At 37.8% G+C, this 72,089-nt stretch overlaps 1 long non-coding RNA gene and 6 other non-coding genes across 7 annotated transcripts; all 7 read right to left on the reverse strand.

Annotated features, from left to right (window-relative positions):
- Positions 1-3,386: 3,386 nt before the first annotated feature.
- On the reverse strand, positions 3,387-9,006 carry LOC140178114 (uncharacterized). The gene is made up of 2 exons (XR_011870357.1): positions 8,750-9,006; positions 3,387-3,823 (listed from the first exon to the last, which is right to left on the reverse strand). It is a non-coding gene; the product is annotated as an uncharacterized lncRNA (long non-coding RNA).
- Positions 9,007-19,541: 10,535 nt separating this feature from the next.
- Positions 19,542-19,652, reverse strand: LOC112739690 (small nucleolar RNA snoR97). The gene has a single exon (XR_003170628.1). It is a non-coding gene; the product is annotated as a small nucleolar RNA snoR97 (small nucleolar RNA).
- A 570-nt stretch (positions 19,653-20,222) lies between these two features.
- On the reverse strand, positions 20,223-20,331 carry LOC112739691 (small nucleolar RNA snoR97). The gene has a single exon (XR_003170629.1). It is a non-coding gene; the product is annotated as a small nucleolar RNA snoR97 (small nucleolar RNA).
- A 172-nt stretch (positions 20,332-20,503) lies between these two features.
- On the reverse strand, positions 20,504-20,618 carry LOC112739677 (small nucleolar RNA Z278). The gene has a single exon (XR_003170612.1). It is a non-coding gene; the product is annotated as a small nucleolar RNA Z278 (small nucleolar RNA).
- Positions 20,619-20,888: 270 nt separating this feature from the next.
- On the reverse strand, positions 20,889-20,981 carry LOC112739669 (small nucleolar RNA Z223). The gene has a single exon (XR_003170603.1). It is a non-coding gene; the product is annotated as a small nucleolar RNA Z223 (small nucleolar RNA).
- A 57-nt stretch (positions 20,982-21,038) lies between these two features.
- Positions 21,039-21,126, reverse strand: LOC112739707 (small nucleolar RNA U36a). The gene has a single exon (XR_003170643.1). It is a non-coding gene; the product is annotated as a small nucleolar RNA U36a (small nucleolar RNA).
- Positions 21,127-21,377: 251 nt separating this feature from the next.
- Positions 21,378-21,516, reverse strand: LOC112739710 (small nucleolar RNA snoR134). The gene has a single exon (XR_003170646.1). It is a non-coding gene; the product is annotated as a small nucleolar RNA snoR134 (small nucleolar RNA).
- Between the last annotated feature and the right edge of the window lie 50,573 nt (positions 21,517-72,089).

Here is a 72,089-nt window from a genome sequence, read left to right on the forward strand (position 1 = left end):
TTAGAAGCTCCTTCACTGGCCATTAAACAACCATTCATATAGTTATTAAAATAATCATCCGACTACCTAGTGAAATGAACATCCAACGTTTGTTAATTGTATATACTTAAATTGAATCAAACAAAATAACCATCCAATTAAAAATTAAAATAGCCATCTACATACCTAGTGAATTGAACATCTAGCATCTAAATTCATCTGTTGATGTATATACCTTGAAGATGTAAGAGAAGCGAAATCCAAAAAAACCAAGTTGGCCACACAAGACATGACATTTTTTAAGTGGGATACGTTTGCATGTACAAAAACAGGAGCATTATGAACTAAACTAATTGCTTGAACAATTATTGTTGTGCTATTCTACGTTGATCTTGGACCTATACTTATGTAGGGGGATGCGACGTCGTTCGCGGCGGCGGCCATGGCGGTCTTGGGCTGTGTGACGGACGCAATGTGTGTTAAGGGAGGGTCTCCATTTATGAAAACAACACACTTGTGTGTGTCCCCTATACATCGTGAATGACGACGTAGAGAGGGAGAAACCGTCGGTATGGGAGAGGGGCTGCATGACTGGCGCGATGCGGGACTGCAGGAACAACACAAACTGCGCGACAGTGCTATTGGATGTTCGTGGTGCGCACGTTGGCATGAGCTATGGGCGACGGCGGCTAATGTCTGTGGCGGCGCGGCACCGGTGAGAGAGGAAGAGACTGGGCGAGAAGATAATCACATCAGATGGGGGAGAATGAGGCGATTTTGGAGTTTACGTAACCGTTGCAAATTTTTTTTATTTTGAATTTCAAATTGGTAATTATTAAAAATTAATTATTTATTTATCATTTGATGTTAATTTCAATTTTACCCCTATTGTATACATTGTACACTAAATTCATTGGTTCCCCATACTTTCTCGTACAATTAAAGTAAGAGCTCCATCGAGTATCCCCAACTCTTTATAAAGTGCTTATTTGATTCACACATTTGCCTGTTTCTAATTCATTTTGAGCAATCAAGTTTACATTTTCAATTGCTTGAACTTCTTGTAATTGATCATGTCTTTTTGAAGAAGCACTAACAATAGTGACAATAAAGTTTAATTGAATAAAAAATTTATGAATCTAAAGTACCTCTCTTGAAGCTGCCATCGGTGCTAATTATAACCTATGAACAAAATAATGTACATAATATGCTTGTGAAGAAACTTTAAGAAACAAAGCTTGCAAACTATTCTACTCACTCCCGGATGTTGCTAGCATCATCATACTCTTGACCCCTAATATTTTCAAATTGGAGATTATAATGAGAAATGATAGAAATTCAATTATTTCTTTAAAGTTATTGCACAAGTATCAGTGACATGCACAAGATCAAAGAATCTCTCTTTAACAAAACCATCTAGAGTAACAAATCTCAAAACAATGGCCATTTGCTCCTTTTTAGATTCATCTCTAGCTTCAACAATAATAATACAAAATTTGGCATCTCCAATCTCTTCTCTAATTGAATTTCTCACCTTAATAGCAAGAATATGTAGAATTTCTTTTTGGACATCATTTGAAGTATACTTAGCATTTTTGGAGCATTTTTCAAAATATTCTTTTTCATTCTTTCATTGTAAGATCCCAAAAATTTTAACATTTTCAAAAAGTTACCTCTGTTGCTTGAACTGTGGCTTTCATCATATTCTCTATAAGCGCAATCTTAAAATGTCAACCATCTAACACAATCTACAAATGCTCCTAGTTGAATTCGATTATTTTCAACCACTTTTGATGTTTGCTTATGAAGAAGTCTGTCGATATGTTGTGATTGTTTCATCAAATCATCACATGATTTTAGTGCCTTATGATGGAATGAGTTGGGACATTTGCCAATGTGATTCAAAAGAGCACATTCTTTTTCACTATTTATTTTCTTCCAATTCCTAAACCATTCTCAATAAAAGCATTTGAACCTGTGCTGATCAAAGGTTCCTTAAGAAAGCATGGAAAACAATATATGGCATCATCTTCTATAGAATATTCTAACCAAGATGGGAAAAATTTTAACTATGAAGCTTGAAAGTGACAATGATTTTTATCACCAGAAAATGGATAGTGATCAAGAATTGGTTGATTTGGCCCAGCTTTAATATAAGCCCGACGGATTTCATCTCTTTGATTTGGAGGAAACTTCCAAATCATTGGTCGCATTCCAGGATCTCTTTCCAAATAAAAAACATCCAGTTGATTAGGAAGAAGTTGTGGATACGCTTTGAGCTATTCAATGCAGAACTTGAAGTAATGAAATTTGATAACCTCTCAAGTATTAGATTAGTAATAGTAGAAGCATCTTCATTCCCTTGGTCTTTTCTTTTAAAAAACGTATCAATGATTTTGAACTTACCCATAATTCAAATGGCCAAATAAGTTCCTATAATTAAAAATATGTTTAGCAAAAAGTGTAAATTACAATCTATAATCTTTATAAAATATAAAAATTATATTTTAATTCAAAATAAGATATTAAAATTCAGAACAATAATTCTAGCGTTGTGGTATAAATAATATAAAATTGTAATTAAATAGTTAATTAATAAAAAACTACAAACTAACGCATAATAACATAAATTTAATTAACAAATAATATTAAATTAAGTAAATAACCAAATATATAAAAAATATAAAAAAATTAGGCAAGACTAATGTGGATTTTTGAATACTCACAAACTAACCAGCAAGTACACTGTGTCGTATAAAGTAATACCTCAGGTGAGTGAGGGTCGAATACCCACGAGGATTGATGGACTGAGCAATAATAGTCGAATGATTCACTTAGTCAGGCAAGCAGAAAGTGATGTTTTGGGGTTCAAAAGCATTAAATAGTAAATTAAAGAGTAGAAAACACAAGTAATGAGAATAGTGAGAAATGTATGAGAAAATAGTTAAGGTATTGAAGATGTTTACTTTTACGCATTAAGTTTTCTTACTAACTATTTTAATCATGCAAGATTCGTTTCACAGCAAACTATAATTGACTAAACCCTAATATCTTAGTGATTTAGTCTCCTCTAACCCAAATCAACCGCCAATTTCTTGGTCACTTAATTTAGATTAAAGGATTAAGAGCAAATCTAGTTTATGCCTACAGAAACTCTAATTACCCAAAGCTAAACGGATATATGTTATGTATCCAGATTAGTTCAAGTAATCAGCAATTTAGGAGGAATTTGCTTTCAAGTTGTTGTTCAAGCAAGATAGCTCTGTCGAGAATCACAAGAACACATGTAGAATAAGTGTTATACTGTCGTTCTACCCAGATTCATAAGATGAAAATCGAAAGTAATCCTTGAAACTAAATTAATACATTAATTAAAATAGAAAAGTAATAGTTTTAATCCATAGAAATAAACAGAGCTCCTAACCTTAACCGAGGAGGTTTAATGGCTCATGACTTACAGAGAAAACAAGGGTTCTGAAAAGTGAAACGTGTGGAAGTGAGAAGAGTCCCCCTAAAGGGTGAATCTTTTCCCTTTTATATCTAACCTAATTTGATTTGAAATTAAAATAAAATAATAAATTATAAACCTAAAAGATTTTGTTTGTAAATAAAAATTATAAAAATAAAAGATAAGATAATAACTAAGAGCTAAATCCAACTAAAGATGCTCTAAGAGTGTGATTGTGATCCGGATTGCTGGCGCTAAATGCCAAGATTGGCGTTTAGCGCCAAAAGAGGCAGAAGCGCTTCTGATCTGTGCTGGTTGCTGGCGCTAAACGCCAGAGAGCAACTTCAGTTCTTCTTCTTTTTGCTCAAAACTCTGCCAAATTGATCCAAACTTTACCTGCAATAATAAAAATACCAGAAAACTCAAAGTAGCATCCAAAGAGAAATTTAACACTAAAATATAATTAAACTTACTAAATTCCTACTAAATTTAACTAGAAAATAAGCAGAAAATGGGTATAAAATATTCACGTATCAAAGACTAACAGAAAAATAATAAAAAAATACATTAAACAAAAAATTGCAACGCTAGATGTATATAATTTATTCTTCTTATCCTTTCATCCTATAACGTAACATTTACTAGTCCTTAAGAAATTTTAATATTAAATATAATTCATTTGCTCTATTTTTGTATGACTATATGTCTTTTGTTGTTAGTTCAATAATTTCCTTGAAATTTAAAAATAGTAAAAATAGAACCTTTTTTAAAAAAGAGGAGTGAAGAACCACTTATTGAATTATTATCTTTGTTTTTAATTTGCAAAAAAAAAAAAAACAAGAATCAAAGAGTAGAAGATAAAAAAATTAAAGAAATAAAGAAGGAGAAGAATAGAAAAAGTTGTTATTGTTAGAAAGTGAAAAATTCGAGTGAAAAAAGACATTGGAAAAAGAATAAGGATTTTTTTTTTGTACATCGGGGCCTAAGCCCAGAGAAAAAGAAAAACTAGTAACTACTATTCACATGGGATCTATCCATTCCCTTAGCCTCATCACTCAAGATGGTCTTTAGTTCTTCTGGTGGTGCGTCGATGAATTGGAACCGTTCTTTTTTATTCATTCCATATTTTGCTAACCAGTCTGCCGCCTGATTTGCTTCTCTGTATATGTACTTGAATTGAATCTCCCAAGGTCTTTTCTTCCATTCTCTTATTTCTTTCAGCAACGGATTAAGACATTGGTTTTTCTCGTCGTCCATGTTTATAGCATCGACACCATCTTTGAAATCCAGCTCAATTACCATTCTTCTCATGCCTAATTCCCAAGCGATGCTCAGCCCATGTATAACTCCCCAGAGTTCTTCTTGTACCGAATTGCATTTTCCCAGGTTGGTGGTGTATCCACTTATCCATTCTCCATTGTGAGTCCGAATAAGCCCACCACACGCCGCTCTTCTCGCCCCAACTGACATTGCACCATCTGTGTTAAGTTTAACCCACCCTTTGTCTGGGGGTTTCCAATTGGAATTCATTTTGGTACTAGATGGGTTGTGTATTCCCTCCTCTTCCTTATCAAAGGCTTTCCTGTAATCAGCAGCAGCTCGGTAAATGATCTCAACTGCATTATTGGGGATCTCAAAAGGAGGAGAATGAATCTCCTGATTCCTCCATTTCCATAATTTCCAACACGTTATAAGAAAAATATCAATCCATTGTGATGAATTTTTGGCCCCTAAATCATTCTCCAGATTGAGAACTAGCCACTCTTTGAATGGTAGATTAAAGAAAATGGGGGTTGCAATTGGGGACAGGACTTGGATCCAAATTCTAGCTACTTTTGGACAGTCTCTGAACACATGAATCATTGTTTCCATCTTGTCTGAGCATGAGTGGCAGGCTGAATTAAGCCCAAGCACTTTAGCTTTCCTTTCTGCAGTGAGTATGCGCTCATGTGCAACTAACCAGGCGAAGGATTTAATCCTTTCAGGACCTCTCCATCCCCATATAATTTTCCATATTCTTCCTTTATCGCTTCGTTGCTTAGTTAGCACTCTGTATGCCGAGGCCACAGAGAAAATTCCATTTACAGTATAGCTCCAAAAAATAGTGTCCTCCTCCGAACATCTATTAGGGGGTTGATTTGTAAGTATTATACCAGGAATCTGCTCTGGCAGTAGGTCGCTTATAAGATCTTTATTCCAATTACCCCAATTATCAACAACTTTTTCTAGAGGCATATTTTCTTCTGCTTCTGTCATCTCTCTTCGAGCTAGATTGTACAACACTTCTCCTCCTTTGAGCCATTTATCTTTAAAGAAAGAGATCTGCCGTCCATTTTTTACCACCCATGAGAATTCTCCCCTTTTGGCCTCCCACAGCTTCGAGATATCCTTCCAAAATAAGGAATCTGTACTTCTGCTCACAAATCTATTAGGCCCATGTTGGCTCCTTCCATATTTGTGGTTTAATAATTTAACTCATAAGGCATCTAGTTCATTGATTATCCTCCAAATAACTTTCATTTGAAAAGCCTCGTTAACCTTCTCAAGATGTTTTAATCCATAACCGCCTTAGAGCTTGGGAAGACACAGGGTGTTCCACCCTACATGGTGCATCTTTCTTGTACCTTGTGTTTCCCCTAAATAAAAGCTCTTTATAATCTTTCAACTTCTTTACATATTCCCTTGGGCAGAAAGCAGTGATGCATGTCATAATTTACAATTGGGGCTATCACTGACTTTGCCAAGGTCACCCTCCTTGCTAGGGAGAGACAGTTTTCTTTCCATCCCTTCAACTTGTTCTTCACCTTTTCTATTATATTCTTGAACCTCTCTTTGCCTACCCGATTATTAGTGATCATCGCACCTAAGTACTTGCCAAGGCTTGGTTGCTCTCTATAATTGCACCGATCCTTTATTGCCTTTCTCACTTCAGTTTTCACATTCGTTGAGAAAATTATGGTTGTTTTTGTTTCGCTCACTTTTAGGCCAGAAGCCTGACAAAACTTACCCATCACTTTTTTCACAATGTCAATTTGTTGTAAAGTTGCCTCCGCAAAGACCAAAAGGTCATTCGCAAAGAAAAGGTGTGATATGATTGGTCCCTCCTTGCCAACCTTAAGCCCCCTCCAGCTTTGCTCTTTAACACTATCTGTCTATCTTCTATGAGTTGTGATAATTTGTCCATGGCGATGACAAACATATAGGGAGAGATCGGGTCACCCTGTCTAATCCCTCTGGACGGGCTAAATTCTTCCATTTTGTCCCCATTCCACAACACATTGTATGATACAGTTGAAACACATTCCATAATTATGTGAACAAGAGATGGTGGTAGATTAAATTCAGTAAGGCATCTTCTCAGAAAATTCCAATTAAGGCGATCACATGCTTTCTCAAAATCAAATTTTATCGCCATAAAGCCCTTCCTCCCTTTGCACTTTTTCATAGAGTGCATTATCTCCTTGGCAATAATTATGTTATCTTGTATCTTTCTACCCGGGACAAAACTAGACTGGTAGGGAGATATTCTTTCCTTAAGGATGGGCTTGAGCCTCTCAACAATAATCTTAGATATACATTTATAACTAACATTACATAAGGCTATAGGTCGAAATTGAGTGATAAATTCCGGTACCTGGACCTTTGGTATAAGCGTTATGAGAATTTTGTTGTGGCCTTTGATGATTTCTGGATTATTCCAAACAAGCTTGACATGTTCAATGACATCCTTCTGAATAATGTTGCAATTTTCCTTAAAGAACAAGGCTGGAAACCCATCTGCTCCCGGTGCTTTCCACGACCCTATGTCAAAGATAGCTCTTTTGATTTCTTCAGTGTGTGGGGTGCAGCTTAGTATCTTGCCAATATCCTCATCAAGAGGTGGGTACAAGGTATTGGTATGAAGAGGGGGGAGGTTATGGTTCTCCTCTGAGTACAAATCTTTGAAGAAATTAACGGCATGTTCCAACAATTCACCTGGTTCCTCTATCCACCCTCCATTCTATTTTCTTAACTTCAAGATCCTATTTCTTCTCCGTCTAATAACTGTTTTGGTATGGAAGTAGCGTGTATTTCTATCACCTTTTACCACCCAATCATTTCTCAATTTTTGTCTCCATAGAGTTTCTTCTCTATCAAGGATATCCTCTAACTCCGTGGTTAACTCCTTTTCCAACTCCTCCAAGAAGGGATTGCAACCATAGTCACTAGCTCTTTGTATCTCTCCAATTCTATTAATTCTGTGTTTTCATCTTCCCACATGGCCAAAAACCTCTCTATTCCACACCTTGAGATCATCCTTGAGAGACTCTAGGGCTTCAAGTAAACTTGCCTTATTTCCCCATCTTTCTTGTATGAACTCTGGGAATTCTGGATGTAGCCTCCACATGGCCTCGTATCTAAATGGTCTATTACTAGTTCTACTGTTGGGAGGTTCCAGAGAAACCATAATGGGATGGTGGTTAGACTGAATTCTTGTAAGTACGTCAACTCTTGCTTCAGGGTAGCTAGTTCTCCAAGGAGCATTAGCTAGTGCACGATCAAGTCTCTTGAAGACTCTTTCCTGCCCTTCTCACTTAGGGCCCCTCCAGGTATACTTTGTCCCTACATGTCCCAAGTCTATTAGGGAACAGTTGTTGATCCAGTTTGCAAATTTTTGGCATGCCTGGGTGTCAGTTTGTCCCCCTCCTTTCTTCTCTGATGGACAAGCAATTTCATTGAAGTCTCCTAGAAGAAGCCAATCCTCATTCATACTCGTTGCTATTCTTGTCAATTTTCTCCATAGCTACTCTCTTGCATTCGGTTGTGGGCTAGCATATATTGCTGACATAATCCAACTCTTGTTATCGTGAACAACTCTGCAATGCACGAACTGAGGTGTTGACATTATAACTTCAATCTTTAGGTTAGGATTTCTCCACAGCAACCATATACCTCCACTGAATCATCTTGCTTCCTCAACATGGCTATGACTAAAACCAAAGCTTTTAATCACCTTTTGGGCCTGTTCACCATTACAATGGATTTCTAGCAAAATTAACAAATCGGGATTTCTTTGTCGAACCAATTCTCTAAGGGAGCGGCTAAAAGCCGAGCTAGCTACTCCCCTACAATTCCACGCAATAACAATCATAATATCTATCAAGACAGCATCAAACTTCCTTTATTAGGAAGCAACAAAACACTAAAAGGAACATACTAGGCATTGTCCCCCTTGGGGGCTATAGCATCACTTCCCTTCTCTTGAAGAGTGGGGCCTGTCTCACATTCCATATTTCCATTCACCATGGGTTCGTCTACTATTTGAGGGTGTTTCAGTCGTACCTCTTCTTCATAACTATTGATAGCTTCAAGCATAACATCTGTCCCAACAGAACTGAAGTCAGGTGGTTTGGGTTCCTGGTCCTCATTTCTATCATCCAACAGAGCTGATTCTGGCACAAAAGTATCTTCCATTGCCGTGTCTTGGGAAGTATCTTAAGACACTTGCTAATTTACACTATAATGGTGTGGAGGGGTTGAACGGTTCAAGAGGGTAGGGTTGGTAGGAACATGGTCATTGTCTTGGTCATAATGTTTCATAGTTGGGTTGGAGGTAGTCTGGTTAGGGACGGGGTTATGTGTAGGAGCAAAGTTGGGTTGGGTTAGAATATCACACAAAGGTGGAGTCTGTTGTGGTCTCATTTTTGGGTTTTGGGCTGGAGATGCGTTCTGGGCTTGTTTTGAGGTCTGGTTTTGGGCTGGTAAATCTCTGGGATGGGTTGTCTTTTGTGAGGAATTCGGGCGGGTTCTAGAAGATGGTTGAGATTGTGATAAAATAATAATATTTTCCTTCTCCACATAATTGGGTAGTCTCTCAGGATTATTTTGCAAGACATCATTCTCTTGTTGAAGGATCGAGAACCTCGTACCTGGCACTGTCATGGCAGTATCTTTTGCATTTAGCGCATTACCACCTGCATTGCTTGTACTAGCTCCCATTTTGCCCACCTTCTTGCCATGCGTAGGACGCTGGACCAGCATCCAAGGTCCATAGGTGTCATTATCATGTTGGATGACTTTTTTGCCCTTTTCATTTTCTGTAATGACAACATTACCTCTTTCTTGACTCTGGCTCTTCTGATTCTCCTCTTGTCTTCCTTCTACTACACCAGCAGCTGTCGCCGCTGTTATTCGGTACGTTTCAGCCGCTTTTTGTAACATCGCACAGTTGGATTTTTCATGTCCTGCCATTCCACAGTTAAAACATATACAATGGAGTCCTTCATATTCAACTCGATATTTTGTTCCATTAATTGAATATTGTAAAACTAGAGGTTCAGTCAGGTTCAATTCCACACACAGCCGTGCAAATTTACCTTTGCATTTTTCTACAGTATGAGTGTCCACTCTCATGGTTCTCCCCACTATGTTTCCAATTCTTTTTAACATGTCCTCATCGTAATACTCAATATCCAGGCCAGGTAGTCTTACCCATACCGCTATCCTATCAATGGTTGCCTCTAACAGATTGAAATCAGATTGCCAAAAGCGAATGGAGAGATAATGATAAAAAAATCTTCCATGGTCCTCCTGTTAAGGCAAAATCTAGGTCCTCCTGTGAAAGGAACCTGACGATAAAGAAATTGTTTCCAATATCGATGACGTCGATGCTTCCCATCTTGCTCCACAATGCCTCAAGCTTCCTCGTCAATACAGCTAGGGAGATACGACGACCTAAAAGTTTAACAATCAAACATTCCCACCACGTGTTTCTTAGAGACTTCATGGATGCTTCATTTATAACAATGTTGTAAATGCCAGCAACTTTTTCTACCCTTATGCTTGATTCCTGGTCTTTGTCATCTCTTGCCTTGTTCTGTTTTCCATTTACTTCTCGCTCTCTATTACTCTTCTCTGTCAATTCTTCCTCCGATTCAGAGAAACTATCATCCTCTTCCATTGCTATTGGTACTCTTCCTCTTCTAACCATGTCACTGAAAGACCTGGCTGGGGGTTTAGGTTGAACCATACACCCAGAATTATCTCGCATCCATTATTCCTCCCTTGGAACCAGTGATTTTGTGCCTGTGAAGGTGTGCACCTCCCCTCCTATTTGGACCTTCTTCATTCTTTTGGACGCGCTTGGCTCATGGGCACGGGAGTGTGCCCCCTAGTAAAGCCTCTCCTCATCGGAGATGACAATAGAGTCACACAAGGAAACGAGAGAAAGGGTCACTGGGCTAAGCCTAGAACTGTTATATATTTTATTAACACTATATAAGAATGAACTTTTTTTTTGTTATGGATTAAAAAAAAATAGCATTAGTGCTACCAGTTCACCACCTAATGAGTCAGGAGGGGCTAAGATTAAGAAATAAAAAAAGGAGAGGGCATGTCCATTAACTTTTTTTTTTAATTAAAATTTTGGGGGGCATTTCCCCATCACTCCTATGTGTCTCCGTCCCTGGTGTAGTCGTGGGGAGCTCCAACGATTTAGCTTGAGGAAAAGTGTTATGTAATTCAGGGAGGCTCCCATGGTTTAGCAAGGGATATGGGTTATATAATTCGTTAGAGATTTCAACTATTTAGTAAGGAAAAGCAGCTTCAACATGCGTTCTCACGATTATTTTACCAACTCTATCATTGTTCATGGAAAAAACATATTGTCTCCTATGATGCATGAGCACTCATATGGATATTAGATATGACATGATACGACACAGGATATATGGATACATAAATTTAAAATTTTTAAAAGATACGATAATACGGCATATATATAAAATATAAAATATTTTTTAGATAAATTATAATGATATTTTAGTATTTTATTGATATTAAAATATAAATTAATTTTTTTAATTATTTTATTATTTTTTAATTATATAAAGTATTTAAATATTTTTATTATAAAATAATATATACTATTTCTAAACTCATTTCAAGAATACATATTAAAAATAAAGTTGGACACGCTTATCTGTGATAATATTTAGGTATGTCTAAACATGTTTGGAGAATAATTTTTTTTTTTGTATTAAGATGCAGTTGGACATAAAAAATACACTTGTCGGATGACTGTTGTATCCAAAATGTGTCCGATGACTGTTGTGTTCAAAATATGTCCGACATACGGACACGGTAAATCAGAGAAGTGTCTATGTTTCATAAATTATCTCTATCAATTAAATGTGATTGTTTATGTTGCTGGACACATAAAATAAGGGGTGAATATATAAATTTCTTATGAATTTGGTTAATTTCATATTATATTAAAAGTAGTTTGTTTTGATTAGTTTTAGAATGATAAGCATGCTTTTAATAAGAGTTAGTTACTATAAATAAGGCTAGACTAGAATATATGGTATATACATTGTTATCCTTTTTCAGATTTGGTAAATATGACTTTAAATTTAGAATATAATCTCCATGACATGGGTTTGGATTTAAAAAAAAAATAAATGTTCATTCTGGTCCCTAGTCATTTGGACAAAGGATTAAGCGTCTCTAACAATTAAAAATTATCCAAGCGATCCTTACCTATCCAAAAAAATGGTTAACCGGCTGAAAAAAGATAAAAGTTGACGTCTCAGTGGATCTTCCAAAATTAAGACAAATCGACCCTTGCAAAAAGTCAAAAACGACAATGTGAAGAACAAAACTCATGTTCTTGAACAACAACAAAATCTCAAAACGACAAAATAAACCTTCCCACAAAGTTTATGGTCCACCCCTCCACCCTTTCCTCCCTTCTCCGCCACTTCCGGCGACTACATCCACCTCTGGGAGGTTCGCAAATCCTCAATCAAGACCCTCTCCCTCTTCAACAACAACAAGACCAGCGAAAATGTGTAACTAGGATGTTTGTAAAAATGTGTCAACTAAATTTGATGATCATGCACCTTCCATGCCAGGGAAGCAAAAACCAAAGAAATCGCCGTACATTAACCAGAGAAATCGACGACAACTCTTTCAATTCCTCCGGCACCGCCTGTGGAAGATTCAATTGGGAGAAGCGCATGAGGAGGTCGCCGCGCCGTGCCTCTCCTTCTGGTCTCGCCGTCCTCGTCGCCGATGCTGTGGGATTCGTCGAGTTCCGTGTACGGTTTCAACTCCACCCAAAGTCCCTTTCTCCGAGAAGGACTGTATGACGAAGAAAGCAGGGAAGGACACAGCCCATAACTATAATCACATCTACGGGTTTTCTACCACGCGCCTGAGGTTCTTCACGGTTTACAGACTTTCCATTACAGCCTGTGAACCTTCTTCAACAACAGCAAGACCAACGAGTTCTGCGCCTCTCTCACCGTATCGCCTTCTATTGGAACGACATCGATCCCAAACATATTAGAACCTCAAGTATCGAACAATCAGGATTTGAGGTATATGGCCACGATCTTGAGGTTTGTAATGAAGTTGTAATATTGCTTAGGCTTTGCAGGGTTCTAGGCACATTTTTTCTGCTAGGAATGATGATCAAGCTCTGATTTGGGAATTGCCTACTATGGCTGGACCTAATGGGATTGATCCAATATATGTGTATTCTGTTGGGATTTTATTCTTTACATTGTTGGTTTGGATTTTCTACAAGAGTCGATTTGTCCTAATTTTGGAGAAACAAAATTACACGTACAAGATCCACTAATACGTTAACACTCTACCGTTTCTCAACTGGTTGAAAGGGACGTGAAGACCATTTTCTTAGGTGGGTAAAGACCGCTTAGATAATTTCAAATTGTTGAAATGGGCTTAGTCCTTCGTCCAAATGGTTAGAGATCGGAATGAACATTTACTCAAAAAAAATTTATTGCTCCCATATGTAGACTGTCCCAAATTATTTGTTGTATGTGTTTTTTTTCTAGTTAAATAACAATGTCATTAATGATATGGGCGGCTGAAGTTTTCAAGAGAGAGATGAGATTATTATGAAGACCAACCTTTAATAAAGGTTGAATTTGTACAGCTATAAATAAGGCTTCATAGCCTTTCATATAACACACAGCAATAAAAATATTCTCCTCTCTCTTTATACATTACTAATATTTTCTCTCTCTCTTTCTCTTTACTGCATATAAATTATTGAGTTAATTATATTAATATTGGAGTATTCTATTTACACCTCTTTATTTTAAATTATATCTTCCTTATTTATTTATTCCACGACACGTTATCAGCATGAGACTCTGATCAAAATTTAGGAAGACTCAGGTAACAAATTTTTATTATGTCGAAGCTCTCTCATATTGAATTCAATGCTCTTGATATATCTGGAAAAAATTATTTATCATGGATATTAGATGCTAAAATCCATCTTGATTCAATGGATCTTGGAGATACCATTAAGGCTGAAAATAATACATCCCAAAAGGATAAAGCCAAAGCCATGTTTTTTCTTCGTCGTCATCTTGACGAAGGATTGAAAAATGAATATCTCACATTAAAAGATCCTGCAGATCTTTGGAAAGACCTTGAAAAAAGGTATAATCATCAAAAGACGGTGATACTTCCTCACGCTCGATATGAATGGATGCACTTGCGTCTATAGGATTTTAAATCCATAAATGAATATAATTCGGCAATGTTTTGAATCACCTCACGAATGAAATTATGTGGAAAAAATATATCTGATAATGATAGGTTAGAGAAAACTTTCTCGACCTTCCATGCCTCGAATGTGCTCCTGCAGCAGCAGTATCGAGAAAAAGGATTTAAAAAATATTCTAAGCTAATTTCTTGTCTTCTTGTTACTGAACGCAATAACGAGTTGCTCTTAAAGAATCATGAAGCGCACCTAGCTAGCGCCGCCCCATTTTCTGAAGTAAATGCGGCAAATCATTACCCCAGAAGAGGTAAATGGCAAGGCTTTAATAACAAGAAAAATTATGGAAGGAAAAGGAATTATGTTCAAAAGAGAGGATCTCACCAAAAGTGGGATAATGAAAGAAATATTGGGCAAAATAAATCAACAGAGGATAAGTGTTTCCGTTGTAGTAGAAAGGGCCATTGGTCACGTACCTGTCGTACCCCAATGCACCTAGTCGATCTTTATCAAGCATCTTTGAAAAAGAACGACAAAGGAAAAGATTGGTCATGTGATCAATGATGGAATAGTTTAATATGTGAGATTGTTAAATATTCATGTAAATAAATAATGTAAAGAACTTATTGTTAATTTTTATTTTCTATGTATTTAAGTTTCAAATATGATGTATATAAATAATAAAATATTAATGAATTTTGAAATCATTAAATGTGTCAAGTTTTAAAATAAAATTTTAGTATATGACATTATTTTTATGTACAGTATTTCTTAGAAAAATAATTCCGATCAAGTATTCAATTTAACTGTGCATACTACTCATTTTATGATTATTTGTCTTTGAAAAAAATGGCAAGGATATATAATGAAGATGTATGCCTTGCGGATAGTGTAAATTCGCACACTATTTTCAAAAGTGATATATATTTTACCCATCTGGTGCCAAAAGAAGAATGTGTTAATACTATTATTGGCTCAAACAATGTGATAGAAGGCTTCGGAAGAGCTATAATTTTGTTTCCTGGAGAAACAAATTTATAATAAATAATGCACTATTATCTACCAAGTCTTTGAGAAACTTGTTGAGTTTCAAAGATATTCGCCGAAATGGATATCATATTGAAACAATGAATGAGGGAAATCATGAGTACTTATGTATCACAACTCATGATTTAAATAAAAAGGTTATATTAGAAAAGTTACCCTCACTTTCATCTGGGCTATATTATACCAAGATTAGTACAATTGAATCACATGCCACTGTAAACCAGAAGTTTACTAGCCCAAATGAATTCATAACTTGGCACGACCGATTGGGTCATCCGGGAACAACCATGATGCGGAGAATTATTGAAAACTCTCATGGACATTCACTAAAGAACCAGAAGATTCTTAAATCTAGTGAATTTTGTTGTGCTGCATGTTCTCAAGGGAAGTTAATTTTAAGGTCATCACCAGTAAAGATTGGATTTGAGTCCCCTGAATTCCTAAAAAGGATTCAAGGTAATATATGTGGACCTATTCATCCACCATATGGATCTTTTAGATATTTTATGGTTCTGATAGACGCATCTTCGAGATGGTCATATGTGTGATTATTGTCTTCTCGCAACCTGGCATTTGCGAGATTACAGACTCAAATTATTCTATTAAAAGCACAATTTCCAAAAAATCCAATCAAAGCAATTCGTCTTGATAATGCTGGTGAATTTACTTCCCAAGCTTTTGATGCTTATTGTATAGCTAATGGAATAAGTGTTGAACATCCAGTAGCTTATATTCACACACAAAATGGGTTAACAGAATCACTTATTAAACGCCTCCAATTAATTGCTAGACCCTTACTTATGAGAACAAATTTTCCAACATCGGCTAGGGGGCATGCTATTTTACATGCCGCAGCACTTATTCGTTTGAGGCCAATGAGTTACCATCAGTTCTCTCCTACGCAATTAGCTTTTGGCCAGCAGTCAAATATTTTCCATTTAAGAATATTTGGGTGTGCAATATATGTTCCCATTGCACCACCTTCTTGCACTAAAATGGGACCCCAAAGAAAATTGGGGATATATGTTGGATATGATTCTCATCTCTATAGTGAGGTATCTTGAGATACAAACTAGAGATGTATTTAAATCCCGGTTTGCGCATTGTCATTTTGATGAGTCAAAATTTCCAACATTAGGGGGAGAGAATAAGCTTCCTGAAAAGGAACTTAATTGGAATGCATTATCGTTGATGCATTTAGATCCTCGATCAGGGCAATGTGAACTAGAAGTTTAAAAGATTATACATTTGCAAAGAATAGCAAATGAATTGTCTGATGCATTTTCCGATACAAAGAGGATAACTAAATCTTATATACCAGTGGAAAATGCCCCAATTCGGATTGATGTCCCAGTTGGCCAAATTGCCACCGAAGCAAATACACGCCAGAAGCGTGGCAGGCCTGTCGGTTCCAAAGATGAAAATCTTTGAAAGCAAAAAGAGGTAAATACTGTTCCTGTTGAAAAAGACATAGTAGAGACACCAGCAGTTGTCCAAAATTCTGATATAGTTTTAACGCCAGAAGACGTTCAGGTACCTGAAAATTGTGAAAATGACGAGATCTCGATAAATTATGTCTTTACAGGAGAGAAATGGGACCGAAATAAGACAATTGTCAATGAAATATTTGCATATAATGTGGCATTAAATATCATGCATGAAAGTAAGGATCTTGAGCCAAGATCAGTCGAAGAATGTCGACAAAGGAATGATTGGCCAAAATAGAAGAATCCATGAAGGTTGAATTAGACTCACTTGCAAAACGTGAAGTCTTTGGACCTATAGTCCATACACCAGAAAATGTAAAACCTGTTGGATACAGATGGGTATTTGTGAGAAAATGAAATGAGAAAAATAAAGTTGTGCGCTACAAAGCCCGACTTGTGGCACAAGGCTTTTCACAAAGGCCCGGTATAGATTATAAAGAAACGTATTCCCCTGTAGTGGATGCGATAACATTGCGTTATTTGGTCAGTTTATCTGCATATCATAAACTGCATATGCATTTAATGGATGTGGTAACAGCCTACTTATACGGCTCATTAGATCGTGATATCTATATGAAAGTCCCTGAAGGACTAAAGATATCTAAACCATCCAATGAATATTCACAGGAGTTATACTCAGTCAAATTGCAAAGATCTTTATACGGTCTAAAGCAATCTGGACGAATGTGGTATAATCGTCTTACTGAATATCTGGCCAAAAATGGATTCAAGAATGATGATATCTGTCCATGTGTTTTCATAAAGAAATCTGCATCTGGATTCATTATAATTGCTGTGTATGTTGATGATTTAAATTTCATTGGGACTCCTGAAGAGATTCCAACAATTATAAAAACTCTAAAAGAAGAGTTTGAGATGAAAGATCTTGGAATGACTAAATTTTGTCTCGACCTGCAGATCGAGCATATAACAAATGGGATCTTTATTCATCAAACAACATACACAGAAAAGATCTTGAAGAGATTTTATATGGATAAGTCACATCCATTAAGTACTCCAATGATTGTAAGATCTTTAGATATGGAAAAGGATCAATTTCGTCCTAAAGAAGAGAATGAAGATATCCTTGGTCCTGAAGTACCATATCTTAGTGACATTGGAGAGCTAATGTATCTTGCTAATAATACACGACCCGATATATCATTTGCTGTGAATTTACTAGCAAGATATAGTTCCTCTCCAACCAGAAGATATTGGAGTGGAATCAAACAAATCTTTCGATATCTTCATGGAACGGTTGATATGTGATTGTTTTATCCCTATGGATCCAAGTCACAATTAGTTGGCTATGTAGATGCTGGATACTTGTCTGATCCACATAAAGGGAGATCTCAAAAAGGATACCTGTTCACATATGGTGGCACAGCTATATCATGGAGGGCCACGAAGCAGACGATTGCTGCAACATCCTCTAATCATGCCGAAATACTAGCAATTCATGAAGCAAGTCGAGAGTGTTTTTGGCTGAGGAGTTTGATCCAATATATTCTGTCATCATGTGGACTGATTGATCAGAATATAGCTCCAACTGTCCTGTTTGAAGATAATACAGCATGTATTGCTCAACTTAAAAGTGAATATATCAAAGGTGATAGAACAAAGCATATTTCTCCCAAATTCTTCTTCACTCATGATCATCAAAATCAGGGGACAATTGATGTCCAACAGATCCACTCAAGTGACAATCTGGCATATTTATTCACAAAGTCACTCCCAAAATCCTCCTTTGAAAGATTGGTACATGAGATTGGGATGCACTGATTTCGAGACATTAAATGATATCGACAAGAGGGGGAGACTGTACTCTTTTTCCCTTGGTCAGATTTTTTTTTCCATTGGGTTTTTCTTGACAAGGTTTTTAATGAGGCAGTCTTTATCACAAAGGATATTGTACTCTTTTTCCTTCACTAAAGTTTTTTTTTTCCACTGGATTTTTTTTCAGTAAGGTTTTAATGAGGGAATAATCCTAAATGATCATCCAAAGAGGAATGTTGTGATAAGAATGTGAGATGGATGCCCATTAATATGGACGACTGAAGTTTTCAAGAGAGAGATGAGATTATTATAAAGACCAACCTTTAATAAAGGTTGAATTTGTGCAGCTATAAATAAGGCTTCATAGCCTTTCATATAACAGCAATAAAAAATATTCTCCTCTCTTTATACATTACTAATATTTTCTCTCTCTTTCTCTTTAGAGCATATAAATTATTGAGTTAATTATATTAATATTAAAGTATTCTATTTACACCTCTTTATTTTATATTATATCTTCCTTATTTATTTATTCCACAACAATTAAATATTTTTTTATTTTTGTAATTACAATTATATAATAACTTTTAGGTTTAAAGTTTCTACCAAATATAATTATTTATTACGTGTTTAGTATGAAACCTTTTCCTTGTAATGTAGCTCACCTGTTGTATTAGGAACATTAGATGACACTAGAATATGAGTATATGATTCTTGAGCATCGTTTCTTTTCTAGAAGCTCAACAACCACTGGATTAAACTCGACAAGCCTCTCATTAGCGCATTTATTAAGCACCAAGAGATCCATGCCTTTCATATGTCTTGTATTCAGTGACAATCACATTACAAACTTCCAATTGATGTTGAGACGGTCAGCGTGTGTCTCAAGATTTCGAGCAGCTCAAATTGATGGTTCTTAAAATATATTTGTATACATAAATTGGCTCAAAAAAATTCTGTATTATGTTTAATGTAAAGTGCATTGAACTAAATTAAGTAGAAGTTTGCAACTTTGAACAAAGGTCATGGTAACTTACATTAGTTTGTTTAATAACCTTATGAAATTCAACATCCAAGACATCAAATTTTATAATATATACTCTTCGTTAATTCATAATGTATTGTTTCAATAACATGTTATACACACTTTGGCACAAATAACCCTAACTCAAGTGTATAGAATACCTACATAGTAACCCACCCAAAAAGGAAGAGAGAAAACAAAAAAACAAGATTTCAGAAACCATGCTAACAAAAGATAAGAATTGGAATAAACTTGTTACATATCTGTAGTGCTGTTATTTAACTCCAATCTCGTGGGTTAAACAAGAAATGAAGCTGATAAACAACACACATTGATCTTTGAGTTTTTCAGACCCTTATCCGTTTGGAACCGAACAGGGTATAGTTAAACTCACGAAAAAAAAAATTATATTGAACATAACAGCATATGCTTAAAAGCAATCTGGAAAACTAGAACAAATACAAATAGTTCATTTTTTCATTAAGCCTCTGTCTGCACTCTCCAAGCTGTCTTCATCAGGGCAAAATCCAAAACATGACCTCTTCTGTAATCCTTGCAGATGGACAACCTTATTATCAACCAAAGTCCTTCACTTTCATCGATTTAAACATCAAACACATTAACTTAGTTTAACTTGATTAATACATATTTTAAATTGTTACACTTGGAATCTACTTGGTCTTCAATATTATTTATGATCACATCTCGCAAGTCCACAATAACAATCTGAAGTTCTATACCCACCAAAAATCTTTGAAGTCTGAATAACAATATAAAGCTATGCACTCAACGAAAATCTTTTAAATCTGAACAACAATATAAAAGCAGCAACAACTTAAAATCAGAAGTAGAAGCTAACAAAAATTAGAGCAACAAAAAGAAAATTTCTCATATTAACATCATAATCCATGCTGCTTGAAACCTATATTAAAACTTTGCAAAAGATGTAGTGCTGGTATTTGTCTCCTATCTCGTGGGTTAAACAAGAAATGAAGGTGATGAACAACACAACAATCTATGAGTTTTTCAGACCCTAATCCATTTAGGACGGAATAGAGTATAGTGAAACTCAATAAATAAATTTGGATGAAACAAAACATAAACCTAGTAGCTTGCTATGAACTTAGCTAAACCACACTTGCAATTGAATAAGTCATAGTAACAATGTTAGATTAAACTTGAAACAAAAAGAAATCAGTAAGTTAATTCTTTATTTAAATACTGCCTCGGTTAAATCCAGTAACGTCATATGAATGTAGCTTCACCAAGGAGGTTCTCCCTGAAAACAGGGTCTTGGCTCCAAAACACCTCAAACAATTGGATTATATCGTCACCGGCAACACAATGTATTTTAATTATTAGTTAATAGATAGTAGCTTAGTATTTATGATGTAGTTGATAGTAATAATTTTGCTAAGCTAGTAATAACTACCAACTAAAATACACCATGCTAATTATTCCAATAACCAAACTACCGCATGTCATAAAACAAATGTTAAAACTATAAAAAATTTAGGGTTACTATATCAGAATTATCCACTAGAATCTCTAAACCCTAATTAGATGAGATCTGACACACAGACACACACAGAGGACTCCAACATTATTGAGAGGCTCAGATTGTGTAACAGCTCTATCAATCACAGTTAATCAGAAGCAGAACTGGCATTAAAAGCTGAATAAACATCCTCATAGCCAACTAAGTAACTAACTCGCTGAATCAATTTTCCTGTTTTAAAATAAGAAAATATTAAAACTTGGCTCATATCAAGAAATTCAACCATTTTTTATCCTTTATGCTTCATAGAATATTCTCAGAAGCGCGGATAAATTGTAATCATTGCCAAGAGATTCAATACGTTAAGAAATAAAACGTCAAAACTAGTACTTTATGATTTGAATAACAATGTTTCGGACATTTTCAGAGGAAAAAACAGTGCGAATTTAAGAACCCGAAAATTGAAAACGACCGATAATTAATTTGCGCCTCAAGGACTAGCTCCCAATTTCATTGAACACTTTTGCGTTCGAAAACAAGCTGAAGGCATAGCGAGGCAAATTCAAGTTCAGAATCAAACTGAATTCATCACAATAGGGGACTTTTGCCGTTTCTTTGACACAGCTTGAGCCATTGAAAAATTAGGGCTAAACTGCAACACGAACGGCGTGATTTTAGCACGTGCATTGGGACATTCACGTCACGGATCTATCAGAGAAGCCCGGGTAGCTCGTGCAGAGAAATTCGATAAAAATTGGAAGCAAATTTGACGCTGGAGACACAGATTTAGTGATGATGTATTGCAGAGTTTGAATCGCTGCACCTAAACCCCTAAATACGGCAAGAGAAGGAATGGTGGCTTATGAGAAGAGAAGAGGGAATGGAGAATTATATAGGCGTAACAAAACCTCCTCTAAAGTCTAAAACCCTAGTTTTTTTTGGACCGTAAGCGTTTTTGCCTCAACAAGGGAACCCGCACTTGGTGCCTTTGTAAGCGTAGCGTTGACCCGACCCGTATTCTTTTATTTTTCGTTGGGCCATACATGGTGTAATCCAGTAGTCTGAGAAAATTTATATAAAAATAAAAATAACGTACAATGTCTGACAATACAAAAAAGACACCTGTTAGTTCTGGTGGAGAAGGATAGTCGGATAGGTCGTTTGGAAGGGCGAAAGATTTTCTTCATAAAAAAGCAATTACTGATATAAAAATTGTTTTGTCGATTTTTTGCAAATCGATTGTGGTTCGATATTTAGTGATCTGGGAGCGAAACATACTTCTCTGTGTAGGTACTAGTTTTCTTAAAGTGCATCAAAGTGTCTTCGATTAAGTAAATTTTGAAAATAAAAATAAATTTAAATTGATAAATTAATGAAAGAAACAAAAAAGGTAAACTTTTCGAAAAGAAAGTATACAGAAAACGGAAAGGCTTGCATTGAAATTGAAAGAAAACAAATAAAATGTCTTTGACTGGGTCAAAGGACTTTGACTGGGTCAAAGGACTTTGACATGGAAATTTAAAACGCAGAAATGTAAATTAGACGAAGAAGATAAAGAACACTTAAAGATAAATCTGCTTGAAAGGTAAAGTTACAAGATAAATTGAAAGAAAGAAAATATGGAAGGAACCCTACAGAAAAGTTACTCGATCGTAGACTCAGGAATTTTTTGGGGATGTGAGTGTGCTTAAGTGTTTTCTGAGTAAAAGTTCCAACCCTAATTCCCTAAGACTTCCTAGTATTTATAATCTACTTTTAGTAACTGAATTAATTACAAAATTACAACTTTAAATGCATTCTCCTTGGTAACCGTTCCTGCCTAAACGTTTCCCATGATTACCTCGCGTGATAGAAGCCTCTAACTTCTCCACTACCATAGTCTACTCGAATCACTTATTCGAATAATTTATTTCGATTACTTGACTCGAGTACCTTGTTCGATTTGACTTGCTCAATTTATCGAAAGGTCTTGAAATCGAATCCGTGTCGAGAACCTCCGTCTAATGCTTGCGCGTGTATCCTTTCAAAAAACTGCTTATGTCTTCGAACTGCTTACCTTCATCGAAAATATTTTGTCAATCAACAAATTGCCCCCTTGGATTAATGTGTTTACTTTCGATAACTTTATTGGAAGATAAAACACTTAATCCAAATTCAAATTTCAATTTAAATCAGTAATAACTATCATTTAACTTCCCATTAATATTGATCCACTCGACACGTTTTCCGAGACTCACGCTTCCTCTTCCTCCCACTTCATCTTCCTTGCGAAGTTACCTCTATTCGTATTCTCTCTACAGTAACGGTTACAATAACACTTTAAATTCACCAATCTCACCCTTGTTCAAATTTTCTTTGAAACTCATTATTCCCTGTATCCCTCTTACATCAAACCTCCTTACAAAATTTTCAACCTTGTTTCTTCATTCTACAATGGCCGCTTCCTCTTCTCATGCTACTTCTCAAGACAAAGGTAAAGGTCATGCAGTAGCGCCGCCAGCTCCACCAGCCCTTCGCATACTAAACCAAGTCAATGATGAAGTCATTGACGATCCTCAACTGCAAACTAATGACACTAGAATCTTAATCCCCTTCACAGTAGGCACAGATACCCATTGTTTTCTCGGGCCAATCGAATCCCTAGAGAGGGCAAACAAAAAACTTTCTTTCTTTTCTAGTGCTGAAGGAGAAGATCTATTGATCAACCAAGCTTGTAACATTTCCCACTTCATTAATCAAAAACCCTTCAGGAATAATCCAAAGATTAATCCTCGAGGATTTGACTTCTCGGCCTGGTACCAACGCCTTGAACCCACGAAAAGTGCTGACTGGGGGGCTTTAGGAATACAAGAACTACTAAGGCTCTCCCATTTCTCACTTACAACACTTTCTTGGATGATCGGGACTGTGACTTGCTTTTGGAACAAGACAACCAACAACTTTCACCTCCCTTGTGGAATGATCGAAATGTCCCTTTTGGATGTAGCTGCTATCACGGGGCTTCCAATAAACTCTCCAGATTGCACCCCTAACATGTAGCACGAGCACCAATACAATGTTGCCTTAACCAATTCTTACAGCGATTTCATCGCTAATAACATGGGTGTAGAAAATACTGATGTTACAGATGATGAACATGTGGCCTTCTTATTCTATTGGCTGAATGCAATTCTTTTCTGTTCTCGAAGCGTCCAGATGTCAAAGCTCTTTCTTCCCTTGGCTGCTTTGCTTCACGAAGGGAAAGTTCTTAATTTGACCAAACTTCTCCTAGGGCACATTTTCGAAAAACTTGGTCAATTCGTTCATTGTCTTCGAGACAATAGTATAATCAGCACAGGTGGCCCTCTCTGGCTCCTCCAACTATGGCTCAATGCCATTTTCAAAAAAATTATGACGAAACCTGGAGGTGGTGTCACTGATAAACAGCACATCGAAGGTTTTCGATTAGCTGATTATAAACCCAACTTCCCAAATACATAAACAGATGAGGACCGATTCTGGACTGTTTTTTCTCTCTTCCATTCCTGTAAAAATTTCGACAATGAGGATTTAGATTTCGCCCTTTTTTGCGTCGAAATCGTGGCCCTGAATGGCTCGATCGCTTGCTCTTGCCACATGACACAGAGGAAAGTGAACTAGCTAATCGAAACTGGGCGAATCTGTTAGCTGTTCAAGTAATTCCTATAGGGTTACCCCAGCATAAAAAGGAAAAGCTCAAGGTGGCCCTATACGCCCCTCACTATACAGCCAGAGAACTGGGATTTTCGCAAGCCATTCCAACCCATTTTCCTCATAACAACAAACCACTCTGCCTTATCACTCTGCCCTCTCAACACGACTGTGATTTTCTCCTTGCAACAAATCAACAACACAAGGAACATTTTAATTTCCTTGTTTATGATCGTAGCTCATACATTACGAAATCTTGTTTCGAATGGTGGGCTGCTTACAATTCTAGGTACAACCGTACCTTGGAGGTAATCCAGTAATCTATCATTCGAACAGACCCTGCTGTTGAGGGTTCTCCCAAAAGACCCCAAAAAAGAAAGGCCAACACAACAATCTCTTCTCGGCAACCACAACACAAAAGTCAAAGAACTCCCACCAAGACTTCCAGAAAGGTAACCATTATCCATCTATTATTTCACATATAATAATATATTTCCAACTAACACATTTTGGAAATCACATCTACATATTAACTTCCAATTCTAATTTCTTCATTAGTTACGGTTACAACTGTCAAGCAAGAGTTCTGATGGGAATGAGCAAAACATTCAGAACATTCTTGCTGCTTCTCCCCAATCAGAGGACACAACTGATTCAGATCTTGGTTCCCAATTAGTTCGGAGACCCAGACCGATTCAGGTAACACAATTATATCTAAATGTATTTCATTCAAGTTGAAATAAATTTTTAACTTATAACTGTGTACCTTTTATTCCAGCCTACCACTGCTGCTCATTCAATTACATCTTCTGTGGCACCTGACCAACGAATTCTGCAACAGCATCATGATCCAGGGCAGTCTACATCTTATAGTTCGATTCAAGTCACAGGGTCCACTCAGCCACTTCAGACCATTTTTCCACCTCACCATGTAACACCGGTGGTTGATCTGACAACAGATCCTTCGCAGCATTCTCCAGTAGACACTCAAATACTTGAGTCAATCTCGCCAAACAATCAGGCTGCACTCTCTGCAGAAAACCAGGTGGCTCCAGACTTCGACTCTGTTTCTAGAGTTGCTGACACCACCAATTCAGATTCTACTTGATCCAGGGTCTTAGAGACTCCTCCAAAACTGCCTAGCCCTCCTCAACAGGCTGATTTTCAGACTCCCCCTGGACAAGTATCTGAAACACTAGATGCCTCCACCACTCCTACAAGAGCTACATTGGCCAGCCTGATCTCCATACTAGACCAAGTTATCCAGGAAGATGAGGTACATGTACCAGTGCCAACACTCCCAAGACCTGCTACATCAAGACCTTCATTCAAATTGAGTGTTGACACTCGAGAACAACTTCGGTCACTCATAAAGCTCTTGGATCATCCACCTGCTACATGGGTTAATGATACAATCCTTAACCAACTCTTGTCTGATCTTTTAAATTCCTCCTTTGAACTTTCAGCTAACATACCACATTTTGCCTCGATTCAAAAACTCAAACAGCTTCTCAACGAGAGCGTAGCTTTTCAATTTCAACTCCAGGAAACTGAAACTGAGGAAGCTAAGATCAAATCTAATATAGAAGGTTGTTTTGCAGCCCTTCGACCAATCCAAGCTTCTCATGAAGAATTCGATTTGAGAATTTCTCATGCTATTTCCATTCAAACTTTTTATGACCAAGAAGAAGCGAAACTTGAAGCGAAACTAGCTCAAATTAATGAAAATCTTGCCAAAATTCGTCAGAGACGAGCTACCATAGCCAAACCTCTGGCCACTGCCCAACAAGAGCAACAACACCTCATTCAAGAGCTTATTTCAATTGAGACTAAATGAGAAGAATATGAAAAACAACTCGAGAAAGTCCAATTTGACAAATTCAAACAAGCTGAGGTGCTTTTAACTCTGGACAGCAGAAGGGCAAAGCTACGCTTCGATTTAACAAAACTACTTGCACCTTGAATTTCTTTTCATTTCAAATTTCTCTTTGTATTTTTAATATCTTTCCTGGATTCGTGCATGTTGAACTCTAATTCTGCCAACAATAGAATCGCTTCAAGTATTTTCCATTAATCGAGTTAACTACTTTTTCCGATTCGATATCTTTAATCTGATAAGCATTTCCAGAATATGTCCCTATTACTTGAAAAGGGCCTTCCCAAGTATGGGACCATTTGCCAAGAAATTTCGATTTCTTTTCCATTGGCAAAATGACTTTCAAAACCAACTCGCCTATATCAAAAGACTTTTCCTTAATTCGACGATTATAACTTCGAGCAATAATTTCTTTTTGTCGAACTACATTTTCAAGTGCCAAGATCCGCTCCGAATCTAACTCATTCAACTCATCGAACATTGCATTCCAATAATCATCAACTGGCAAATCATTCTGCTTCGATATCCTTAAAGTATTTAGATTTATCTCTAATGGCAACACTGCATCATGACCATACACCAATTTGTATGGTGAAGTACCTGTTGAACCTCTTGGTGAATTTCGATAAGCCCACAGTACATGGCTTAAAGTTTGATGCCACGTTCGAGGCTTATTCCCGATATGCTTTTTTATCAAACTTATCAGAATTTTATTGGCTGCCTCTACTTGCCTATTAGCCTGCGCATAATAAGGGATTGAGGTAACCATATTAATATTCCTCGAGACTGCAAAATTCTTAATTCGCTGGCCAGTAAACATAGTTCCTTGATCAGTACTTAATGTCTGAGGAATTCCAAATCGATGAATAATATATTCCTCGATAAAATCTATTATTTCATTTTGACTAACTTCTATCAGGGGAATTGCTTTGACCCATTTGTGAAATAATCAATTGCTACCAAGATAAACTTGTGTTGTCTCGATGAAGGAGGGTGAATCAACCCAATCAAATCTAAAGTCCAGCCTCTAAATGGCCATGGTTTTATTACTGAATGCAGCTCAGATGCAGGGACCTGCTGTATCGAGCCATGCAATTGATATTCTTGACATGCTTTTGCATAATCGATGCAATCTTTTACCATAGATGGCCAGTACACGTGATTGTGATATAACACCCATTTCATTTTCTTTCCAGACTGATGGGCACTGCATATCCCATTATGGACTTCACCTAAAGCAACATTTTGATCTTCTTGGCCTAAATATTTTAATAAACTCCCATCGATCCCTTTCTTATATAACTCACCAGCCATTAAGACAAAATTTATTGCTCGATATTTCATCTTTCTATCAACTGGAATATTAGGATCCTTCAAATACTGAGCAATAGGCTTCCTCCAATTGTTATCTTCCCATTCATCTATGCATAAGACTTCTCTTTCACTTGCTGGTACTAAAATCTGATGAACACCGGCCAATTTCTTAAGAATTTCTGGACCAATTTTATATCTCCAAGCAATTTGGGCTAATTCATTAGCAATTTCATTATGAATCCTTGGAATGTGAACTAAAGAAACTCTTCGAAAAGAAGTTAACAACTCCCAAGCAGTTGTCAAATACTTTTGTAACCTCTCATTATTGCACTTAAATTCCTTTGGTAACTGCTTCAAAACCAACTGGGAGTCCCCTAATATCTGGACTTCCAGAACTCCTTTATTAATTAATATTTCGAGGCCTAAAATCAAAGCTTTGTATTCTACCTCATTATTCGAACAAAGATATTTTAATTTGAATAAAAATTTCGATGGAATCCCTCTGGTGAAACAATTAGAATTCTAACTTCTGCGCCATCTTTATACTTCGATCCATCGAAATACAACTTCCAATAATCGATTTTCACCTCGATTACATTTTCTCCCTGGTCATTCAGATCTTTCGAGTTATCCACAAGAAAATCTGCAATGACCTGGCCTTTTACAGCCTTGGTTGAGACATAATGTAGATCAAACTCTGTTAGTGCTGACATCCACTTACCTAGCCGCCCGCGTAACATTGGGAAGCTTAACAGATATTTGATTAAATCGGTTTGTGCGATGACTTTTACCGATTTAGCCACCATATAACATTTTAATTTTATACAAGCATGATACAGAGACAAACACAATTTCTCTATCGGAAAATACCTTGTTTTGATATCAGTTAGAACTCGACTAAGGTAGTAAACAGCCCGCTCATGCCCGTTCTCATCATCTTGGGCTAACATGCACCCAATGGTGTTAATAGATGCTGCAATGTATAATTTCAAAGACTCATGCGGACGAACATTCGCCATAATCGGAGCCTTAGACAAATAAGCCTTAATCGAATCAAACGCTAATTGATGCTCCTTTCTCCATTCAAACTGTGAGTCATTCTTTAACTTTACTAAAGGGGCGAACACACGAGTTCGATTAGAAAGATTCGAAATGAATCTTCGAAGATAATTCACCTTGCCCAAAAAGGACTGCACTTCTTTCTTCGATTTAGGTGCAGATAATGCTAATATTGCATTTGCTTTATTTTTATCAATTGCAATCCCTTTTTTATGAACAACGAAGCCCAAAAAATTTTCAGCCAATACACCGAAAGCACATTTTAATGGATTTATTTTTAATCCCTTCTTCCTCATGGTAACAAAACGTCTGTCTCAAGTGGTCGATGTGTTGACTCACTGAAGTCGATTTGACCATGACGTCTGATGGGAAGCAGAAGCTGATGAATTAAAAAATTATTAAAATTGATACGTTACAAGTATAGTTCTTAATTCACCGAAAATCTGCCTATCAATTTAGAAATGTGTCACAAAGAGTTTAAATCAAAATTACTGGGAGTTTTAAGTCACAGGTCGTCTCCCAACGAGTTGCAGAGAAGGGTGCTATCTTATTAATCAGAGGTTCGAAGAAATTGAGGTAAGTAAATTGGAATGTAAACTGAGGGAAATTAAATGATATGAATAAAAGCCTTGACTGGGAATTGATTAGTTAGAATCTCTATCATTGATGGAGTGATTTTTAAGATTGATTTATAATTAACGGTTACTCTGTTTAGTTATCCTTTACTAGGTAAGGGAAAGTCAAACAAGTTGGATTACTAGATCCGTTCACGAGTTACAACCCACTTAGTTTAAAGGGATTGACGTTGGTGACAGGATAGCAATTCAACAATTAACCCAATTACAAATTTTCTTTCAATCCTTCCAACTCAAGAGTTCCTTTTCAATCAATTCCCCATCAAGTAATGAAACTACTCACGCATTGTAAATAATAAATCCATAACACATAAAAGGGAATTAAAAGAAGACATGATTATTGGAATTGAAATTGAATTAAAAAGAAATAATTCTTGCATTAATTAATCATAAAAGTATCTGAATGACAAAATTGAACATAACAAAGAACATGGAAGAATAAAACCAAGTTAAGAGAACAAACTAGAATGATGAAGTCTTGATGAGGAAATAACTCTTCTCAATGTTCCAATGCTAAGGCCAATTGAAAATTAAAATTCTAAAAACTAGAGAGAAGAAAAAACCTAAGAGAGTGAAAAACTAGATCTAAACCTACTAAATGAATGTGTGTGTTGTTTCTACATATTCTCTGACTCTAGTCTGCTGTTTCGGGCCAAAAACTGGGCCGAAATAAGGTCCAAAATCGCCCCCAGCGAATTCTGCAGATTATACAGATCGCACATGTCACGCGATCGCGTCATCCATGCGGACGCGTCGCTTGCGCTTTTTCCTCTCCACGCATTCGCGTCGTCCACGCTACCGCGTCACTTGCGCTTTCCAATCCGCGCGGCCGCGTCACTGCGATTTGCGCTCCTTCGCGCGGTCGCGTGAGCCATGCGACCGCGTCACTTCTCGCTGGTTATCTCCTCAAATTCTTGTGTTCCTTCCATTTTTGCTAGCTTCCTCTCCAATCTCCATCTCATTCATGCCCTATAAAGCCTGAAACACTTGACACACAGATCACGGAATCGAATGGAATAAAGGAGAATTAAAATTAAATAATTAGAGTCTCTAGGAAGCAATTTTCAAATATGTACTAAATTTAGGAAGGAAATCTAAATGCATGCTAAATTGATGAATAAGTGGGTAAGGATCATGACAAAACCACACAATTAAACACAATATAAACTATAAAATAGTGGTTTATCAACGTCATCAATATAAACTTCCATAAATTTTCCAATAAACTCATGGAAAATAGCATTCATTGCTCACTAATATGTTGCACCAGCATTTTTCAAACCAAAGGGCATAACCACCCACTCATAAGTGCCTAACGCCCCAGGACAACGAAAAGCAGTTTTAGACACATCATCTTCTGCAATGAAGATTTGGTTATACCCTGAATAACCGTCCATAAAACTAAATATTTCATTTTCTGCTACAGAATCAATTAACATATTTACAATTGGCATAAAGTATTCATCTTTTGGAGTAGCATTATTCAAATCTCGAAAATCAATACATACTCTTAACTTCCCATTTTTTTCATCACCGGAACAATATTCGAAACTCACTCAACATAGCGTGCAGTTCGAATAAACTTCACCTTAATCAAGCGTTCCATTTCTTCTTTAATTTTTTCATTGATTTTTGGAGCATAACGTCTTGGAGTTTGCTTTACAGGTCTAGCATTCGGTTTTAATGCTAATCGATGTTCCACAAGTGAACGATCGAGACCAGGAATCTCATGATAATCCCAAGCAAAAAACTCATGTAAAAGATTATAGAGTTCAGTTCGAAAAGGATCGACAATATCTTTCATATATATGTAATTCGAACATTATCAAGAGTCCCCAGATTTACTTCCTCTAAAGGATCTTGAGATTCGAACCCTTTATAATAATCATCATCCTTTACCGAATATTTCTCAAAACCCAGTGGTTCTAGATCATAGATGCAATCAAAAGTGAAATCAATAATATCATCAGAAATATAAGGAACTAAATTATTTATTTCATTAACATTACTTCGATTTTCAACACAATGCGCTTCTGCTATCAAGTCAGCCATTAGATTCGAAGCATTACTTTCATTACATATATTTGAAATATCTAAACCAGAACAAGACTCGACTGATGAAATCGAGTTGATACAATGATAATTAGAAAAACTAACAATCCTATGTGATTCAACTTCATCAGAAGAACCATCTTTATTTTCTACAAGATGAGAATTACTTAAATAATTACGTAAAGTTACCAGGTAATCGGAAACTCCCTCAACCTGGTCCATAGGTCAACCCTCAAAAGATCTTCAAGACAGACAGTCCCAACCAGTTAGTTCAAACCCCAACTCTGGGTAACGCAACTTTACTGAGATGCCTTCTGAGGACAGGTAGCAACCTTCACAATTATAAGAATTTAGTATCCGATTAATGTTTAAAGGTTTCAATTTAGGATTGTACATCCTGAAATCAACATGCAGTTGTTCAACATAAAGGTTCAAATCTGCCTTGACGACTTTAGGCTTGCCATCCTTTGTCCACAGAAGAATACTTTGATGCATAGTAGAGGGTACTGCACCTACACCATGGATCTAATCTCGCCCCAATAAAGCATTATAGCTAGTCCTCGATGGAACCACCACAAACACAGTGTTGCGCTTAGATGAGCCAACCTTCACAGTTAGAGTAACCAGCCCTTTTGCCAGAGTCGAAGTCCCACTAAAATCTGTCACAGCGATATTTGTGGGGACTAAATCATCAGGATGCTTACCCACCTTTATTAACATCCTTTCAGGCAACAAACTAATTGCCACACCACCATCGATTAAGACTTTGTTTACCTTTATTCCACTCAAAGTAATAGTTATATGGAGCGGGCGGAGACGAGACATTTGTTTTTCGGTAGGCCAAAGGAAATACCCCGGCTCATCTTCGATTTGAATGAAGGAAAATACTTCCTCATCCTCCACATCATAATCTTCATTCGGGCCACCTTTATACTCCCCCAAATATTCAGTTGGAATGATCGAAATCGTCCCAATCATGTCATCATCCCCTTCATCAAAGTACTCTTCATCAACATCAACTTCTTTGTTCTTATCGATTCCTGAGGCTTGAGCAATTGCCTTGCCTTTTTCTATCTTTACGGGAAATGGAATTCCTTTCTGGCAAGTCTCTCCATCAGATGGAAAGACAATTCGAGAATGCACAGAGGGCGTTGCCCCCTTGCTCACCTCCACCTGAGGCTTCTTATGCTGATTGGAATTTCTCCTGCCTCCTTTGCCTCTCGGATACCCCCTAGCCCGACCACGATAATAGGGGTATTGGTTTCGAGGAGGACCCCGATGTCCCCATTGTGGGTTACATCGATACAGATGATCTCTTTTCTGAAATTTCTGACAGTTTCGAATTCACTGAACACCTATGGCCTGAGATCGGCTTAAAGGTGCAACAGAACTTTGTTGAGGGGTCTTAGAACACTGACCCTCGATGCGCCGAATTGGTTGCCTCTGGCGCGCTTGCTCTTCTCTGTGAGCTAATTCTTTCTTCATTCTCTCCTTCTCAAAGATTGCCGCTACTTCGGCATCAAACACGGCATTACACCGTGGACACAAGGATACATCACGGTCTTTAATTTTTTGCTGAACTAGAAAGTCTAACAAGCCATCCCCTGCCCTGGATACACAGATCTCACTTGTGACTCAAAATCATCAAGAGCCACATCAAAGTCATACGACATGCCAACCATGTTTACTCCAAAGCATGGCTCGATAAAGCTGGCATCAACATCGAAGGGATTAGTGTCAACCTTCATTTCTTTCTTGCCATCATCGAATTTCAACCGTCCCTCTATTATTGCTTCCTGAATTAAGTCCCTAAAATGAACACAGCTATTAGTCGAATGACTTGTTGCTTGGTGAAACTTACAATAAGGCTTTCCTTTCAAATCTTTCACTGAAAGTAAAGTTCTACCCTCAGGTAGAATTAACTGTTTATCTTTAAGCAACACATCGAAAATCTGACCAGATTTCGAAATATCAAAACTATATTTCTTTCCACTTTTCAGTTTTGAATCATTCGGCCTTTCACTCATAGGAAGCTTTTTGAGTAAAGAACAGACGTATGGAGGGCCTTTCTTAAGTTCGGCCAAATTGACCTCTGTTTCAAAATCAATTTTTTCCTCTGAGGACTCCATAGTTACATAAGCAACTTTTTCTTTTGGAGTAAAAGGTTTACTCTTTGATTGTTGCTCACTCCTATACTTCTCTTTCTACTTTTTCATAAGTTCAGTCTGACAAACTTTTTCAGCCAAATGGGCTAAATCAGGGATATGCACATTAAGCAACTTTCTGCGTATATAGAAACCTAACCCCATGGTTGCTATTTTCACCACTTTACTCTCAGGTAATGAAACGTAGCATCTACTCCTAGCATTTTTGAAACGTATTATGTAATCATCAATAGTTTCACCATCTTCACGTTTCAAGGTTACTAGATCAGTAACTGCTACATTCATTTTCCCTCGATAGAACTGAGCGTGAAAAGTAGTCTCTAACTGATTCCATGTTGTCACCGAATTTGGTGTAAGATTCAAAAACCAAGTAAATGCATTCTTCGTTGACGAAGAAGGAAAAACTTCATTTTCAAATTTTCATCATTAGCCAAGTTTTCGATCTCAACCTATCGAGCAACATGTTCAGTAGTTGATTCTCCAACTTCCCCAGTAAACTTTGTAATTATCTTTGGACTTTTCACCCCTCTTGGCACTTCAGCCATTTGAACAACTTGGGGAAAAGAAGACACAAAGTGGGGTTGATTCATAAAACCAACATTCAGACCAACTCGATTAAGAACTTCTTCCACAATTCTGGTGACCAGATAACATTCACCGCCATGATTAACACGTAATCTGGCTAAAAAGTCATTAGCATTGTGCCCATGAGGTACTATATGAGGATTTTCTCCATTAAAAACATTATTTTCATTTTGGAATTCATTCTCAAATCCTTCATTGTTTCCTCTAGCAGTATGCCCTTCACCCTCATCATAATCAACGATTCGAGCAATTCGTTTGACTTGTCTAGCAAGGCGTTCGAATTTCGATTCATGATCAGCCATCATAGGGTTCAGAATTGTAGTCATTTGTTGAGTCAACGAATTGACCAAGTCATGATGACTTTCTTCTACTTGTTGTCGATATACTGCCATTGAATTTGCAGCATTCGAAGTAGAACCCACATTATAATCACGAGAATACTCGAAATGTTGTTGTGGATTTTGAGAGTTACTTCCTCCACTTATATTCCCAAAATGAATAGGCGGGATGAAACCACCCACTGGTGGGGTATAACCAGGAGAAAGACCATACGGGGGCCAACCAACGGTTAATGGAGGCTGGAATGGTGGCAAAGTACCACGTGGACGAGTATTACGTCCAGCATTTCTAGTTTGAACAATCGTAACTGCTATACTCTCTGTTCTGATTGCACCTTCCGAACGTGAAGTCACGTCGGCTTGTTGCACAGACACTGGTATACTATCATTAGTGGATGAACCACCATTCACATTTGATATTTCATCAACCATGTGAATGATCTTGCTACTTCGTAATCGCATACACTGAATGACACCACAAAATACTTATTTGACACACTTCAAAATTTTAAACTGTCCCACCGGGCGTGCCAATTTATTTTGTCAATTTTTTGCAAATCGATGGTGGTTCGATATCTAGTGATCTGGGAGCGAAACCTACTCCTCTATGCAGGTGCCAATTTTCTAAAAGTGCATCAAAGTGTCTTCGATTAGGTAAGTGTTGAAAATAAAAATAAATTTAAATTAATAAATTAATGAAAGAAACAAAAAAGGTAAACTTTTCGAAAAGAAAGTATGCAGAAAACGAAAAGGTTTGCGTTAAAATTGAAAGAAAGAAAATAAAATGCCTATGAATGGGTCAAAGGACTTTGACAAGAAAATTTAAAACGCAGAAATGTAAATTAGACGAAGAAGATAAAGAACACTTGAAAGATAAATCTGCTTGAAAGGTAAAGTTACAAGATAAATTGAAAGAAAGAAAATATGGAAGAACCCTATAGAAAAGTTACTCGATCGCAGACTCAGGAATTCTCTGGGATGTGAGTGTGCATGAGTGTTTTCTAAGTAAAAGTTCCAATCCTAATTCCCTAAGACTTCCTAGTATTTATAATCTACTTTTAGTACCTGACAATTAATTACAATTAATTACAATTAATTACAAAATTACAACTTTGAATGCATTCTCCTTGGTAACCGTTCCCGCCTTAACGTTTCCCATGATTACCTCGCGTGATAGAAGCCTCTAACTTATCCACTACCATAGTCTACTCGAATCACTTATTCGAATAACTTATTTCGATTACTTGACTCGAGTACCTTGTTCGATTTGACTTGCTCAATTTATCGAAAGGTCTTGAAATCAAATCCGTGTCGAGAACCTCCGTCTAATGCTTGCGCGTGTATCCTTTCGAAAAACTGCTTATGTCTTCGAACCGCTTACCTTCATCAAAAATATTTTTTCGATCAACAAAAATATATACAAAAATTAACAATTATATAATTTTTAATTATATATTTTTTATTTTTTTATTTTTTTGTTATTAATTTTATTTTATACTCTCATATATGTGTTTAAGTTGTATGACTTATTTCTTAAAATAAAGATGATTTTATTGACAGATATTATTAAAAATAATTTTATTAAAGTTAAAAATTTTAAAAAATAGTAAAAAAATTATGTTATAATTTGACTATTTTTATTTGTATTTTATTTTTTATATTATTTTTAATTAAGTTTATTAATTTTTTATAAAAAAAGTTACCATCCACACCATAAAGCCAGATAAACTAGGAGATAATACTCAATTTGGTCCCTCAACTTGCATGTGAACCTCAATTTAGTCTCTGACACTATTTAGTCTCCAAACTGTGTGAATGTGACTAATGTTAGTCACTGGGATAATTTTTGATACACAAAAATGGAACGCTAATGTAGATCGTTGGATGCCACATTAGACCTGTAGAACGACGTCGTTTTTGTTTTGTTTTGGCATTCAAATAGTCTAAAAAAATATTGTAAGTGGTATTTATTGAAACTTTTTCTCATAAAGTAAGTGATCCGGCATTGTTTTTGAGTTATTTGAGCGCGAAAACCAAAATGATCTCATTTTACAAGTTCTAGCATGATATTTGGTTATTCATGTCGCGCTTTATTAACGTTTTGTGTCGAAAATTGTCTCAAGGACTAATGTGAGTCATATTTATAAAGTTTGGAGACTAAAAAAGGACAATTAAAACTTCAGAAATTAAATTGAGGCTCACATACAAATTTAAGGACCAAATTGAATATTAACTGATAAACTAGCATTTTAAGGCTTGGTTTGGTAAAGTTTTTCGAAGAGGTGCTTGTGCTTTTTAAAAGCTCAAGCACCTTATTTTGTGTTTGGTAAATAAAAAAGATCATGTGCTTGTACTTGCAGCTTTTAAGAGATCGGGTACTTTTAAAAGCACCTAAGATAGAGCTTTTCAATTGGCTTGTGCTTTTCAAAATTTAAAAGTCTAATATAACCTCACATGTTAACTAATTTTCTACTTGCATTTATGTCTATTATAGTATTTTTAAATTTTAAAAGCTATTTTACCAAATTTAATTGTTGTTGCTTGTATTTATTAAAAATAATTTTTAATTTAATTTACTTAAATGTTACAACTTTTAAAAAGCCATCTTTTAAAAGTTAACTTTTATAAGTTACTTTTATAAGTATGTTTTATTTTGATAGACAAGCTTATTAGACAGGCTAACGAACTACTTGTTTTGTCACCCTTAATCTCATTTTTCAAGAGATAATAATAATAATATTACAATATTCCTTAAAAATTTATTCGTTCACAAAAATATTTTTAAAAATGGATGCAATAAAAATACTCTCCAAAAATTTAAAACACTGCTAAACATATTTTAACATAAAACAAATTATAGAAACGAACTTACATTATGTCGATCTATAGACTGATTTAGTAAAGATTTTTATTTTTTTGAAATAGCTTATAATAATTAGATTTTAAAAGAGAGTTTTCTAAGAATGGTAGGTAAATCAAACTAAAAATAATATTTAATAAATATATAGAATAATAATTATGTTTAGTAAAATAATTTTTAAAATTTAAATATAATTATAAATTTAAATATTTATTAATATATAAAGTAATATTAAATTTTTTAATTTTAATAAAATTAATAAAGATAAACTAATTTTAAAAAAATTCTTTTACGTATTTTTAAAAGTAACAAGAAAGTCAATAACCCAATCATCAAAGAATTTCATTTGTAAAATACGGACAACTAACGAGGTATTCTTTTTCTTAGTCATGTGCTTTCATTTTTTTTGTAGTACAATCCACTCCAGCTATTGGTACCCCATATGAGAGTGTTATCAGATTAATATTTGTTGCTGGCAGCACCTGTTCTGTAAGTGGTTGCATTGTTGATATATGTTGTGGACCTGAGGTTGCAACTACTGGTTCCTGCACCTGTGCATGAGGTGGGTGTGCAGCACGCTCTCTAGTTGTTTCACTTGTTGATAAAGTAGCTAGTTTAGCTAGAAGTTTTTCATGTCTTTTGGCTACCTCTTCTTTTTTCTGCAGGTAGGGGGTGGCAACACTACCCGAACTCGCGGGTACCCACCCCTCCCCTACCCGCTCGGAGCGGATAATTACCCGTCCCCGCACTGGGACGGGTTCTTGAGCGGGACAGGACGAGATCGGGTTTAGGTTAAACCCGTCCCTACCTGCTCCGGTATATATAATATATATGTAAATATATATATTTTTAATATATAATATATGTAACATATATAAAATAATTAGTAAAATAATTAATAATATTATATCATATATAAATTTTTACTTTAATTTATATTATATATGTAAATGGTGGTTATATAATTTTTAAAATTTAATTTTATTTGTTAGATTTAATAATTATAGAGGCGGGTAGGGGCGGAACGGGTACCCGCAGAAACGGATTAGGATTTAACATTTTACAACCCGCAGGTAGGGCGGGACGGGTTTGATGCGAATTTTTTGTAGGGCGAGACGGGGTCGAGTAGAGCAAAAACCCACTCCTACCCGCCCCGTTACCACCCCTATCTGCAAGCTTACCTTACATGAATCCTCCTTATCTTGTGCGTTATCTTGCGTTTCAAGTTTCCTTCATAGAATTTCAGCACGAAGCCATGTGCCCCAGCCCCCATGCGTGTGTGTTTGTAATTGGTTCGTGCCTCTATTACTCCAGCATTGTCACAGTTAGCATCATCATGTCCAAAACAGCCACAACCTATGAAACACGAACACTTCGCTGAGTTATCGTGTCCGCATGTCAGACATATTTTGGATACGACCTCACCGACACTCGTTCGACAGGCGTGTCTGCTGTGTCCACTCGTGTGTTAATAAAAAATAAAAAATTCTTCTCCGGACACGCCTGGACACACCTAAATACCATCACGTGTCCGCGTGTCCAGTCTTATTCTTAACATATATTCTTAAAATAAATTTAGATATAGTATATATTATTATTTATTAAAACAAAAAATATTTTAAATACTTGATATAATTAAAATAAGACATTAAAAATAATTAAAAATGTTATTTTATATTTTAATATCAATAAAATATCAAAATATCATTACAATTTATCTAAAAAATACTTTATATTTTATATATATACGTGTCCTTGTGTCATGTAAGATTTTAAAATTCGCGTGTCGACGTGTCCCGTGTCGTGTCGTGTCCCGTGTCCGTGTCAGTGTCCGTGCATCGTAGGCCACAACAAAAACAAAAACTAGGAAGTCTTTCACATTTAAAATCAACCTACATAGCGGCGGATCCAAAAATTGTATAAGATGGGGCTAAATTAAATACAAAATAAATTAAAATATAACATAATAAAAAATTAAAAAAAATATAATTTATAGTATATAGGTGAAAATTAATAATTATATTATATAAAAATTAATATTTTTTATTAAAAATAAAAAGACTCGAACCTGCAACTTCTTAGATAAGTATGAAGAAACTATGCCATTTGAGCTATTACTCATTGGCTATAAAAATTAACATTCAACTATATACTTTAAGATTTTGATATTTTTAAATTTGTTCTACAATATTTCATATAACTAAAATTATCAATTTATCATCTGAGATAAATTTTGAAGCATTCTCTTTTTCAACATATACAATTATATAATTTGCTAAAAATTTATCTTTTATCTTGTTTTAAAGTCTTATTTTAATAATTTTTATTGTTTAAAAAATTTATTAAATTATTACTATTATCATAGAAAGAGTCAAAATAAAATTTTTTTTATAGTTGTTACTTTTTTATATTAATACAAACCTATATTTTTTAATAACTTTTTTATACGTTTTTTTAAAACCTATTTGTTAATTGCTACTAATCTATAACAATATATAATGGGAATATAGAAGGCTTAGTATCCAATTCTTTTTTTTCAATTCTACCCTCATTTTTATAATTTAAAACTACAGACTTAGTCACATACTCACGTTCTCTAAATTATGTAGCTGCTTCACTTTCAACCTTCAAAGAAATTTAAAAAAATTGTTCACCCTCAATAGTAAGATTATAAAAATGGCTCCAATTGCATAATAGTTTAAACAAGATAATTTTTTTAATTAAATGTGCAACGAATAATTTTTTTCTTTAAATTATTATCATATTATTTTAGTTTAATATACTTTGATACTTATACAATATATAATAATAATTGGTATATAATGGAAATACGAAAGGTTTAGTATCCAATTCTTTTTTCCTATTTTACCCTCATTTTTATAATCTAGACTAAGTCACGTACACCTTCAACCTTTAAAGAAATTAAAAAAAATTGCTCACTCTCAATTGTAAGATTATAAAAATGGCTCTAATTGCACAATAGTTTAAACAATGTAATTTTTTTTAATTAAATGTACAACGAATAATTTTTCTCTTTAAATTATTATCATACTATTTTAGTTTAATATACTCTTGATATTTATACAATATATAATAATAATTGGTGTCTAAATTTAAGTTCCAATATTACTCTTAAACAGAGATTTATTATTAAAAAATTTCTTTCGTCAATTACGTTACATAAAAAAAATTTTACCCATTTTTCACAGTAACCTCATTAAGATATTCCTATTGGATATAAATTATTATTACAAATTTTTTACTAGGATATGTTTTTAAGGAATAAAAATAAAATAGTTCAACAAAGATAATCTTTCTTAAAAATAAATTTACACAGAATAATTTTTCTCTTCAAATTATTAGCGTACTCTTTTAATATACTCTAAGTACCTACGCAATATATAATATCAATTAGCGTTCAAATTTAAGTTCCAATATTGTTATTAATGAGAGATGTTTATTATTTTTTTAAAAATTTACACACGATAATTTTTGTGTCAATATATCATAATTCATTTTGCATATAATATTTATTCATCTAAGTTCATAGGTGGCTTAAAAAAATAGGGGATGCTTCCATAAAGATGCATAAAACGTCTTTTTGTAAAGACGCTTACATGCCGTATTATTATTGGACGTATTAATAAACCGGTTATTTTTGAATTTCTTAACAAATTAAAATAAAACCGATTTTTTTATAATAATAACAATAAACCTATTTTTTTAGGGATCTGATTGTATTTTTAAATTTTTAGGAATTTAAATGTCTGCAAAACAAAAAGTCAGAGATATATTTATCCTTTTATCAAAAAATTTAAAGATATTCGATTTAGATTGTATAATTCGATCGGATCAAATCAGGTCTAATAATTATAATGCAGATAATTGGATTTATTATTGTTGGTATAATAAACCGATTTTGTTCTGGTTTAATCGGTTTAATAAAGATGTCTAATAATAACATGACACATATAAACATCTTTAAAAAAAAAGATATTTTTAGTGTCTTTATTAAAGTAATCTCCTAAAAAAATTATATTTAAGTAATTTTTTTATCTTTTAACTATTTTATATTTTGGAATTTAAAATTTTATATTTGTATTTTTATTCAAGGTTTATTTTTATGTTTTATTTTAATTCTGTTAATCAAAACTATGAATATTAATTTTAATCTTTAATTTTTAGGATAAATAAAAAGATGAGACCTTTTTTATAAATTAAATTATTGAAAATTTTACTTATTATAAAAGAAGTTAAGTCTAATTTTCGACTATAAAAATACATATCATTCTCTCCTGAATGTAATCAAAATAAATATAAATTTATTTAATTTTTTAAATTTTACATTAATTATTAAAATTATGATATAATGAATGTACTCCTATAAAAACATAAAAATGACTTCATAACTAATTTTTTGTTAGAAAAAAATATGACTCAATAAGTATAAAGTCTAATTAAAACAATTATAGATAAGTAAAATAAGTAACAAAAAAACGAACATAAAATTTAATTTTTTTGTTATTTGGTATAAAATAAATATAATAAAATAAATCATCGTTCTCATACATAATGGCATAAAATTTAACATTATCCTTTTTTAGAACTATTTATTTTTTAATTTTTATCTTTATTTTTGTACTTTATTTTAATTTTGTTAAACGAAAAAAAATACTAATATCATTTAATTTTAATTTTTAACTTTTATCATAAATAAAAATATGACTTTATGTGCATTAAATAATAAAAAAAATATTCATAACAGTAAAAGTTAAGTTTACTCTTTTCTTATATTTATAGGAGTGTAAATAATTTACACAAGTGTTACAAGATTTTTTTTTACTTTATTTTTAAAGTAGTATTTACTTTTGAGTGTAATAATTACGAATTAATATATGGTCATAACTAATTGCGATTGAAGAGAAGGTAGAAGGAGAAGAAGAGAGAACAAGCTAATATAAGAGTGGCGGTGAGCCAACCATAAATATGTAGATAGATAACAGTAAAAAAAGAATAATGAAAATAAAAATTAAAAATTCTAAAAGAATGATAAAACTAAGGGATAAGTATTGTTTTGGTCCCTAACGTTGAGGGTTAGAATCGAAACCATCCCCAACGTAATTTTCGATTTAGAATCATCCTTAACATTTTTTTTCTGTATTAAAATCATCCTTTTAATTTTTTTGGACAAAAATACCCTCACCACTACCAGCACAATCACCTCCTCCATCACCACCACCACCAACACCAACACCACCACCACAACTAGCATCAACACCAGCACCACCACCACAACCAGCACCAACACCAGCACCACCACCAACACCAACACCAACACTACTACCACAACTAGCACCAACACCAACACTACCACCACAACCAGCACCAACACCACCACCACCACCACCACCACTACCAAGAACACCAAACAACAGTAACAACACCAAACCAAGGAGGAGAAACAGCAAGCAAGAAAACAGAAAGCAAGAAAGTAGAAACAAGAAACAGAAAGCAAGAAAGCAGAAGCAAGATGCAGAAGTAGAAAATGATGAAGGCGAGGTGGCGAGGGGGCAGCAGTGACTCGCGTCTCCTCTCTCCCTCGCGATCCCCAACAGCGACGGCGACGACGACGACTCCAAGCTTCGCCACCGCCGTCCCCCTCCCCCTCCCCCTCTCCCCTTCCCCCACCCCCGCGTCCTTTCCCCTTCCCCCCTCCCCCTCTCCTCTTCATTTTCATCCTCTTCTTCTCCGGCTTCTTCCACTTCCCCTCCTCCCGCTCCTCCATCACCACCACCACCACCAGTAGAAGCGCTCGATTCACTCCCGCCGTTGCCGCATCGGAGCCATTCACCGATCTGGGGTGCCAGCGGTTCAGGGAGAAATGGGTTGGCATTGGGTTTCCTGACGGCGACGGCGGCTCCAAGCTTCACCGCCGGCGCCGTCCCCCCTCCCCCCCTCCCCCTCCCCTCCCCCTTCGTATACCCTTTTCCTCCCCCCAATGCGTTTTCTTTTATTTTTTTTTTTAAATTTTGTAATTTTTTATTAAAGTAGGGGTAGTTTAGGAATAAATTAAAAAATTTTATTAGAAAGGACGATTTTAAAATAAAATGTAACATTAAGGACGATTTTAAGTAAAAAATTACATCAGGGACGGTTTCGATTCTGACCCTCAACGTTAGGGACCAAAACAGTACTTATCCCTAAAACTAAAGATAATTTAAAATATTGAATATAAAATTATGTGAAAGAAAAGAGCGATTTAAATATAAATTTTTATATCTACTTTAGATTAAATAAAATTGAGAAATAAATAAATTTACAAATATTTATAAATTTTTATCTTTATTGTTACACATAATAAGTTAATGATTTTATTATTATACCTAAATTAATTTAAATTTTATTACTCTATATATTAAAAAAATTAAATAACTTATAGATTTTTTATTTTTTATTTTTTATTTATTTATTCTATACAAAATTTTTGAATGCTTGATATCTTAAATATTTTTTTAAAATGATAAAGTATGAAAAATAAATATCTATATAATAGTTATACATCTTGATATCTAAATCAAACAAAAAAATAATTCTTTTAGCAAGTTTTTAACAACTCAAAAGTTAACACAATGGATAGTTATGGATCAAAGTGATGAACAAAAAAATAAGGCAACATAACAGTGACGATGAGACAATAATAGTTATTATACATGTAAAAAGAATGATAAAAAAATGGATATAATCAAAATAAAAATTAATAATAATAAAATTAAAAATAATTAAAGATGTTTAATATAAAATTAAAGAAATAATTTTTTTATTTATTAGAATTATGCATAAAGATAAAATTAAAAGTGTTTTGAATATAAATTTTTAAATTTATTTTAAATTAAATAATATTGAAAAGATAAATAAATTTAATATATGAATAACTAATTTGTAAACAATGTTAGTAAATTTTTATCTTAATTTTATTGTACATAATAATAATATAATCTTTTCTTACTTTTTTCAATTTAAATTTAATTATTTTATATTTTTTACATATATTAAATAATTTAAAATATTTTATTTTTTATGATTTATTTTTAATTATTGATATTAAATTTATAATTTTAAAAATAAAAATATAAAAATATTTTTTTAACTCAATAAAAAAGTGGCTGAAAAAATTAAATTAAAAATATTATAAATTAATAGACGACATTCAAAACTTTTAAAGAAATACAATAGAAGCATTATCATTTTGAAAATACTCTTTATATATTTAAGCATAATTGAGAATAAAAATCTTCTCTATCAAATATTTCACCTCATATATTATCTAGAACTTTAAACTCGGACAATTTTATATTACCTCTTTATTGTGTGCTTTTATAATTTAACATTTTAAAGATTTTTTATAGTAATTTTAATTTCAACAAAATATGATATAAATAAGATCACATTAATATTAAAATAAAAAAATACTTATCAAATAAATTTGAAAAATAAATAATATATTAACAAAAAAAATAAAATTAATTTTTTAAAAATAATAGAAAAACGACTGAGTGCCTGTTTTTTTTTTTTTCTAAGATATGAAATTTTATTAATAAATTGCAATAAAGCAATATTAGTCCATGTATGAACTCTAGCAAGGATAAGGTGGGCATTAACCCAAAGAAAAAGCATGAGAATAACCTAGAAGGAAATAAAAAGGAAAACTAACAATAACTTGTCTTAAGCGACTGAGTGCCTGTTGAGTCGCTAGTATATTATAATACACATTATAATTTATACCTATTAAATTACTAACATGTAAATTTTTTTAGTATGTTAGTATACTAATATATATATATATATATATATATATATATATATATATATATATATATATATTTAAATTGAGGGACTATGGCCACCTTAGGTCCCCGAAAATCCGCCATTGAACCCACATAACACCATTCTTTTGATTGCCAATGTGAGTGTCCGTAAGGAGCGGTTTGTCAATCCGTATCCTCACCGGGGCCTTAATAAATATTCTGATCTCGCTGCCTCCATCATAGAGATGGAAATCAAGTACATCACCCAGCAACGTAGCTAGTTTCTGCCCTAATTTAATGGTCTTACACTATTCTGGTAAGCTCCACATTTGGACATTAATCACAATCGTAGAAAAATTCATATAGGGTGGATTAAGGTTTCTCTCCTATTTTCCAAGAAATAACCATGAAATTCTGAAAATCCAGGGACCTCTTTTGAAAATGCGCATCTGTTACGGCTCAGCCCAGCTAGGCGTGAAGACTGGCCCGGCCCGAAGACCTACCGACTCAGTTGGGCGAGTCACCGTATCTAGGGGTGAAAATAAGCCAGGCCAGGCCAGACTTTGCTCTTAACAGGCCTGGCCTGTCATGTAGTTAATTGGCCTGAGCCTGCCCTGCAGCCTGTTATAGGCTTTTTTCAAAGTACTAAGTCTGGCCTGTTATTCAGCCTGGCCTGCCCTGAAGCCTGTTAAAAGGCCTGCTAATTTTTTTTTACAAAAATAAAAATATTATTTAAAAAAATATTTTTTAATAAACATATTTATATATAAAATGTCATATTTAATATTTATTAGAATTTTTAAACTTTGAAGTATTTAAAATATCTTATTATTTTGTTAATAATAAAAAAATTATTTATATATATATAATTATGTATTAAAAGGCCCAGACAGGCCTGACAGGCCAGGCCAGACTAATTAGTGAGCCTGGGCCTGACCTATTAATATAATAAGGCCTTTATAACAGCCTGAGCCTGTGCCTATTTTATAACAGGCCAAGCCAAACACAGGCCAGCCTGCAGGCCCCTGACAGGCCGCCTGGCCTTTTCCCATCCCTAACCGTACCCGTCCGTCTAGTGACCCGGCCACGCCCCTCCTTGCCAGCTGCATAACAGCTGAGGAGAAGGAAACTTCATGGAAAGAGGCCTTCTCCTATGGGGCCCACTTTTCTGACAAGGTATATAAGGGAGGGTCTTACCCCTCCCCCAAGGTACGTCACACACATCATCTTATCCCTTTCTCGCCTGCACTAGAGCGTCGGAGTGTCTTTGCAGGTGGCACCCCCTCTCCACACGAAGAGCTCGTGATGTCGGCTGCTCTAGCTTCACTCCCACATCCTTGAACTAGGCGAAACCCCACCTTTCCAACTCTGCAACCTCCCCGAATCGCCCGGTACCCGAGCTACCATACATTGGCGCCGTCTGTGAGAATTGCGCCTGAATGGACGTCGTACTGGGTCTTGGAGAACCAGGCCATGGGGCCGAGCACAGAGGGGAAGCCTCCGTGGCTTCCTCTCGGGAACGCACGAGGTCCCCTCCACGACAACCCGAGCTGTCTTCACGATCTCGAGAGAGGCGCCCCTTTGGGGGAACAGGCAGCAATAGCGCCAGAATAATGCATGAATTGCGTCACAGGATGCAGAACCTGGAACGCCAGCTGGCAGATCAGGAACATCGTCAACGAACACCCGAACCAAGCTATTCCCGTTCTCCTCCGAGAAGTCATTCCCGGTGAACGCCTAGCCCATGATCTGAATCCGAAAGTGTCCGGGAGGAAGAAGGACGCCCAAGAAGACGCTGTGACCCCGTGATATACACCCGGCCTGAAAGGAGACGCGCCACAGAGCAGGACCGGGAAGACGGCGAAGAAAGGACGAGGAGAACCCAGCGACCCCTGATAATGGGTGCAACCCCGTTTCATCGTTCCATCCTCGAGGTCCGGCTACCAAAGCACTTTGATAAGCCGACGGATATGAGGTACGACGGAACCCAAGACCCACAGGAGCATCTCACGGCCTTCGAGGCCAGAATGAACCTGAAGGGAGTGGGAGACGAAGTGAGGTGCCGCGCTTTCCTGGTCACTCTGGCGGGACCTGCAATACGGTGGTTTAACAGCCTCCCGTAGGCTCGGTGGCCAGGTTTTCGGACTTTAGCCGTGCTTTCCTGGCCCAATTCACTACCAGAATCGCAAAGGCAAAGCACCCGATCAACTTGCTCGGGGTGACACAGAGGCCCGACGAGCCGACCAGAAAATATTTGGACCAGTTCAACGACGAGTGCTTGGAGATCGATGGGCTAACTGATTCGGTAGCCAGCCTGTGTTTGACGAATGGACTTCTGAACGAGGATTTCAGGAAGCATCTCACCACGAAGCCGGTGTGGACGATGCAAGAGATCCAAAGCGTGGATAGGGAATATATCAACGATGAAGAAGTTAGTCAAGTCGTGGCTGCCAACAAGCGGCAGCCCGCCTACAACCAGCCTCGGCAGCACGGTGGCGGGGAAGGCTGAAGGAGCATGCCAGGGACGGCGGGCCGGCCAAGACATTTAGGCCGTTTCCTTGAGTAGGGAAGTTCACCAACTACACCCCTCACCGTCCCCATCATAGAAGTTTATCAGCAGATAGCCGAGAAGGAAATTTTATCGAAGCCCCGACCTCTAAAGGACAGAACCGGGGGAACAAAAGCCTCTATTGTGATTATCATAAGGGCTACGGACATAAGACACAGGATTGTTTCGACCTGAAGGACGCGCTAGAGCAAGCGATCCGATACGGAAAGCTGGCCGAATTCTCCCACCTCATCAGGGAGCCGAGGAGATGGGATCGTGACCGCGAGGGAGAGGACAAGACCCGCGCAGTGAAGTGACGTCAGGAGCCAGAGGACAACGAGCACGACCTTACCATAGTAAATGTGGTAACAGCAAGAGACGCGGCTCCGAGGTCGAGGTCGGCACACAAGAAGGACGCCAAAGTCCTGGCAGTCTCCTCCTCTTCTGTGCGAAGCTCCAAGAGGGTTCCGCCCATCTCGTTCGGACCGGAGGACCAATGGTTCGACGAGGTCGCGGAAAACCCTCCTATGGTCATCACGGCCAGAGTGGGAACCGGCCTCATCAAGCGGATCCTCGTGGACACTGGGGCTGACTCGAATATCATGTTCCGTATTGTGTTCGATGCCTTGGGTCTCCGGGATGCCGACTTAAGGACTCACCAGCACGGTGTAGTAGGTTTGGGCGACCACTTTATCAAGCCCGACGGGATAATCTCCCTGCCAGTATCCATTGGACTAGGACAGGGAAGGAGATCGGTAATGGCTGAGTTCGTGGTTCTGCGAGACTCCACGGCCTACAACGTCATCCTAGGAAGAAAGACTATCAACGATCTCGAGGCAGTGATCAGTACAAAGATGTTGATAATGAAGTTCATCACTGACGACGGATCCGTTGGATCCATAAAGGGAGACTTGGAAACGGCAGTTGCTTGCGACAATGCCAGCCTCTCCTTAAGGAAGAAATCCAAGGAAGCATCGGGAGTATTCCTTGCCGACCTGGATGCTAGAGTCTATGACAAACCCAGACCTGAACCAGAAGGGAACTTAGAAAGGTTCAGGGTTGGCGACACAGAGGAAATGTTCATTTTCGTGAACAGGAATCTCCCACATGACCTGAAGGAACCTTTAATGGAAATGATCAGGGCAAACGGCGACCTATTTGCCTGGACGCCGGCCGACATGCCGAGGATAGACCCTCAGCTCATGTCGCATCGCTTGGCCGTCAAAGCGGGGGCCAAGGAGATCGCTCAGAGGAGAATGAAAATGTCATAAGAAAGGGCAGAGGAGGTTGCCAGGCAGACGACTAGCCTTCTCAAAGCGGGATTTATCCGGGAACTCGACTACTCGACTTGGCTGTCGAATGTAGTTCTGGTTAGAAAGCACAATGAAAAATGGAGGATGTGCATGGATTACTCCGATCTCAACAAAGAATGTCCGAAAGACTCCTACCCCCTCCCCAACATAGATGCGCACGTCGAAGCGGCGGTGGGATATCGGTATCTGAGCTTCATGAATGCTTATTCTTGCTACAATCAGATACCGATGCACCGGCCAGACGAGGAGAAGACAGCGTTCATAACGCCGGGGGGAACATATTGCTACAAGGTAATGCCGTTCAGGCTGAAGAATGCAGGGGCCACCTACCAAAGGTTGATGAATAAGATATTCAGCGACCTCATAGGCAAAACGGTGGAAGTATACGTAGACGATATTTTAGTAAAGACCACCCGACCTGATGACCTCATAGGTGATCTGGAAAATGTATTCGCTTCCCTCCAACAACACGGCATGAGGCTCAACCCACTTAAATGTGCCTTCGCCATGGAGGCGGGAAAATTCTTGGGGTTTATGATAACCCAAAGAGGGGTAGAGGCCAATCCGGAAAAATGTGAAGCAATACTCCAGATGAAGAGCCCGAGATGCATTAAAGACGTTCAAAGGTTGACAGGGAGACTCACCGCACTATCACGGTTCCTCGGAGCATCAGCTGCTAGGGCGCTACCATTCTTTAACCTGATGAAAAAGGGGATAGCATTTGAATGGACCCCGGTGTGCGAAGAAGCATTCAAGCATTTCAAAGAGATCCTTGCAACACCACCTGTTCTCGGGAAGCCCAAGGTTGGAGAACCGCTATACCTGTACTTGGCTATAACGGATGAAGCGATGGCGGTGGTATTAGTGCAAGAAGAAGGAAAGATCCAACAGCCAATTTACTTTGTGAGCAAAGCACTGCAAGGAGCAGAATTGAGATACATCAAATTAGAGAAGTTGGCACTTGCGCTCCTGACCTCTTCCCGTAGATTACGACAATACTTCCAGGGTCATCAAGTGGTCGTGAGGACAGACCAGGGAATCCGCCAGGTACTCCAGAAACCTGACTTAGCGGAAAGAATGATGACTTGGGCTATCGAGCTATCCCAGTATGACTTGCAATACGAACCCAGGCATGTGATCAAAGCGCAGGCCATGACCGATTTCTTGGTGGAAGTAACGGGAGACCCAACCGAGGCGACGAGCATACGGTGGAAGCTCCACGTAGACGGGGCCTCCAACCAAACGTTCGGAGGAGCCGAGATCATCTTGGAAAGCCCAACCAGGGTCATATATGAACAATCGATCAAGTTCGAGTTCCCGGTGTCAAACAATCAATCGGAGTATGAGGCCCTCCTGGGCGGCTTAATCCTGGCTAGGGAGGTCGGAGCCACAAGGCTAGAGGTGTGCATTGACTCGTAGGTCGTTACCTCTCAAGTCAATGGGACCTACCAAGCCAGAGATCCACTATTACAGAAGTATCTGGAGAAGGTCAAAGAGTTGAGCAAACAATTCGAGGAGGTCACGATCCAACATGTTCCGAGAGAAAGGAATACACGGGCAGACCTCCTGTCCAAGCTAGCAAGCACAAAACCAGGGGCCGGCAACCGGTCTCTCATTCAGGGTTTGGTAAAAGAACCAGCTGTGGTCTTGCAACTGACTCAATAAGAACCCTCTTGGATGGACCCAACCATTGATTTTCTGGAGAAGGCGAGGCTCCCCAGCGACGACAAGCTGGCCAAAATGATAAGGCGGGAAGCGGCCAAGTATGCAATCATACAGGGCCAGTTGTTTAAAAAAAGGGATCAGCCAACCTTTATTGAAATGCCTACATCCCAATCAAACGGACTATGTGCTCAGAGAGGTCCACGAGGGGTGCTGCGGTCACCATATCAGGGCAAAGCTTTAGCAAGAAAGCTCATCAGAGCAGGGTATTATTGGCCATCGATGATAAGGACTCCAAAGAATTCGTAAGGAAATGCGTCAAGTGCCAGGAGAACGCCAATTTCCACAAGGCACCGGCAACTGAGCTAAGCCTATTGATGTCTTCCCGACCTTTCTCACATTGGGGAGTCGACCTCCTGGGACCCTTCCCGGTCGGTCCAGGGCAGGTCAAGTACCTTATAGTTGCTATCGACTATTATACCAAGTGGATAGAGGCTGAGCCACTGGCCAGCATATCCTCATCCAATTGTCGAAAGTTCATGTGGAGACAAGTGGTAACTCGATTCGGCATGCATGAGGTCGTCATCTCTGATAACGGGACGCAGTTCACTGACAAGAAGTTCGCAGAGTTCCTCGCCGGTTTGGGCATAAAGCAAAAGTTCTCGTCTATGGAACACCCCCAGATGAACGGCCAAGTTGAGGCCGCAAATAAGGTCATCTTGCTAGGCCTCAAAAAGCGGCTTGATAAGAAAAAGGGAGCATGGGCTGACGAACTCGCCTCCGTCCTCTGGTCCTACCGCACAACCCAGCAATCGTCCACAGGAGAAACCCCATTCTGCCTGACATACGGGGTGGATGCTATGATACCCGTAGAGGTTGGTGAGCCGAGCCCACGATTGCTTCTAGGAGGAGAAGAGGAAGCTGTAGAGAAAGACCTAGTAGACGAGGCGAGAGAGATGTCCCATTTGTCAGAAGCAGCGTTGAAGCAAAGAATGGCCCTGCGCTACAACGCCAAAGTACTCAGGAGAGAATTCGAACAAAATGACCTGGTCCTGCGGCGCAACGATATCGGAATGCCGACTCAGGGGGAAGGTAAGCTGGCGGCTAACTGGGAAGGCCCTTACAGGGTCAAAGAGGTTATCGGTAAGGGCGGCTACAAATTGGAAAGACTCGACGGCAAGGAAGTCCCGAGAACGTGGAACGCGGGTAACTTAAGAAGATTTTATTCTTAGTCCAAACGTGCCGAATAGGCGACCTGACCAGCTCAGTAAGACCCGTGTTTTTCGCTTTATCATCAAATAATTTACTTCTGTTAAATACCTATCATTGCAATAGATTTGTTCTGTTGCCGATTAATGTTCACTTGTTAAATTTACTTTTCCCCATTTATATATCCCACGACAACAAATTTCTTATGATACATGCTAAACGGGGCAACGACACGGTACCCTGGGACTGATCACCCCAGAAACCAACTAAGTTAACGCCATAACAAACGGCTGTAGCGATAGTGAAGCCACGACTTGGCTTCGTCAAATTACCAACGCAACAGTAAACAAACGCGAGCGACAAGCCAATACCAACAAAACGGTAATAAAATAGAACGAAAACGCACTACCGAGTAAGTGGGGGAAAAACAGTAATCATAAGCCGACCAGAAGACTACTATAGCAGTTCAAAGTTACAAGATCCAACATGCACAACAGCAAAGTTTACCAAACTACGTGACAAGGTCTACAGAAACAAAAAATTACAAGATTCATACGAGTACAGAGATCACTTCTTCGGCATATCGACAATCTTGCCGTCCTTGATTGTTTTGAAAACACCGATTGCCGACGTGTCGAAGTCAGGAGCCACGAGCTTCACTTGGGCTTTAAGGGCCTCTTTGGTCATCAGGATGGCACTCTTCCCCTGTTTCGCGGTCTCTTTGTACTTCTTCTTATATTCTTCAGCTTCGGATTGAGCAGTCTTGGCCAATGAGGCGGCCTCGTCGCGTTCCTTTTTCAAAGCAACGACCCGACCCTGAGCAGCGTTGAGCTGGCTCTCCAGAGTCAGCTCCTGCTCGGTTAGCCGGGAAACAGCTGCATCGAAAGTCTTCAATTTTTCCTCAGCGACTGTGGCCTTCTCCTCGGCAGCTTTGAGCTTCTCCTCTGCTTTGGACAGCTGCTCCCGAAGTGTTTCAACTTGCACCTTAAATTGATTGTTGGCCTTGACAGAGGACTCGAGCCTCCTCTGCACCGACTGCATTCCTGACAGCTCAAACTCGGCCTTCCTGGCTATGGCGGCGCCGCGAAGTAGAGAACGGTGCATCCACCTCGCCTGCCCAGGAAGATCCGAGCCATGGAAATGTTCCTTTGTGCCAGGAAGCAGCTGCGTGTCTCTAAAGTTCCCGACATCAAAGTTCCTCTCCATCACAGTGAGGGCTCCTTCAGGACTGGAGGACGGCTTCCTCCTCTTTGGGTTGTGGATAATCTTCACATCATCCTCCTGGAATTGAGAGTTGGAGGTCAAGCCCTCGCCAGGACCAACCGCCTCACCATGAACGGGAGAGGCATGCGCCTCATCAGCATTTTGGTCCGACATCTCGGCATCATGGGGAGGGGAAACCACCTGTTTCTCGTTATTTTCAGGTGGAGCCTCCTGTTTCTCATCAGCCGTTTCCTCATCGCTGGCGCTAGCCAGAAAGGTGTTATATAAATTCTCAAGGCCTGTCACTTCGACAGACAATCCCACTGCAGCAAAATAGTGAAACATGTTAGTCGTCAAATCGACATAACAAATCAAAGCAACAGTAGTGCAAGAAATGCAAGTTAAAGCTACTTACAAATATAATTTCTAGCGACCTCCCGGTCACCCATAAGGAGATGGGGGTTCACATGGTTTTTTCCAAAAACAGCCAACAACACGTTGGCAATCTTTTTGTCCACAGAGGATATTTCTTTGTATATTTGTTTGATAAAGGTATTCGACCCCGCCCCGAAACTCCAATATGTCGGGATGAGGCGCTACCCCTCCAACGACAGCCAGAAGGGATGGCGATCTTTGACTAGGCGCACCTTGAAGTACTTGTCTTTGAACTTGTGGTAAGAGTCCTCAAACAAGCCAAAAATCCTTCGACCCTGGGCAAACCGGAAGGACTTGAACCCTTTCCTTGCTTTTCCTTCTTTGGAAGGATTCGTAAGGTTAAAGAGATAAAGAAAAACGTTGATGGACACCGGCAGCTCTAAATATTCACACACCATCTCGAAACAGCGGATGGAAGCCCAATTGTTCGGATGCAACTGCGACGGCGCCACGGAACACCGGTTAAGGAACGCCATTTGGAAAGAAGAAAAAGGAAGGCGAACCCTCAATTGGGTAAACATTGCCTTGTAGAACCAGATCCATACGGCAACTCGGGGGGAGTGGGGGTTGAGTTCGTATATCCGTTCGTGAGGGGCAGGCGCGAAAACATCATAATTAGATTCCTCGTCAGTCCCGCCGCACAAGTGCTCGGCTTGGCGGAACTCGGTCAGCTCCTCCTCGCCCATTTGGTTTGGGGAATCCTTTACATCGGAGGTCACCCAGGCGTACCGGTCGTAAGTCGCGCTTGAGGTGGAACCTTGTGTGACGTGACGTGGGGCCATACCTACAGTGGGGGCACCACTCAGTTAGTCTACGAGGTTGGGAGTTGAAAAAGGTCCAGAAACTATATTTAGCCTATTCAATAACTGCAACCAAGCATGGCCGAAGTAAATCCTAAGTGAAAGCCTAAAAATTAATACCCTGGAATGGTAACCCCCCTAATGCACCTACCTAACACTAATGTCATCCAACATGCAAGTCAAATCAGAAGAGCAGCATGCATACAGGAGCATAGACAATAAAGATAAAATAAACATGAAGCAAAGAGCGAGGGATGGGTGCTTACCAGGTGGTGCACGAAATTGTGATCTCAACGGCGCAAAAAACTTGGTACGCACGATTATAATCTCAACTCCTTTTCACAACTCCGCACAACTAACCAGCAAGTGCACTGGGTCGTCCAAGTAATAAACCTTACGTGAGTAAGAGTCGATCCTACGGAGATTGTCGGCTTGAAGCAAGCTATGGTCATCTTGTAATTTTCAGTCAGGCAGATTCAAATGGTTATGGGATTTTGATAATTAAAATATAAATAAAACATAAAATAAGATAGAGATACTTATGTAATTCATTGGTGGGATTTCAGATAAGTGTATGAAGATGCTTGTTGCTTCTGAATCTCTGCTTTCCTATTGCTCTCATCCAATCATTCATACTCCTTTCCATGATAAGCTGTATGTTGGAGGGATCACCGTTGTCAATGGCTACCGTCCGTCCTCTCAGTGAAAATGGTCCAAATGTGCTGTTACCGCACGCTAATTAGCTGTTGGTTCTCGATCATGTTGGAATAGGATCCATTGATCCTTTTGCATCTGTCACTACGCCCAACACTCGCGAGTTTGAAGCTCGTCAATGTCATCCCATCCCAGATCCTACTCGGAATACCACAGACAAGGTTTAGACTTTCCGAATCTCAAGAATGCTGCCAATTGGTTCTAGCTTATACCATGAAGACTCCGATATTTCAAAATGGAGGTTAAGAGATAAACACTCAAGCTATTGCAGATAGAACGGAAGTGGTTGTCAGGCACGCGTTCATAGGTGAGAATGATGATGAGTGTCACGGATCATCACATTCATCAGGGTGAGGTGGAGGTGCGATTAAATATCTTGGAATAAGAATAAGCTTGAATTGAATAGAAAAATAATAGTACTTTGCATTAATTCATGAGGAACAGCAGAGCTCCACACCTTAATCTATGGGGTGTAGAAACTCCACCGTTGAAAATACATAAGAACAAGGTACAGGCATGGCCGAATGGCCAGCCCCCTAAACGTGATCAAGAGATCAAAAGTGATACAAAGGTAGTCTCAAAAATGATCTAAAGATGTGAATACAATAGTAAAAAGTCCTATTTATACTAAACTAGTTACTAGGGTTTACAGAGATAAGTAAATGATGCAGAAATCCACTTCCGGGGCCCACTTGGTGTGTGCTTGGGCTGAGCATTGAGCTTTACACGTGTGGAGACTTCTCTTGGAGTTAAACGCCAGGTCGCAGCCTGTTTCTGGCGTTTAACTCTGGTTTGTAACCTGTTTCTAGCGTTTAACTTTAGAATAGGGCAGGAAGTTGCCGTTTGAACGCCAATTTGCATCGTCAAAACTCGGGAAAAGTATGGACTATTATATATTGATGGAAAGCCCTGGATGTCTACTTTCCAACTCAATTGAGAGCGTGCCAATTGGGGTTCTGTAGCTCCAAAAAATCCATTTCGAGTGCAGGGAGGTCAGAATCCAACAGCATCTACAGTCCTTTTCAGCCTTTGAATCAGATTTTTGCTCAAGTCCCTCAATTTCAGCCAGAAAATACCTGAAATCATAGAAAAACACACAAACTCATAGTAAAGTCCAGAAATGTAAATTCTGAATAAAAACTAATAAAAATATACTAAAAAGTAATTAAAACATGCTGAAAACTACTTAAAAACAATGCCAAAAACCGTATAAATTATCCGCTCATCACAACACCAAACTTAAATTGTTGCTTGTCTCCAAGCAACTGAAAATCAAATAGGATAAAAAGAAGAGAATATACTATAAATTCCAAAATATCAATGAAACTTAGTTCCAATTAAATGAGCGGGACTAGTAGCTTTTTGCCTCTGAACAGTTTTGGCATCTCACTTTATCCTTTGAAGCTCAGAATGACTGGCATCTATAGAAACTCAGAATTTAGATAGTGTTATTGATTCTCCTAGTTCAGTATGTTGATTCTTGAACACAGCTACTTTATGAGTCTTGGCCGTGGCCCTAAGCACTTTGTTTTCCAGTATTACCACCGGATACATAAATGCCACAGATACATAACTGGGTGAACCTTTTCAGATTATGACTTAGCTTTGCTAAAGTCCCCAATTAGAGGTGTCCAGAGTTCTTAAGCACACTCTTTTTTTTGCTTTGGATCACAACTTTAACCGCTCAGTCTCAAGCTTTACACTTGACACCTTCACGCCACAAGCACATGGTTAGGGACAGCTTGGTTTAGCCGCTTAGGCCAGGATTTTATTCCTTTGGGCCCTCCTATCCACTGATGCTCTAAGCCTTAGATCCTTTTTACCCTTGCCTTTTGGTTTAAAGGGTTACTGGCTTTTTGCTCTTGCCTTTTGGTTTAAAGAGCTCTTGGCTTTTTCTGCTTGCTTTTTCTTTTTCTTTCTTTTTTTTTCGCCATTTTTCTTTCTTTCTTTCCTTTTTTTTCGCAAGCCTTGTTCTTCACTGCTTTTTCTTGCTTCAAGAATCAATTTTATGATTTTTCAGATTATCAATAATATTTCTCCTTTTTCATCATTCTCTCAAGAGCCAGCAAATTTAACATTCATAAACAACAAATTCAAAAATATGCACTGTTCAAGCATTCATTCAGAAAACAAAAAGTATTGTCACCACATCAATATAATTAAACTAATTTCAAGGATGAATTTGAAATCATGTACTTCTTGTTCTTTTGTGATTAAAACATTTTTCATTTAAGAAAGGTGATTGATTCATAGGACATTCATAACTTTAAGGCATAGACACTAGATACTAATGATCATGTAATGAATACACAAACATAAATAAATATAAAGCATAGAGAACGAAAACAGAAAAATAAATAGACAAGGAGATTAAGGAACGGGTCCACTTTAGTGAGGGTGGCGTCTTCTTCCTCTTGAAGAACCAATGGTGCTCTTGAGCTCCTCTATGTCTCTTCCTTGCCTTTGTTGCTCCTCCCTCATAGCTCTTTGATCTTCTCTAATCTCATGAAGAATGATGGAGTGCTCTTGGTGCTCCACTCTTAGTTGTCACATGTTGGAAATTAATTCTCCTAGGGAGGTGTTAATTTGCTCCCAATAGTTTTGTGGAGGAAAGTGCATCCCTTGAGGTATCTCAGGGATTTCATGATGAGGAATTTCCTCATGCTCTTGTTGAGGTCCATGAGTGGGCTCTCTTGTTTGCTCCATCCTCTTTTTAGTGATGGGCTTGTCCTTTTCAATGAGGATGTCTCCCTCTATGACAATCCCAGCCAAATTGCAGAGGTGAAAAATAAGGTGAGGAAAGGCTAACCTTGCCAAAGTGGAGGACTTGTCAGCCACCTTGTAGAGTTCTTGAGGTATAATCTCATGAACTTCCACTTCCTCCCCAATCATGATAATATGGTTCATGATAGCCCGATCCACAGTTACTTCAGATCGGTTGCTAGTAGGAATGATAGAGCGTTAGATGAACTCCAACCATCCTCTAACCACAGGCTTAAGGTCCGGTCTTCTCAATTGAACCGGGTTGCCTCTTGAGTCTCTTTTCCACTGAGCTCCATCCACACATATGTCCATGAGGACTTGGTCCAACCTTTGATCAAAGTTGACCCTTCTAGTGTAGGGGCGTGTGCTTTCTTGCATCATTGGCAAGTTGAACGCCAACCTTACATTTTTCGGACTGAAATTTAAGTATTTCCCCCGAACCATTGTAAGCCAATTCTTTAGGTTTGGGTTCAAACTTTGATCATGGTTCCTAGTGATCCATGCGTTTGCATAGAACTCTTGAACCATTAAGATTCTGACTTGTTGAATAGGATTGGAGAGAACTTTCCATCCTCATCTTTTAATCTCTTGTCGGATCTCTGGATATTTGCCCTTTTTGAGCTTAAAAGGGACCTCAGGGATCACCTTTTTCTTGGCCACAACTTTATAGAAGTGGTCTTGATGGACCTTTGAGATGAATCTTTCCGTCTCCCATGACTCAGAGGTGGAAACAATTGCCTTCTCTTTTCTCTTTCTTGAGGTTTCTCTGGCCTTTGGTGTCATTAATGGTTATGGAAAAACAAAAAGCAATGCTTTTACCACATCAAACATAAAAGGTTTGCTCGTCCTCGAGAAAAAGAAGAAAGAAAGTAGTAGAAGAAGAAGAAAATGGAGGAGATGGAGGGTGAGGGTGAGTTCAGCTAAGGGGTATAAGTAGTGGGTGTAATGTGTGAAAATGAAGGAGTGGTGAGGGTTTATATAGGGTGGGGGGAGGGTTAGGTTTTGTGTATTAGGGTTGGGTTTGGGAGGGAAAGAATTTTGAATTTGGAGGTAGTTGGGGTTTTTTGGGGAAAAGTGAATGATGTGATTGGTGAAGGGTATTTGAGGAAGAGTGTTATGAAAAGGTGTGAAGAAGAGAGAAAAAGAGGTGGGGTAGATGGGAATCCTGTGGGGTCCACAGATCTTGAGGGGTCAAGGACTTAGCATCCCTGCTCCATTTAGGTGGGTAAACGCCCTTAGAGTGCAATCCTAGCATTTAACGCCAGACTGCTGCTTGTTTCTGGCGTTAAACACTAGCTTTTCTCCCTTTCTTAGCGTTTAACGCCAAGTTGATGCTCTGTTCTGGTGTTAAATTCCAGCTTGATGCTTCTTTCTGGCGATTAACACCAGTTTGATGCTTCTTACTGGCGTTTAAACGCCAGTAAGCTTATCCTCCAGGGTGAGCTGTTTTTCATTCTGTTTTTGATTTTTCAGTTGTTTTCGTGACTTCACATGATCATTAACCTACAAAAAACATAAAATAACAATAGAAAATAAATAGATATAGTTAAATAAAATTGGGTTGCCTCCCAACAAGCGCTTCTTTAATGTCAATAGCTTGACAGTGAGCTCTCATGGAGCCTCACAGATAATCATAGCAGGGTGGGGCCTCTCAATGTGGCCTCCCAACACCAAACTTAGAGTTTGAATGTGGGGGTTTTGTTTGACTCTGTATTGAGAGAATCTTTTCATGCTTCCTCTCCATGGTTACAGAAGGTGAACCTTGAGTCTTGAATACAAGGTAGTCCTCATTCAATTTAAGGACCAACTCTCCTCTGTTAACATCAATGATAGCTTTTGCTGTAGCTAGGAAGGATCTGCCAAGGATAATGGATTCATCCTCATCCTTCTCAGTGTCTAGGATTATGAAATCAGCAGGGATGTAAAGGCCTTCAACCTTCACTAGCACGTCTTCTACTAGTCCATAAGCCTGTTTCATTGATTTGTCTGCCATCTCTAGTGAGATTCTTGCAGCTTGTACCTCAAAGATTTCCGATTTCTCTATTACAGAGAGTGGCATGAGGTTTATCCCTGACCCCATGTCACACAGAGCCTTCTCAAAGGTCATGGTGCCTATGGTACAAGGTATGAAGAATTTTCCAGGATCCGATTTCTTCTGAGGTAATATGATGAGCGGATAATTTATACGCTTTTTGGCATTGTTTTTAGTATGTTTTCAGTATGTTTTAGTTAGTTTTTATTATAATTTTATTAGTTTTTAATTAAAAATCACATTTCTGGACTTTACTATGAGTTTGTGTATTTTTCTGTGATTTCAGGTATTTTCTGGCTAAAATTGAGAGACCTGAGCAAAAATCAGATTCAGAGGCTGACAAAGGACTGCAGATGCTGTTGAATTCTGACCTCCCTGCACTCAAAGTGGATTTTCTGGAACTACAGAACTTTAAATGGAACGCTCTTAATTGCGTTGGAAAGTAGACATCCAGAGCTTTCCAGCAATATATAATAGTCCATACTTTGCTCAAGGATAGATGACGTAAACTGGCGTTCAACGCCAGTTCCATGTTGCAGTCTGGCGTTCAGCGCCAGAAACAGGTTACAAATGGGAGTTGAACGCCAGAAACAGGTTACAACCTGGCGTTTAACTCCAGAAACAGCCCAGGCACGTGAGAAGCTTAAGTCTCAGCCCCAGCACACACCAAGTGGGCCCCAGAAGTGGATTTATGCACCATCTATCATAGTTTATTCATTTTCTGTAAACCTAGGTTACTAGTTTAGTATTTAAACAACTTTTAGAGGTTTATTTCGCACCTCATGACATTTTTAGATCTGAACTTTGTACTCTTTGATGGCATGAGTCTCTAAACTCCATTGTTGGGGGTGAGGAGCTCTGCTGTGTCTCGATGAATTAATGCAAGTATTTCTGTTTTCTATTCAAATACGTTTGTTCCTATCTAAGATGTTCATTCGCGCTTCATTATGACGAAGGTGATGATCCGTGACACTCATCACCATTCTCAACCCATGAACATGTGCCTGACAACCACCTCTGTTCTACATTAGATTGAATGAGTATCTCTAAGATTCCTTAATCAGACTCTTCGTGGTATAAGCTAGAATCCATTGGCAGCATTCATGAGAATCCGAAAAGTCTAAACCTTGTCTGTGGTATTTCGAGTAGGATTCAGGGATTGGATGACTGTGACGAGCTTCAAACTCGCGAGTGCTGGGCGTAGTGACAGACGCAAAAGGATAGTAAATCCTATTCCGGTATGATCGAGAACCTACAGATGATTAGCCATCCGGTGACAGCTTACCTGGACCATTTTCACTGAGAGGACGGATGGTAGCCATTGACAACGGTGATCCACCAACACACAGCTTGCCACAGGAGGAACGTGCGTGCGTGAACAAGAAGACAGAGGAAAGCAGAGATTCAGAAGACTAAGCATCTCCAAAACTCCAACACATTCTCCATTACTGCATTACAAGTATTTAATTCATGCTCTTTTGTTTTTCGCAAAGTTAAACTGATAAATATAATTGACTTCCTGACTAAGATTTACAAGATAACCATAGATTGCTTCAAACCAACAATCTCTGTGGGATTCGACCCTTACTCACGTAAGGTATTACTTGGACGACCCAGTGCACTTGCTGGTTAGTTGTGCGAATTTGTAAGAAATAGTAATATTGACATTGACATGTAACAAATTCGTGCACCAAGTTTTTGGCGCCGTTGCCGGGGATTGTTCGAGCTTGAACAACTGACGGTTCATCCTGTTGCTTAGATTAGGAAGATTTTGTCTTTTGGGTCAGAGTCTTTTATTATTGTTCTTGTTAAAATTTTAGAATCCTTATTTTCTTTTTCAAAAAAAAAAATTTCGAAACTTTATTTTTTATTTTATTTTATTTTTATTTTTACTAATAATTAAGTTTTTCTGTTTGAGTTTAGTTTTATATTTTAAGTTTGGTGTCAATTGCATGTTTGTATCTTCTTTTAAATTTTCGAAACTGTGTTCATTGTTCTTTCTTAATCTTCAAGTTGTTCTTGTTTATTTTCCTTGTTTGATCTTTAGTTTTTCTTGTTTTGTGATTTTTCTTATTTTTCTTGTGCATTTTCGAATTATTAGTATCTAAAAAAATATTTTTATTCTTAGTTATCAAAAATACTTCTTCAAAACAAGTGTTACATTTACAGCTCAATTGGCTAGAGCGTTGGTCTATGTTCTTGGTAATTGGGTATCTTCTTTTTAAAATCTTTTTCAAAATTTATTTTTATTTGAATAAATCTTGTGTCAAACTTTAAGTTTGGTGTTTTCTTGTTGATTTTTCTTTAATTTTCGAAAATTTTGTTTTGGTTTTCTAAAAATTTTAAGTTTGGTGTTCCATCTTCATGTTCTTGTTGTTCTTGTGAGTCTTCAAAGTATTCTTGAGTCTTCCTTGTATTTTGATCTTAAAATTTTTAAGTTTGGTGTTCCTTGGTGTTTCCCTCCAAAATTTTCGAAAATAAGGAGCATTAGATCTAAAAATTTTAAGTTTTGTGTCTTTTTATTGTTTTTCTCTTTCCTCATTGAATTCAAAAATATCTTTTTCCTTTATTTTAATTGATTTTTCAAATTTTACTTTTAAAAATTCAGATTTTATTTTAATTTTATCTTATCTTAGTTTTAAAATTTCAAAATTCAAATCTTTATCAAAAATCATATCCAAAAATTTTCAAATCTTCTTAATTAAGTAATTATTTTAGTCTTAAATTTCTTGTTCCTAATTTTTAAATTCTATATTTAATTTCAAACTATTTTATTCTCTTTTCTTTTATTATTTATTCGTTCCCTTTTAAAAAATAAAAAATAAAAATAAAAATATATTCTATTTGCTATTCATATCAATTTCTTTTTTTTCCATCATGGATCTAAGTGAAATTGAACAGTCCAGAAGGACTCTGGGGTCATATGCCAACCCCACTACTGCTTCATATGGGAGTAGTATCTGTATACCCTCCATTGGAGTCAGTAGCTTTGAGTTGAATCCTTAGCTCATCATCATGGTGCAGCAAAGTTGCCAGTATTCCGGTCTTCCACAAGAAGAACCTACAGAGTTTCTGGCACAGTTTTTATAGATTGCTGACACAGTACATGATAAAGAAGTAGATCAGGATGTCTATAGACTATTACTGTTTCCATTTGCTGTAAAAGATCAAGCTAAGAGGTGGTTGAATAACCAACCTAAAGCTAGCATAAAGACATGGAAACAGCTGTCAGAAAAATTCCTGAATCAATACTCCCCTCCCAAACGGATGACACAGCTAAGGCTGGACATCCAAGGCTTTAAACAAGGAGATAATGAATCCCTTTATGATGCCTGAGAGAGATACAGGGAGATGCTAAGAAAATGCCCCTCTGAAATATTTTCAGAATGGGTGCAGTTGGACATCTTCTATTATGGGCTTACAGAGAAAGCTCAAATTTCTCTAGATCACTCAGCTGGTGGATCTATACACATGAGAAAGACAATTGAAGAGGCTCAAGAGCTTATTGATATAGTTGCCAGAAATCAGCATCTGTACCTGAGCAGTGAATCTTCCCTGAAAGAAGAGGCTAAAACAGTAACTGCTGAACTCAGTCCTGCAGAATAAATTGCTGAATTCAATCAGCAATTAGACTTTCTAACAAAACAGCTAGCCAAATTCAAGGAGATACTACAAGACACAAGGATGGCTAATATAAATATGGAAGTACAATTAAAGCAAACAAAGCAGCAGCTGTCAAAACAAATAACAGAAGAGTGCCAAGCAGTTCAATTAAGAAGTGGGAAAACATTAAATACCTCACCTCAAGGCAGCAAGAAGCCAAGAAATGAGCAAACTACCCAAAATCCATCTGAGGACAGTAAGAGCCCAGAGAGGAATAATTCTGGCGCTCAAACGCCAGAAATCGGGTGGAAGGCTGGCGCTGAACGCCCAAACCATGCTCAGTCCTGGCGTTCAATGCAAGAAACAAGCAAGGAATTGGCATTGAACGCCCAAAGGAAGCACAATTCTGGCGTTCAGACGCCAGGAACAGGTGAGGAGTTGGCATCTAACGTCACTCCAGCTTCCAACCCTGGCATTCAAATGCCAGTGAGGGATCAGACATACACAAGTGCTGATAACAACCCCTCTAAAAGGGCTTCTCCAACCACTTCTGTAGGAAATAAACCTGCAGCAACTAAGGTTGAGGAATATAAAGCCAAGATACCTTATCCTCAAAAACTCCGCCAAGAGGAGCAGGATAAGCAATTTGCTCGCTTTGCAGATTATCTCAGGACTCTTGAAATAAAGATCCCGTTTACAGAGGCACTTGAGCAAATACCTTCTTATGCCAAGTTCATGAAAGAGATCTTGAGTCATAAGAAGGATTGGAGAGAAACTGAAAGAGTTCTCCTCACTGAAGAATGCAGTACAGTCATTCTGAAAAGCTTCCCAGAAAAGCTTAAAGATCCCGGAAGCTTTCTGATACCATGCATATTAGAGGGTAATTGCACCAGGACAGCTCTATGCGATCTTAGGGCAAGCATCAACCTAATACCTGCATCCACCATCAGAAAGCTTGGTTTAACTGAAGAAGTTAAACCGACCCGGATATGTCTCCAACTTGCTGATGGCTCCATTAAATACCCATCAGGCGTGATTGAGGACATGATTGTTAGGGTTGGGCCATTCGCCTTTCCCACTGACTTTGTAGTGTTGGAAATAGAGGATCACAAGAGTGCTACTCTTATTCTAGGAAGACCTTTCCTAGCAACTGGACGAACTCTCATTGATGTCCAACAGGGGGAAATAACCCTGAGAGTCAATGAGGATGAGTTTAAGTTGAATGCTGTCAAGGCCATGCAGCATCCAGACACACCAAAAGACTGCATGAAAGTTGATATTATTGACTCTTTGGTAGAGGAGATCAACATAGCTGAGAGTCTCGAATTAGAGCTGGAAGACATCTTTAAAGATGTTCAGCCTGATTTAGAGGATTCAGAAGAATTGAAAGAACTTCTGAAACTTCCTCAAGAAGAGGAAACACCTCCTAAACCTGAGCTCAAGCCATTACCACCATCCCTGAAATATGCATTTCTGGGAGAAGGTGACACTTTTCCAGTGATCATAAGCTCTGCTTTAAATCTACTAGAAGAGGAAGCACTAATTCAAGTGCTAAGGACACACAAGACAGCTCTTGGGTGGTCCATAAATGACCTTAAGGGCATAAGCCTAGCTAGATGCATGCACAAAATCCTATTGGAGGATGATGCTAAGCCAGTGGTTTAACCGCAGAGGCGGCTAAATCCAGCCATGAAGGAAGTGGTGCAGAAAGAGGTCACCAAGTTACTAGAGGCTGGGATTATTTATCCTATTTCTGATAGCCCCTGGGTGAGCCCTGTTCAAGTTGTCCCCAAAAAGGGAGGTATGACAGTGGTTCATAATGAAAAGAATGAACTGGTTCCTACAAGAACAGTTACAGGGTAGCGTATGTGTATTGACTACAGAAGGCTCAATACAGCCACCAGGAAGGATCATTTTCCTTTACCATTCATAGACCAGATGCTAGAGAGACTAGCAGGTCATGAATACTACTGCTTTTTGGATGGCTATTCAGGTTATAACCAAATTGCAGTAGATCCTCAGGACCAAGAGAAAACAGCATTCACATGTCCTTCTAGAGTGTTTGCTTACAGGAGGATGCCCTTTGGTCTGTGTAATGCACCTGCAACCTTTCAGAGGTGCATGCTCTCTATCTTCTCTGATATGGTAGAGAAATTTCTAGAAGTCTTCATGGATGACTTTTCAGTATTTGGAGATTCATTCAGCTCCTGCCTTAACCATTTAGCACTTGTTCTGAAAAGATGCCAAGAGACCAACCTAGTTTTAAACTGGGAAAAATGTCACTTTATGGTAACTGAAGGAATTGTCCTTGGGCATAAAATTTCAAACAAGGGAATAGAGGTGGATCAAGCTAAAGTGGAGGTAATTGAAAAACTACCACCACCTGCTAATGTTAAGGCAATCAGAAGCTTTCTGGGGCATGCCGGATTCTACATGAGGTTTATAAAGGATTTTTCAAAAATTGCAAAACCCCTGAGCAATCTGCTAGCTACTGACACGCCATTTGTGTTTGACACAGAGTGTCTGCAAGCATTTGAGACTCTTAAAGCTAAGCTGGTCACAGCACCAGTTATTTCTGCACCAGACTGGACATTACCATTTGAACTAATGTGTGATGCCAGTGACCACGCCATTGGTGCAGTACTGGGGCAGAGGCATGACAAGCTTCTGCATGTCATTTATTATGCTAGCCGTGTTTTAAATGATGCCCAGAAAAATTACACAACCACAGAAAAAGAATTACTTGCAGTGGTTTATGCCATTGACAAGTTTAGATCATACTTGGTAGGATCAAAAGTGATTGTGTACACTGACCATGCTGCTCTTCACAAAGCAGGATTCAAAACCCAGGCTTATAAGATGGGTGTTGCTTCTGCAAGAGTTTGATATAGAAATAAGAGACAGAAAAGGGACAGAGAACCAAGTGGCTGATCATCTGTCCCAGATAGAGCCAATAGAAGGGGCGTCTCCCCCCTCTTTTGAGATCTTTGGAACCTTTCCGGATGAGCATTTATTCGCCATTCAGGAAATACCATGGTTTGCAGACATTGCAAACTATAAAGCTGTAAGGTTCATACCTAAGGAGTACAGCAGGCAACAAAAGAAAAAATTAATTACTGATGCAAAGTACTACTTGTGGGATGAACCCTATCTCTTTAAGAGATGTGCAGACGGAATAATCCGTAGGTGTGTGCCTAGAGAAGAAGCACAGAAGATCTTATGGCATTGCCATGGATCACAATATGGAGGCCATTTCGGAGGTGAGCGAACAGCCACCAAGGTCCTCCAATGTGGATTCTACTGGCCGACCCTATAGAGATTCCCGAGAGTTTGTACGTAACTGTGACAGCTGCCAAAGAGCTGGTAATCTGCCTCATGGTTACGCCATGCCTCAACAAGGGATCTTGGAGATTGAGTTGTTTGATGTATGGGGAATTGACTTCATGGGACCTTTCCCACCATCATACTCAAACACTTATATTCTGGTGGCAGTCGATTATGTATCAAAATGGGTAGAGGCTATTGCCACACCCACTAATGATACTAAGACAGTGCTGAAGTTCCTCCAGAAATATATCTTCAGCAGGTTTGGTGTCCCTAGAGTACTAATCAGTGATGGGGGCACTCACTTCTGCAACAAACAGCTTTACTCTGCTATGGTCCGGTATGGAATTAGCCACAAGGTGGCAACTCCATATCATCCACAAACAAATGGGCAAGCTGAAGTCTCTAATAGAGAACTAAAAAGAATCCTAGAATGGATTGTAAATACCCGTAGAAAGGATTGGGCAAGAAGCTTGGATGATGCTCTGTGGGCTTGCAGAACAGCATTCAAGACTCCTATAGGGACCTCTCCATACCAGCTTGTGTATGGTAAGGCCTGTCATCTGCCCGTAGAACTGGAACATAAGGCCTACTGGGCAACCAGATTCCTGAACTTTGATGCCAAATTAGCCAGAGAAAAAAGATTACTCCAGCTAAATGAGCTAGAGGAATTTAGACTCACTGCTTTCGAAAATGCCAAGCTTTATAAGAGAAATAAAAAAGGTGGCATGACAGAAAGCTGTCATCAAGAATTTTTGAACCAGGACAAAAGGTTCTGTTGTTTAACTCTAGGCTCAGGCTATTCCCTGGGAAACTGAAATCCCGGTGGAGGGGACCATATGTGATTACAAGTGTATCACCATATGGTTATGTGGAGCTTCAAGACATTGATTCTGATAAAAAGTTCATTGTTAATGGACAGAGAATCAAACACTATCTTGAAGGCAATGTTGAGCAAGAGTGCTCAAGGCTGAGGCTAGATTAAAAAAAAACTCAGCAAGGTCCAGCTAAAGACAATAAAGAAGCGCTTGCTGGGAGGCAACCCAGCCATTGGGAAAACTTTTTTTTGTTGTTTTGCCCTATTCTTGATTTTATTTGTTTATATAAAGTTCACTGTTAATAAGGTAGAGAGTCAATTGCAGAGGTTCACAGGGTTACAGAAGGATTCAGCACACAAAATAGAAAAAAAGAGCTCACTGGCAAGAAAACGCCAGTAAGAGGCACAACTGGGCGTTTAACGCCAGTAATGATAGCCATCTCGGCGTTAAACACCAGAAAGAAGCAGCTTCTGGGCGTTTAACGCCAGATTGACAGCATCCAGGGGTTTCTGGCGTTTAACGCCAGCTAGAAGCAACAGCTGGGCGTTAAACGCCCAAACCAAGCAGCAACTGGGCGTTAAACGCCCAAAACATGCAGCAGTTGGGCGTTTAACGCCAGGAATGAGGGGAGTAGGGAATTTCGTTTCCAATTCAAATTTTTTCCATTTTTTATGTTTCAATTCATGATTTCTTGTACAAACATGTTACAAATCCTAATTTTTAAAATCCTTTTTCAAAAGATATCAAATGTATCTTAATTTATAAACCCTTTTTCTTAATCCTCTTCAAATTATTTTCAAATCCTATTCAAAATAAATCTATCTCTTTTCCTTTTAAAAATCTTTTCAAATCATCAATATCTTTTTCAAATCTTCACATCATCTTTTTCAAAATTCAGATTTATCTTTTTTTTTTTTAAATATCTTTCATATCTTTTTAATTTTAAATCACATCTTCTCCTATTATACTTATCTTTTCCAAATCAATTTTTCTATCAACTGCAGGGGCATTTACACGCCTAATAGGAGCAGGGATGATACATCCTTGACCCCACAGGATCTGTGGACCCCACAGGATCTCCACCTACCTCACCATTCAAATTCAAACCATTCCCCCCCAAACCCACCCATTCACACACCTCCATCTCCTCCATCTTCTCCACTTCTTTCTTCTTTTGCTCGAGGATGAGCAAACCTTTTAAGTTTGGTGTGGTAAAAGTATTCTTTTATTTTTCCATAATTCAGTGGTAGAGCAATTGACTGCAGATCAAAGAGCTATGAGGAAAGAGCAACAAAGGCAAGGAAGAGACATAGAGGAGCTCAAGAGCACCATTGGGTCTTCAAGAAGAGGAAGACGCCACCCTCACTAAGGTGGACCCATTCCTTAATCTCCTTGTTCTTATTTTCCTGTTTTTCGTTTACTATGCTTCTTGTTTAATTATGTTTGTGTCTTTACTATATGATCACTAGTATTTAAGTGTCTATGCCTTAAAGTTATGAATGTCCTATGAATCCATCACCTCTCTTAAAGGAAAAATATTTTAATTACAAAAGAACAAGAAGTACATGGTTTCAAATTCATCCTTGAAACTAGTATAATTATTTTGATGTGGTGACAATACTTTTTGTTTTCTGAATGAATGCTTGAATAGTGCATATGTCTTTTGAATTTGTTGTTTATGAATGTTAAATATGTTGGCTCTTGAAAGAATGATGAAAAGGAGACATGTTATTTGATGATATGAAAAATCATAAAAATGATTCTTGAAGCAAGAAAAAGCAGTGAATACAAAAGTATGCAGAAAAAAAATATGCGAAAAAAAAAGAAGAGAGAAAGAAAAAGAAAAAGCAAGCAGAAAAAGCCAATAGCCCTTAAAACCAAAAGGCAAGGGTAATAAAAAGGATCCAAGGCTTTGAGCATCAGTGGATAGGAGGGCCTACAGGAATAAAATCCTGGCCTAAGCGGCTAAACCAAGCTGTCCCTAACCATGTGCTTGTGGCGTGAAGGTGTCAAATGAAAAATTGAGACTGAGCGGTTAAAGTCGAGGTCCAAAGCAAAAAGAAGAGTGTGCTTAAGAACCCTGGACACCTCTAATTGGGGATTCTAGCAAAGCTGAGTCACAATCTGAAAAGGTTCACCCAGTTATGTGTCTGTGGCATTTATGTATCCGGTGGTAATACTGGAAAACAAAGTGCTTAGGGCCACGGCCAAGACTCATAAAGTAGCTGTGTTCAAGAATCAACATACTAAACTAGAAAAATCAATAACACTATCTGAACTCTGAATTCCTATAGATGCCAATCATTCTGAACTTCAATGGATAAAGTGAGATGCCAAAACTATTCAAGAGGCAAAAAGCTACTAGTCCCGCTCATCTGATTGGAGCTAAGTTTCATTGATAGTTTGGAATTTATAGTATATTATTTTCTTTTTATCCTATTTGATTTTCAGTTGCTTGGGGACAAGCAACAATTTAAGTTTGGTGTTGTGATGAGCGGATAATTTATACGCTTTTTGGCATTGTTTTTAGTATGTTTTAGTTAGTTTTTATTATAATTTTATTAGTTTTTAATTAAAAATCACATTTCTGGACTTTACTATGAGTTTGTGTGTTTTTCTGTGATTTCAGGTATTTTCTGGCTGAAATTGAGGGACCTGAGCAAAAATCAGATTCAGAGGCTGACAAAGGACTGTAGATGCTGTTGAATTCTGACCTCCCTGCACTCAAAGTGTATTTTCTGGAGCTACAAAACTCCAAATCGCGCGCTCTTAATTGCGTTGGAAAGTAGACATCCAGAGCTTTCTAGAAATATATAATAGTCCATACTTTGCTCAAGGATAGACAACGTAAACTGGCGTTCAACGCCAGTTCCATGTTGCAGTCTGGCGTTCAGCGCCAGAAACAGGTTACAAATGGGAGTTGAACGCCAGAAACAGGTTACAACCTGGCGTTTAACTCCAGAAACAGCTCAGGCACGTGAGAAGCTTAAGTCTCAGCCCCAGCACACACCAAGTGGGCCTCAGAAGTGAATTTCTGCACCATCTATCATAGTTTATTCATTTTCTGTAAACCTAGATTACTAGTTTAGTATTTAAACAACTTTTAGAGGTTTATTTCGCACCTCATGACATTTTTAGATTTGAACTTTGTACTCTTTGATGGCATGAGTCTCTAAACTCCATTGTTGCGGGTGAGGAGCTCTGCTGTGTCTCGATGAATTAATGCAAGTATTTCTGTTTTCTATTCAAATACGTTTGTTCCTATCTAAGATGTTCATTCACGCTTCATTATGACGAAGGTGATGATCCGTGACACTCATCACCATTCTTAACCCATGAACGTGTGCCTGACAACCACCTCCGTTCTATATTAGATTGAATGAGTATCTCTAAGATTCCTTAATCAGACTCTTCGTGGTATAAGCTAGAATCCATTGGCAGCATTCATGAGAATCCGAAAAGTCTAAACCTTGTCTGTGGTATTCCGAGTAGGATTCAGTGATTGGATGACTGTGACGAGCTTCAAACTCGCGAGTGCTGGGTGTAGTGACAGACGCAAAAGGATAGTAAATCCTATTCCGGTATGATCGAGAACCTACAGATGATTAGCCGTGCGGTGACAGCGTACCTGGACCATTTTCACTGAGAGGACGGATGGTAGCCATTGACAACGGTGATCCACCAACACACAGCTTGCCATAGGAGGAACGTGCGTGCATGAACAAGAAGACAGAGGAAAGCAGAGGTTCAGAAGACTAAGCATCTCCAAAACTCCAACACATTCTCCATTACTGCATTACAAGTATTTAATTCATGCTCTTTTGTTTTTCAGAAATTCAAACTGATAAATATAATTGACTTCCTGACTAAGATTTACAAGATAACCATAGATTGCTTCAAACTAACAATCTCTGTGGGATTCGACCCTTACTCACGTAAGGTATTACTTGGACGACCCAGTGCACTTGCTGGTTAGTTGTGCGAATTTGTAAGAAATAGTAATATTGACATTAACATGTAACAAATTCGTGCACCATAATGTCTGCCTCATTAATGCACTCAGTTCATTGGTGAACAAGAAGGGTTCATCCTCCCAAATCTCATTACCAAATAACTTGGCATTCAGCTTCATGATTGCTCCTAGATAGTTATCAACTTGCTCTTCAGTGATGTCTTCATTCTCTTCAGAGGAAGAATATTCATCGGAGCTCATGAATGGTAGAAGGAGGTTCAATGGAATCTCTATGGTATTTGTATGAGCCTCAGATTCCTTTGGTTCCTCAAAGGGAAACTCCTTTCTGTCCAGAGGACGTCCCATGAGGCTTTTCTCACTGGGACTCACGTCCTCCTCACTCTCTCCAGGTTCGGCCATGTTGATCATGGTTATGGCCTTGCACTCTCTCTTGGGATTTTCTTCTGTATTGCTTGGGAGAGTACTAGGAGGAGTTTCAGTAATCTTCTTACTCAGCTGACCCACCTGTGCCTCCAAATTTCTAATGGAGGATGGTGCACAAATTGTGAATCACACT

This window comes from Arachis hypogaea, chromosome 13 (assembly GCF_003086295.3).
Source record: "Arachis hypogaea cultivar Tifrunner chromosome 13, arahy.Tifrunner.gnm2.J5K5, whole genome shotgun sequence".
In the NCBI taxonomy this organism is placed as follows: Eukaryota; Viridiplantae; Streptophyta; class Magnoliopsida; order Fabales; family Fabaceae; genus Arachis; species Arachis hypogaea.